The 55106-nt window shown below is 41.6% G+C and overlaps 2 protein-coding genes across 2 annotated transcripts; both read left to right on the top strand.

Annotated features, from left to right (window-relative positions):
• Positions 1-4384: 4384 nt before the first annotated feature.
• Positions 4385-49502, top strand: LOC114351997 (Inositol 1,4,5,-trisphosphate receptor; the record flags this gene model as incomplete). Its single annotated transcript, XM_028303403.1, has 31 exons — positions 4385-4545; positions 8033-8192; positions 9229-9370; positions 12369-12493; positions 13531-13662; positions 15264-15401; positions 15750-15953; positions 16498-16613; positions 17039-17174; positions 19852-20011; positions 21507-21649; positions 22700-22820; positions 23301-23443; positions 23887-24077; positions 25563-25674; positions 26477-26585; positions 29924-30064; positions 30617-30708; positions 31276-31405; positions 32199-32309; positions 32722-32864; positions 33601-33781; positions 38704-38933; positions 39821-39919; positions 41168-41305; positions 43187-43379; positions 43813-43935; positions 44945-45117; positions 47261-47425; positions 48064-48241; positions 49144-49502. Coding segments are annotated over 31 exons (4734 nt in total), but the record flags the coding sequence as incomplete, so codon positions are not given.
• Positions 49503-51675: 2173 nt separating this feature from the next.
• LOC114351998 (U4/U6 small nuclear ribonucleoprotein Prp4-like) lies at positions 51676-52371 on the top strand. The gene is made up of 2 exons (XM_028303404.1): positions 51676-51780; positions 52256-52371. The coding sequence occupies exons 1-2, from the start codon at positions 51676-51678 to the stop codon at positions 52349-52351; spliced, it is 201 nt and encodes a 66-aa protein (XP_028159205.1). The 3' UTR covers positions 52352-52371.
• The last annotated feature ends 2735 nt before the right edge of the window (positions 52372-55106 follow it).

Here is a 55106-nt window from a genome sequence, read left to right as displayed (position 1 = left end):
CACTTATAATAGGGAGTTCAGTGAAATAGATGTTTTCATGGGTAGCAAAAAAATTTTCCTAGACAATGTCAGAAAGATATTTATGTGAAGTAACGCATTATTGCTATTATTATTTACTTTATTTATTTATACTATACAAATATTATCTTACATCGTAGTTTGTTTTAATCAAGACTAATTTTTATTCAGTCAAACAATAATTTTATAATATATTTACATAAACTTAAAATTACTTAAAAACTAAAGTTTAAAAATTACTAATGATAATAACTATTTACAAAATTGTTGTTGTTGTTTGTTTTAATTAAATTTGTTTGTTTTGCGACGAATATATTTTTACATACCAGTATTCATCAATGTGTGTGTGGACTGGATCATTTAACACAACACTTGATCTTGCCAAACATAATCATGGGGCAGTATAGAATTGTGGTCAGGTGTCTATATAAATTTCTTTACTGTTTTTAACTTGATAGTTTAAGCAAAATTCGTTAATGCTGTGGATAACCTTTTTGGCCTAATTAGTTTAAGAAAAATATTTGATTTAAGTCTATTATATGTGTCGGCTGTTGTTATTCCAAATAAATAAAATAAAAAATAAAAATAAATAAAATTCTGGAGGTAGCGGGTTCGATTCCCGCACAGTACAAACATTTGTGTGCTTGAACTAGAGGTGGGCGCCGATATACAATTGGCCGGCGGCGGCGCGCCGACTTTTTGACCTCGGCGGCGGCGGCGTCGGCGGCGTGACCTTGTTTGACCTTTGTTCATTAGGTTTTTTTTTAAATCTGCTTTTTTAGTATCTGTCATTAAGACTAATCAGGTGATTTGCAGTTGGTTGGGGTTTGAGCCACTAGAGCAGTGGTAAACCCTAGTAAATTAGCTCTCTTGATCATAGATACTTTGATATTTGGATAGCGGGTTTGGCTGACATCAGGTTCTCGTGTATTTCCTAAAGGCGAGCGTATCAGTGTGCCGATAAAAGTACCCTTAGCATGTATTTTTGAGCTCTTTGGAGGCACATAGTTGGATTAGCTGACTGTCGGTGGAATATTATATTCAGTTCTGTTTTATTTATATTTATGGTCTTTCCATGTCATCCTACGGTCCAGGATTTTAATGCAGGTTGACTGCAGCAATGTGTCGTGGTCTAGATTGGCCGGAGGATAAGTTTCACATCTTAAATGATAATATGGTGAGACTTCGGGGCTTGATTACATGCGCCACTTGGTCAGCCAAGCAGCTGAGTTTGCAACAGTCTAGTCACTTTAAGATCACAGTTACATTTGAGGAAGGCCGCAGCTTTCTGGTGTCTGGGCTACTTTACTAGTAGATGTTATAGAGTAACGGACCAAGTACAGAGTCCTGGGGTACTCCAGCTCTGCAGCTAAAAAGATAATATTTTATTTTGTCACCGAGTTTGATTTAAAACTGTCTGTCACTGAGATAAGAATCCATCAGGAGGTAGTAGAAGTGTGCTAGAAGGTACTTTTTAATTTCATAGAATAGTCCTATATGATAAACCCAGCTGAAGCCGCAGCGAAAGCAGACGTACAGGATTCTTTCTTATCCAAACATTGTACTGATTATGGTTGGTATGGTTTCTGCCAAAGTTTATGTTCGGGTTTACTATATTACATGGGTCATACTTAGGCAAGGGAATAAACGAGCAAGAATGATCCTTTTCCATAATTTTAACAATACAAATGTCAGATTAATTGAGCGATAAGAGAATTCGTTAGGCGACTTGCCAGGCTTATGGATCATTTCCAAAGTTAAGAGACTTGCGAGGTTCTCACTCAGTGTGGTCATTGTCAAGACCATGGACTTCATGGTGATCAGATCAAATGCAAGTGCTTTACGAGGGTCCATTTTGGCTATTTCTTTAGCTAAGCCATCTCTCTTAGCGTTAGTTCTTTCGTTTCAGCCGAAAGACGTCCTGCGCCGCTCGCATCCAGTCACTTTCTGCGACCTTCCCCAAATCTGCTATTCTGTGGGCTATGTCAGTCACTTTGTCCTCCTGCGTCTTTCGCCCTCAATTAGCGTAGTAGGAATCAATCTTCTACTTTGAACTTGAGGAGGGTAAGCGGAAACATGGCGGTCAACTCCTCAGATTACAAAAGTACAAAAATGTCCAGAAGAAGCATACGAAAAGATGCAAAATGGGCCCTCTCAAATCACAATGGGAAGGTTTGGCAGCACAGCACCTAGAATGGCGGGAGATTGTGTTGTGTCCGCGAATTTAAGGAGCAGCGCACAACTGAACTCGACGCAAAACGCGATGATGTAAATCCCGTCCATCTGCCGCCATTCACTATAATTATGTTGGCGGAGGGTACTCTCAATGTGCGAGGAGTTTGCCGCGAAGATGGGTTATGTAAGCCATCTTCGGGCGCACCAGCGCCGCTAAGATAGCTAAGTCACCATGACCGAAATCGGTCGGATGAATCATCATCATCAGTAGGAATCAAAGGCAGGCATAGCTGCAAGTCACGGATCAAGTCCAATGCTTGATCTTATTATTTTTATTGAATTATGGATTATTTGGATTATCCGTGTCAATGGGTTTAAATAAACCGGTTTGTCATGTAGCAAAGGTCTGAGATTTTTCTTGTCAGTTCGCACTCATGTATTACCGGACCTTATAAGCGGAGAACACTTTGAGGGAGGTACTTTGTTGCCTTCCAGAGGTTATGGTTCCCATTTGTATTCCGAGACATATTTGCCAATCTCTGTGTGAGTGATTCGCTTAAAGTATAGTCCAATAGTGTGGGTTGTCTGCCAGACGAAGGCGGGTATTTTTTTCTTGACAGCAAGAGGGACCGGCGCCTCTCGCGATCAATTATTTACTAGACCAAGCAGCAACTGGAATAATGTACAGTCGCAGAATGAAAAGGTTCGTCACCTTAGTGTCGGTTTTCGCTTGCACTAGGTACTGTAAGAGTCAAACCTGCCAACATAACAGTGCAAGAAACAGTGCTGCTAACATTTAAATAAATATGACGTTTGCTAACAAATAAGGTTTTGCTTGTTTATTTTTCTATCCCATCACAGTGCAATGCAATGATGACATTGACCAATTGACAATAGTTTTTTTTTATTTAATAGAATAATAATGGCAGGTTGAACCAACAAGAAGGTTTTAGTTTCTCAATCATAATAATCTTCTTGACAAGATAAATCGTCAAACAACTTTGATCTGAATAATTTTGAACTTTACTGACGAACAGTTAAAGATTATTTTCTCTAACTCGAGATTATTCTGTAACATAGTTTCAAAAGGTAACATGTGCTCGCGATTCGTTGAAGGAATCAATTTGAAAACTGACGAACCTTTTCATTCCGTGACTGTACTTGAGTAACTGTTACTACTGCGAAAAAATTATGCCCATCACATAATTTACATTAACTCAGACAGTCAGGCCGCGCTGATGGCCTCAAACTCCAACTTAATCACCTCAAAGTTGGTAGAAAACTGCATGAGTCGACTGAATACCCTAGGAGAACGTAACAGAGTAACGCTGAGATGGGTTCCAGGCCCAGGTCACGTGGGAATCGTGGGCAATGAAAATGCCGACGAACTGGCCAGAGCGGCAGCGGAGGGAACACAATATGGTCCAGAACCCTTTTGTGGCATTCCCAAAAGTCTCGCTCGAATGACCCTGGAGAACATCTATTTAAACAAATCCTTTAAGGCATGGTCAGACACGCCAGGATTAACTCATTCCAAAGCTCTCATAAAAGCCTATGACCCAAAATGCTCTAAGCAGATCATAGGACTGAGTAGGATCAAAATGCGCATCTTAGTTCGAGCCCTCACTGGACACTGCAGCTTAAACAAGCACTTGTCCATTATGGGACACAAGATGTAAAACATATGGCCCCCCAAAACATACTGCAATTCCTAATGGATGCAGGACTCGGGGGCGAACTGTAAGGAAAATAGCGCCGATCACAATAGATCGGTACCGGTCGCAGTGATACTAGGACTATATTGAACTAGAATAGCCGCTCAACTCAATAAAAAAATAGTTCTTCTGCGTTCGAAACACAAATTAGTACAGTATAGAAGAGGAATAAATTGCAAATAGTTGGTACAGTATCAGTATCGGCGCGCCGACAGCTGGTCGTCGGCGGCGGCGGCGTGAAAAAATTCGCGGCGGCGGCGGCGCGCCGGCGTGGCGCCCACCTCTAGCTTGAACATATTTCTTGGTATTGGACTGGGTGTTTTCTATGTATAATAAGTATGTATTTACAAAAAAAAGTATTTAAGTATGATTATATCCGTTGTCTAGTACCCATAGTACAAGCTTTGATTAGTTTGGGACTAGAAGCGCAGTGTAAATGGTAAAAAGGATATTTATTTTATTATTTATTTATTCGTGTTTACCAGTTCATCCTAGACGTACGACTGGACTACCGCATCAGCTGCCTGCTGTCGATCTTCAAGAAGGAGTTCGAACAGGCCAGCGACCGAACGGACGCGCTCGCCCGAGCCGACGTCGAGGCCATAGGGCTCCAGGCTGAAGGCATCTTTAGCTGCCGGTAAGTGGCACTCTGGTGGGGGTAAAGGTGGCAGTTTTCTAAGTCAGAGACCTTACGTAGCTGTCTCTGTTTTGATAGATTTACGCCGGGTTGCTACGAGTATATCAATCCTGTCAACTCTCGAAATAGCTATGATTTTCGATGTCTTTTCATTTTCGTATTGTTTATAAGATTATTTATCTTCTATAACACAAAAATGTGTTGGTAAGCGCATAAATCAACAACACATGGACCAATTTTACCAATTCTTTTTTTTTTAAATGTTCATTGAAGTCAGAAGACGGTTTATATGGCGAGAAAAATTCGAATAATTTCTGGGAAAACTCTAAAAACAGCCCTTTTTTCACGCGGGCGAAGCCGCGGGCGGAAAGCTAGTTCAATATAAAAGAGTAAAAACATCGAAAATTATGGATATTTGATCGAAAACAAATTGAAATTTGACAGTTGAAGGACGGATTTTAATAGGGATTGATTATAGCAACCTGGCCTTAGGGCCCATGCACACCACATTTTTTAAGACACCGTCAACGCGCGTTTTACTCTCGTGCTTTAGCTTCTAGACCAAAAGTGCTACGTTGATAACGTCGCATATATATTGAAAAATGTGGTGTGCATGGGCTTCGTTTTATCCAGTCTCTCTGTAGACTTGACTTCATTAATGTAATACGCAGGGTTTAACATTTAACTATTTATTTCAAATAGAAATCGGAATACTAATTTTTAGCACGGCATTGATTGGGTAATTGGGGTTTAATGTATGTTCTGATTTTTATAACTACTTTGCCATGAATGTGACCAGAAGAAACTGAAGGACACTAACCAAGTAATCTTAATAAATACTGACAAAAAAGCATTAATGATTATAAAAATAAAATGTTTTCAGGACTACTTGCATTCGCCATCTATATATATATAAAAGAAAGTCGTGTTAGTTACTTCGCTTATAACTCAAGAACGGCTGAACCGATTTAGCTGAAAATTGTCAGGGAGGTAGTTTAGAGCCAGGAGAAGGACATAGGATACTTTTTATCCCGTTCGAAATTTAAAAAAAAAAGTGCTTATTTATTGCCATTAAGGCGGAACAAAGTTCGCCGGGTCAGCTAGTTATTTATAAAGCGACACGTAAATGCGTTTTCATCAGTAAATAATTTAGTAGAGCTGTAGTTAGTGACTAACGCATGACACATTGGTGGTGGGTCACGATATAATATTAGCCTTGTTACTTTGCTTTCTACAAATCACAATTACACAAAGCTGATTTATCTCATTCACAGTTAAACCAGTAAATAAGTGCAGTTTTATCGACTAAAAATGTTATGAATAGCCAGTCCGGTGCAATAACCAATATTATGTGAATTGTAGATAGCAAAAAGTATTAATAGATCCTAATTAGGTACTAAAATATATTTATTGAGCTATTTTACAGACCTGAGGTGCAATTGTGTAAAGCAATCGTATTCATTTAACAGTTCAAAACTTACGCTATATTCTGTCAAACGCTTTGATTAACAGATTTTATCGTACGTTTTGAACTGTCAAATGAATACGATTGCTTTACACAATTGCACCTCTGTAATATAGTTAATAATAATATACCTACTACAGAAGTGTTTTAATTGTGCACAAATATTGTTTTTCAATAAACGACATTGAACAACTTTCCGTGAGATTTTTATTTAAAGCTTCTGGCTCATACTGATGTGTTTTTATACAAAATGACAGTCGTGTCTAGTGCCCGTATTCACAAACATTACTATGAGGGCTCACTGTGCGCATGAACGCACAGGGTGACAACGCTGTGCGTTCGATTTGCTTCTTCAATTAAGCAAGCATCGTTTGTGAATACGGGCTTAAGAGTATACGTACATAGCGTTTAACTGAGTACAATACTAAAATCCAGCGCAGTTAAGCGCTATGCATATGACAACTATACATAGCTTGTATATAAATATAAAACTCACTCACAACTGTAAGCCAGAGGCTTAATAAATCTTCGACATTACACTATTATATTATATTTTATTTATACACTATCTAATGATACACATTATTTCAGAGCGATACAGACAGTGCCCGACAGCTGTCTCCCAAAAAATGTAGATTTGTTAGTAAGATGATTACTTGCATGCACGAGTGACGCGTGTAACCGCTGTGGCCACAAACTTGACTTCTTCCTTGATTTAATGACTATTTTATAATCCTACTAGCTTTCCGCCCGCGGCTTCGCCCGCGTGGAATTTTGTCTGCCACAGAAAAACTTTATCGCGCGCGTCCCTGTTTCAAAAACCGGGATAAAAACTATCCTATGTTCTTTCCCGGGACTCAAACTATCTCTATGCCAAATTTCATCAAAATCGGTTGCGAGGTTAAAGCGGGAAAGCGTAACAGACAGACAGACAGACAGACAGACAGACAGAGTTACTTTCGCATTTATAATATTAGTTGGGATGACCTTCTCAAAAGTTTTTTAAAGACAATAATGGTTTTTTTTTTCTTGCACTTTCCAAAAAATCTGTGAGTTGTATTTCCTGCAACGACTGAGCTTATTGCGCCACTTCTTAGCACCAGCTGAAGTGGTATCCCTAAGTGATGATAGAAGATATTTGGGACGTGTATAGGTTCCCTAAAATACGTTTAGCTGAGCAAAATAATTTTATTCATAAATCTTCCTCTTCAAATTTTTGCTATGCCCGACAGAGTCCATACTGACCTATAGTATTTTGAACATCCTATTTAACGTCTGTATGAATTTGAATCTCAAGTTTATGGTCACAAAAAAGCTTGAAATGAATGATGACTGGTACATGTAACCCTATAATCCGCCTTGTAATAGCAATTCTAACAGCATGGTTTCTAAGAAGCATATACTAACAATATGGTTATAACCCTAAGACTGCGCGCGGGTGACTTTTTGTCACTGTGACAGTATACCTTTCTCTTTTACACTTTTATAAAGAGAGAAAGAGAGACAACGTAGTGCTTATTCTTATCCTATCTATGAAGATACATACCTACTGTCACGGTGACAAAAGTCATCCGTGCGCGCACGCTCTAAATGTGTCCCCAATTCAATTGTATAGTGTGAAATGTGAAAGATTTGTTTTGTTTTTGTTGGAATTGTTTTGTTTTTCCTTTGTATTTTATTTTCTTAATAAGTAACTCTTTTTCACACCTTACAAAAATATGAATGTCCCTTTGTAATATGTCCCAAGTGTACGCTTTTTCGCTTACTACCAAGAATGAAATGCATATTGCCCAAATACTTACAAAAACTAAAGTGTAAAATGCAGTCCTTGTTTTGTTCTTAAATTCACAACTGTCAGATATATTGTAAAAACTTAATATCACTTTTACTCAACAAGACATGTTTGTATGATTTGAGTTTCTTTTGATTTGTTTTCTTATTTCCTTATTGTTTTATGTCTCTGGAATGCTCTATACCTTCTCCAAATCACAAGAAAACATTCAAGTCTAAATTTAAATCCAGGGACGGACTTGACCTGGACGAATGCGGCGGCCGAATGGTCCTCCGAGTCCTGCTACAGCTGTGCTCGCAAGGGGCTTCGGCGGCGCTGGTCTCTGGAGCCCTAGCGCTGTTGTTCCGGCACTTCAGCCAGCGGCAAGAAGTGTTGGCTGCCTTCAAGCAGGTATTATACCTACCTACCTATATGTAAAAAATACAGTAGCAATAAGGTAGTTATTGGCAGCAACATGGCAGGGGGGAAGGGAGGCGGTCTATATCCAACCAGTGAAAAGTTATAATAGAATTCTTGAATGGAGACCCGGCAAATGCCGTCAATAGTCCGAAAATCTCAAGAAGATGCCAGTTCGTTCTTTCGTTCGTTTTAGCGGAAAGACGTAAACTGCTGGACAAAGGCTCAAGGATTTTCACAAAGACCGGTCCTGCGCCACCCGCATCCAGGCACCTCCCGCGACCTTCACCAGCTCGTCGATCCACCTAGTGGGAAGCCTGCTCACACTACGTCTTCCGGCTCGTGGTCTTGGAAGATGGCAATAGCTAGATGAAAAAATGTGACATTTTCGAAAGAATTAAAACTAAAGTTCACTGCAGCTGCTGCATTAGTTATGTCGTCTAACCAAACTTAAAACGCTATTACTAAACGCAACGCTAAAACTAACGCTACACTAGTAGCGCTAGATCCAAATCTAAAGCCGTCAAGTCAGCCAAAGTCGCTCTAAACTAAAGTATAGTTCGTTTCATCCACGAAGACGCGCCGCACCAATTTTTGGTCGAGGGAAGCGCGTGGTGCGGGGAGTTTGATCCGAGCAATCCGACCGTCATTATTGTAGTGTGTACTCATGGATCATTTAGCGTGTACCGATAACACTCAAACATTAGCGGAAGAATGGTGGGGCGCGTCTTCGTGGATGAAACGATCTATAAGGTGTATTAAAATGTTCTTAGCGAATAGAGTTGCTTCTCAAACTAAATAAACAACTTGAAAAAATCGAACTGCCTAAGGCGGGACTCGGAAAACGTGGCCTTAACAGCGTGGCATTACACTTGAAAATTTCAACAGGTTCATCCAGTATCTAAGTCGCTCAGTTGGAAGAGCAGTCGCCCGGCAAGCGGAAGGTCGTGGGTTCGAGTCCCGCCTTAGACAGTTCAATTTTTTCAAGTTGTTTATTTAAAATATAAGGTGTATGATTTTCTCCACCCAGGTCCAACTCTTAGTGTCGGACGCGGATGTGGAGTCCTACAAGCAGATCAAAGCGGACCTGGATCTGCTGCGCCAGAGCGTCGAGAAGTCGGAACTCTGGGTATTCAACAAAGGACGAGCTGGTATTCTCGATGACCATTCAGGTATGGACATGTTGTTTATTTATGTTTTAATTGGTAAAAAGACGCAAGATCATTTTTTCTCGATCTCAATCTTTTCCAGATTGAACTCATTTCATGAAATCTCATTTCGTGAAAAATCTAATTTAAATGCGTTTTTATGTGTGTCCCCTCTATTTTAGATTTTAGACCCTTTAGACATTTATTTTTTGTGTATTCATTTAGGCTTTAACTACACTCGCGAGCAAAAGTATGGAATCACTTACATGAAGTTGTTTCCACGCGATCTTGTGTACTAACGAATTTGTTAGTAACAAAAAAAGTAGCACCGTTTTAAAGATTAAACTTTTTACTTTAAATTGATACCAAATTCATTTAAATCACACCAGTATTTAAAAAGATATCCCGGCTGATGTGAAGAAGTAACGAAAAAGACATGTATCAACTGTTTGATACGTCACGAGTTGCGGCCTATTTACCCCCCATAAAAGCAAGTGTTTTCGGATTTTTGCTTTCATACGTTGATCCATACACATCTCCGCTTCTTTTGACACTTTACCTGGGATTCTACACCTTCAGAAGCAGCACAAATCGTTGCACTATTGCAAGAAGGGCTCAGCCAGCGGGCTGTCGCACGTCAGCTCCACATAAGCCAGTCCTGGGTTTCGAAAGTTTGAAGACGCTTTCAGGATACCGGTGGCTTTATCCTGAGACCAAGTCCTGAACATTGCCGGTGCACATCGCAGAGGGAAAACCGTTTTTTCATGTCAACTTCTCTACGAAATCGTCATTTGACTGGTATCGACGTCCAGCAAGAGCTCAGAAATGTTCGTAGGATAGCTGTTAGCGAGTGGACAGTTCGTCTAAGATATGAGCAATAAAATTTGACTCCAAAAAGGCCTGCCACAGGCTGGAAACTGACGGCAGGTCACCGACCAGCACGCTTTCAATTAGGTCGCACTCGGAAAGCGAGTAATGGAGGCGAGTTTTGTTCTCCGATGAATGCAGACTGTTTTTGCAGTGCAGCAGTCAAAGAGGTCGGGTCTATAGACGGCCTGGGGAGCGATTTGTGCAATGCTGGTTCGCTAAAACATTGGCTTATGGGGGTGGCTTGCTCGACTTCCCATCGAGATGTGTAGGAGCAAATTGAAAGCGTGCTTATCGGTGACCTGCCGTCAGTTTCAAGCCTGTGGCAGGCCTTTTTGGAGTCAAATTATATTGTTTATATCTTAGACAAACTGTCCACTTGCTAACAGCTATCCTACGAACATTTCTGAGCTCTTGCTGGACGTCGATACCAGTCAAATGACGATTTCGTAGAGAAGTTGACATGAAAAAACGGTTTTCCCTCTGCGATGTGCACCGGCAATGTTCAGAACTTGGTCTCAGGATAAAGCCACCGGTATCCCGAAAGCGTCTTCAAACTTTCGAAACCCAGGACTGGCTTATGTGGAGCTGACGTGCGACAGCCCGCTGGCTGAGCCCTTCTTGCAATAGTGCAACGATTTGTGCTGCTTCTGAAGGTGTAGAATCCCAGGTAAAGTGTCAAAAGAAGCGGAGATGTGTATGGATCAACGTGTGAAAGCAAAAATCCGAAAACACTTGCTTTTATGGGGGGTAAATAGGCCGCAACTCGCGACGTATCAAACAGTTGATAAATGTCTTTTTTGTTACTTCTTCACATCAGCCGGGATATCTTTTTAAATACTGGTGTGATTTAAATGAATTTGGTATCAATTTAAAGTTAAAAGTTTAATCTTTAAAATGGTGCTACTTTTTTTGTTACTAACAAATTGGTTAGTACACAAGATCGCGTGGAAACAACTTCATGTAAGTGATTCCATATTTTTGCTCGCAAGTGTATATCTACTAAAATATTTCATATTCTTGTAGTTGTCCGCTATATTTAACAAAATATCGTATTTCTTGGCTTCATACTGTACTTTTTTGTATACCGACATGGTTTGCGGTGTTTTAGTGGAAGTAATATACAGGCTGAGTTCTTTAAAGTATACAAAGTAAAGATTTTTTTTAATATAAAACCATTTTTCCACCAAATGGATATCGAAATAAAAAATATCCCCCCATACGAAATTAATTTTTAATTTTCGTTTGTTTTAGAGAACGTTAAATAGCAAAGTTATTGTAATCAAACATATCTTTTTATTTTTGCTCTATAAGGCTTATCCTGTATGTCATTTACCTTCCTTTTATATTTTAGTGTTATGTAGTGTTGTCTCCTTCTATCATTTATTGAACCCTCGTTCACAAACAGAGGAACACTCCTATGGATACCGAGTGAGTTTCCCTTTTCTTCTGTGACACATTCTAAACAATGCATGATAACATTTTCCTATTTTTTTTACAAAGACACTTATCACAAAATGTGTACGTCAAATCTCCTGGCACTATATGCACACGACTATAGTTTTATTATTTATATTTATTTATTTTAGAAATACATCGACACAACGATAATTTTCACGTTCTATTTTGCCGTATGCTATGATATAAAAAAAAGCATACAAGCAAAAAAAAATGTAAACAAAACTATATTCAGTGTTGAATTATTTGTCGACTTTTCCATCGTCATTTTGTGTGTTTGTCTCTTGCAACAGAAATTTTATATTTGGCATACAAATTAATTTCAATGTCAATAGCAACTTTATTCTGCCATATTTTATTCTAAAAGACAGAATACGAACACAAAGTTTATTAGTTGATACTTTTTATCTACTAAAGTCTGGTCGCCGAGCAGATGGAATTTCGTCAGATGAACCAAAGCTACCCATCCTTATCGCTCGCATGTAATTATATTGCTGTCGCGCTCGCACACTCACTGCGGCCGCCCGTCGCACAGTTGCGACAACAATATAGTTACGTGCGATATGGGTAGCTTGGGGTCAACGGACGAAATTTTATCTGCTCGGTAACCGGACTTTAATACCACATCACAATGCATAAAACCGTCACAGATATGACTATACTTTATATCTTAACCATGATTTCGTATCATTAACAGGTATAACAGGCACTGTGGGCCCAGGCGGTGCAGTGCTTGAGAGGAACGCATCTCTTGACAACGTTCTAGACACCTCTAGAACGACTAAGCATGACCATATGAACGAGTATAAGAAAATTAAAGAGGTAAAGTAGTCTTTTAACTTTTAATTCGATATAATCTTGTCGATCAATCAATTAACATTATACCATACATTGGCTTCAATGCTTTTTATAACATCAATAAATAGTCACTCACTTTTCTCATTTCCACTAAATCACAAAGTCTGTTATTGCGCAGGCATATTTTTGTTCAAGTTCCAAAACCAATGCACATATTGGTGAATTGGTTTCAATGATTATATCAAAAGGTAAAGTTCTAGACAAGTTAGTCCTGTAGGTCTAAGATGCACGCCGCGATAAGCGGTTATCACGCCATTTTATTGATTTTGTCCATACATTTTGACGTCGATAAAAGTTATCACGGTGCGCATCTTAGGCCTACTGAATAGTGTAAGTAATTCATAGAAATCTTTGACGTACTGGCATTGATGGTGCATTTTCAATTAAATACAAGTCGCCATGCTAAAAACTTATTGATTTAACTTGTAGTTTATACAAAATGCAGGAAAGCTGTAAGTTGGTACTTTAATTGTCACACTTGCCAGTATTTGTTGTATTACTAGGCCTGTTCATCTCTGCGAGTTTACATCGAAAACAAAACACGCACGAGCGAGCATTGACACGCACGCGTATTCTTGTGTATGATGAAAAAAATTAAGAAAATGGTGTACTAAATACATACTATGCAGTATTTAACTGCCTAAATAATAATAAAAACACAGAATATACTTTTTTAAGTTGCCTGAAGACACTGAGAGGTAAATAAGTAGTTAATATTATACAAGATAATTCATGCTAAATCATATATTTCCTCCGCCATTTTCTGCAGTTTGGCACCTCACGTCACATCATTTTACCGAAGTCAGCCCTATAGCTTCGGCGCAGTGCCGATCACTGACGTTTGTCAACAAAATGGTGCTTGACTCTTGAGACAGGCTAAATTACACTACATTGTTAATGACATTGAGCATACATTTTTATAAATACCTTCGCGAAGTAAAACTTCTGTACGTAGTACTTATTATTATTCTGTGGTATTACTTTATACGTATTAATCGCAGATCCTCCAACGCATGATCAAGTACTGCACGCAAGGCAACAGCGGCGCCGGCGACACCGGCCGCCCGCGGCGCCACGAGCAGCGCCTGTTGCGGAACATCGGCGTCCATAATATCGTCCTTGACTTGCTGCAGGTCGGTGCTACACCTAACTTCATAATTATCATCAGAATCAGGTCATTAAGATTAACCGCAGAACACCGACTTTTAGTTGGCCCGTTACTTAGGCCCGATTCTAATTTGTATGAAGAATCGGCCGATACCAAATTGGTGTAATGTGCCCACTTTCATACATATCGATTAACAGCCCAACCCAACTATCAACCGACAGCACGACCCTTTCTAATGTAGGTACCAGAAACCAGAGACAAATTGAGGATTTGGTTTACAATCTCTACACCGATATCTGGTAGCGGATGGATAAAAAACGGAAGTTCGTGCTTTGTGCCGTTCCTTGGGGAATGTGTACGTACAGCAGTGGACTGTCATAGGCTAAATGATATAGATTAGTGGTTCCCAAACTAATTTAGTCTACTGCCCACTTAGAGAATAAATTATTTTTAGCGCCCCCCATTTTTGTAGTCAAGAGTCGAGCTCAGTCGATGTCTAAGAGTCTTCCTAGTAGATGACGCTTCCCAAGTCTCTACACAACGTCCCGATTTTTTTTCTGGGTCTCGTACCGCCCCCCTTTAAGCCTGCAGCGCCCACAAGGGGGCGTTATCGCCCACTTTGGGAAAGACTGATATAGATGACCGCTAGGGGTGATGATAATATGTACATTATGTACTCGTATTTTCTAATTATTATTTTTTTTATTTAACAACTTAAAGACAGTTACATTGAGACAATTACATTTAGATAGCTTTAAAAACCACTAGGGTTTGATGCTAAAGCTAACGAGTTTGCAGTGGGTACATTCACAATTCTATATCAAATTTTCTTTATCTTCTTTCAGTCGTTCTTTTTAGCGCTTGCGATGTTTGTCTTGAAGCTCTTAATAGAACCCAAGATATAACGATTCCATAAGTACCAAATCTTGGTCAAAATTGAATAAGGGTGAAGCCACACGGTGCGGTGCTACTGCATATAAAAAAAAATGATATGCCAGACGGTGCGTTCCGGCGCCGCACCGCAGGCACACCGCACTTCGATTGAGCGAGACGGTGCTGTAAGCAGTGATGCGTGATACCTAACGTGACCATTTATTTTCTGTGCCAGAGCGGGACAACTGAGGAATAGTTCTAAAAAAAAACCTGCGGAATTTTAAAATAAAACAAAGTTTTGGGAGTTTTACAAGTTTATAGAAGATTGAATAACACAAATCAAAGCACTAAACACAAAATAGATAAGTAGTGGGGTGACTTCTAAGTCGTATTTTTGTATTTGTCGGCGGAACAAATTTGTTTTAGAATATCGTCTTGTTTTTAGATAACTATGGAACTCACTGCATGATTTATTTATTTTCGTAATCAACATACGATTCGCACTGTGTCGCTCGCGCTGTTGTTACATTTAAAAACGATAGATGCATTCTTAAAGCTAAAGCGGGACGTTTTTGCTCTTGCGGGGGACAGCGGGACAGACAGTCTGAAAGCGGGACAGTCCCGCCCAAAGCGGGACGTATGGTCACGTTAGTGATACCACATGTGTGCAGTGATGCGGCAAAATGGCACCGCACCGCACCGTGTGGCTTCTCACTAAGGATATTTGATTTCATATAAACTTTAATTGCCAAGGTGCCTCACGACGAGGACGACGCAGACATGGATGAGCTGCTAGCCCTGGCGCACGAGTTTCTGCAGCACTTCTGCCACGGCAACCAGCAGAACCAGGCTATTTTGCACAAGCACCTGGATCTATTCCTCAATGCTGGGGTGAGTTCTGTCAATAGGGATGTTTCCTGAGTAAAAAAGCAAGAGTTTGAATTAGTCCTTCGGTTAACTTATCAAAAAATACTCGACACGTATTTTTCAATTTTTCAAACTAATGAAAATTTAAAGAGATAAAGTGCGCCAGAGTTCCAAAGAAGAGGCCCGTGACGTCAAGGCGTGCTTAAAAGTGTAGCACTTTATGACGTCACGCGGAACTTCAATGCATCATAAATAACTCCGTAATTACTTGTTTGATTGACAAAATTAAATAAACTATTTATTTATTTATGTTCTGTTAACTGCTTCGTAACTAACCAACACTCCAAAACTCACCATGTATACTTTTTCCAGATCAGAGAAGCGCAAACAGTGTGCGCAATATTCAAAGACAACGCAACGCTCTGCGCGCACGAGAACAACGAGAAAGTCGTCGGCCATTTTGTGCACTGCATAGAGTCGCGCGGCCGCCGCCCGGCCTACCTGCGCTTCTTGCAGACCATAGTGCACGCCGACGCACAGTACATCAGGAGGAGCCAGGACCTCGTCATGCAGGAGGTGAGCCAGTACACCTTATGCGCAGGTGATTACATATAGCACTCATTGTTAGGTACGCCATTGACTATAATATGGTTTTGTGACTCGCCAGTCGCCAGTGACGCCAACTGGTGAGGATACGGTGCTTCATAAGTTTCATAACTGCCATATTCTTCTTCTTTTCGTATCGACAACAAACCTACACAGTGTCAGCCCAAAAACTCCGCCACAAGAGTGGCGTTGTCAGTAGCACTCATCAAATCAATGGACAATGGTGCTGGTTGCATTGTTACAAAATTTTAAATTATTAAGATTTAGTACATAAGCCCTCAATGTAACTGTTTGTTGTCCCAAATAAAGAGAAAAAAAATCCTCCTGAGTGCAGTTGTTTGGGCATTCAGGGCATGAAATCAGGTGCTTCATCGACTGGGGAACAAAACCGCACCTACCATATTTATTTACAGAGTTCAAGGTTAAGATTTTATGCATCCAGATTTTTAGTTTCTAGTTCCATCGTTTCTTCATTGTTTATTCATCGTTTATTTACAGCATTATTGTGTTGCAGATGGTGAATGCAGGCGAAGACGTCCTGGTGTTCTACAACGACAAAGCATCATTCAACAACTTCATACAAATGATGAGACAATACAAACTGACCAACGAAATGCCAGAAGCTTTGACGTAATTATTTTTATATCACTATAATTTGTCTTATAGCTGACGAGTTTGCCTCGCGAGACAATATCTTACTGTTCAACATGAGTGAACTTGCAAGCAGAAAGTAGCTTTTTCACCAAAATGGTGCTGTGTCCCTAAGCCAAAAGTACTTTTCCAGAGCGCAAGATATCATTGGTCCACCATAGCATCGCTTGGCCTCTTTGTATGGAATATCGGTCGCACATCTTTGGTGGAAAAGATAGATAGATAAATCATTTATTTGGCAACACTTAACACACACAATTATTAAAGTTGCAGCATAACAATAATAAGAAAACAGCAGGAGACAATGATAAGCATGTATAAAAAGCAAGCTTAGTTCGTATCTTGATTCTTTTGACGTATCAAATACCACATCTATCGCATTAAAACTGTTCGTCTCCCATCAGATACCACATCCAGCTGGTGAAGCTTCTGACCTGCTGCACCATGGGAAAGAATGTGTACACGGAGATTAAATGCCACAGTCTGTTGCCGTTAGACGACATAGTGGCTATGATCACACACCCGCAGTGCATACCAGAGGTGAGGATTTTAATGAGGGCTATCGTTTTTATACTTAACAGTTGGCACCCCTGGCGACTGACAGGACCTTACTCTACAGTGGCGCCATCTTGATGAGTGCAAATGCGATAGTCCTCCTACCACTTTAGCGCTCACCAGTTGGCGCCACTGTCTTCGCTACTAGCAAGTGACAGGACCTTACTCTACAGTGGCGCCAACTGGTGAGCGCTAAAACGATAGCCCTCATTGGTTTTCAACCGTATCTTCATAGCGTAAGGTTCAATTTGCTTTGAGTCTGTTGCCGTTAGACGACATAGTNTACCACTTTAGCGCTCACCAGTTGGCGCCACTGTCTTCGCTACTAGCAAGTGACAGGACCTTACTCTACAGTGGCGCCATCTTGATGAGTGCAAATGCGATAGTCCTCCTACCACTTTAGCGCTCACCAGTTGGCGCCACTGTCTTCGCTACTAGCAAGTGACAGGACCTTACTCTACAGTGGCGCCAACTGGTGAGCGCTAAAACGATAGCCCTCATTGGTTTTCAACCGTATCTTCATAGCGTAAGGTTCAATTTGCTTTGAGTCTGTTGCCGTTAGACGACATAGTGGCTATGATCACGCACCCGCAGTGCATACCAGAGGTAAGAAGATATTTTTTACAAAGTCACCCTGTATAGGTATACTACACTCGCGAGCAAAAGTATGGAATCACTTACATGAAGTTGTTTCCACGCGATCTTGTGTACTAACGAATTTGTTAGTAACTAAAAAAGTAGCACCATTTTAAAGATTACTTTTAACTTTAAATTGATACCAAATTCATTTAAATCACACCGGTATTTAAAAAGATATCCCGGCTGATGTGAAGAAGTAAGAAAAAAGACATGTAGCAACTGTTTGATACGTCGCGAGTTGCGGCCTATTTACCCCCTATAAAAGCACGTGTTTTCGGATTTTTGCGTTCACACCTTGATCCATACACATCTCGGCTTCTTTTGACACTTTACCTGGGATTCTACACCTTCAGAAGCAGCACAAATCGTTGCACTATTGCAAGAAGGGCTCAGCCAGAGGGCTGTCGCACGTCAGCTCCACATAAGCCAGTCCTGGGTTTCGAAAGTTTTAAGACGCTTTCGGGAAACTGGTGGCTTTATCCCGAGACCAAGTTCTGAACATTGCCGGTGCACATCGCAGAGGTAAAACCGTTTTTTCATGTCAACTTCTCTACGAAATTGTCATTTGACTGGTATCGCCGTCCAGCAAGAGCTCAGAAATGTTGGTAGGATAGCTGTTAGCGAGTGGACAGTTCGTCTAAGATATGACAATAAAATTTGACTCCAAAAAGGCCTGCCACAGGCTGGAAACTGACGGCAGGTCACCGACAAGCACGCTTTCAATTAGCTCGCACTCGGAAGGCGAGTAATGGAGGCGAGTTTTGTTCTCCGATGAATGCAGACTGTTTTTGCAGTGTAGTAGTCGAAGAGGTCGGGTCTATAGACGGCCTGGGGAGCGATTTGTGCAGTCCTGGTTCGCTAAAACATTGGCTTATGGGGGTGGCTTGCTCGACTTCCCATCGAGATGTGTAGGAGCAAATTGAAAGCGTGCTTATCGATGACCTGCCGTCAGTTTCCAGCCTGTGGCAGGCCTTTTTGGAGTCAAATTTTATTGCTCATATCTTAGACGAACTGTCCACTCGCTAACAGCTATCCTACGAACATTTCTGAGCTCTTGCTGGACGTCGATACCAGTCAAATGACGATTTCTTAGAGAAGTTGACATGAAAAAACGGTTTTCCCTCTGCGATGTGCACCGGCAATGTGCAGAAGTTGGTCTCGGGATAAAGCCACCAGTCTCCCGAAAGCGTCTTAAAACTTTCGAAACCCAGGACTGGCTTATGTGGAGCTGACGTGCGACAGCCCTCTGGCTGAGCCCTTCTTGCAATAGTGCAACGATTTGTGCTGCTTCTGAAGGTGTAGGATCCCAGGTAAAGTGTCAAAAGAAGCGGAGATGTGTAAGGAACAACGTGTGAAAGCAAAAATCCGAAAACACTTGCTTTTATGGGGGGTAAATAGGCCGCAACTCGCGACGTATCAAACAGTTGATACATGTCTTTTTCCTTACTTCTTTACATCAGCCGGGATATCTTTTTAAATACTGGTGTGATTTAAATGAATTTGGTATCAATTTAAAGCTAAAAGTTTAATCTTTAAAATGGTGCTATTTTTTTTTGTTACTAACAAATTGGTTTGTACACAAGATCGCGTGGAAACAAATTCATGTAAGTGATTCCATACTTTTGCTCGCAAGTGTAGTTGGCCCGATGAACTTCGTACGGCTCCGTTTGTCATTAAAATGGTAATACGTCTGCCCGCAGGTGTATTAGATACATTGGAAACACTACTCTCCTTTTTAGGTACTTGGATAAAATTAGCCTATATGTTAATCCGTGGTGTTCAGTTACCTTCGAACTCCTATGTTCTTCTGATTAATTACGTTGCGGGTCCAATGACAGTTTAACTTTTCCCCGAGACAAACTTGACCTTCACTGGTTGGGTTTTTATTGGCGGTCAAGTTGTAGATCCTGGCTACACAGGAGTTGCAGTGGTGGGAAAGAAAGGTGGGAATTATAATTAATGAATTTATTCAAACTTACTTGTATTTCCAGTCGAAAGATCAATCAAAACTACTTATTTCCAGGTGAAAGAAGCCTACGTGGGCTTCCTGAACCACTGCTACATAGACACAGAGGTCGAGATGAAGGAAATATACTCCAGCAACTACATGTGGGATCTGTTCGAGCGGTCCTTCTTGCAGGACATGCACGCCATCCTGCAGGACCCTGCGCAGCCGTCGCCAGGTGACTAAACTATACTTAGCTTGTAAAGAATTATAGGTCGCCCAACGAAAGTTGAGGCAAACAGCAGAATAGTACCACCGCCACTCTATATGGATGTCGTGAGTCGACTATATTTACGTGTACATTAGGCTGCAGTTAGATGACGCAAAAACTAGAGACTAGTTACTAGGTTTCGTTCATAGAAAATGTAAACTCTATTACCTAGGCCAAAAGATTAAAATTCTTTTGGACAACCACACCGTGCGGCGGCCGCGCGGCTGCCTTCTGGATGATGCGCCCCCGCGCCCCTCCATAGCGTGGCGGCTGATCGATCTCAGTTGCTCGAGTTTTCTGGCGCGCGCCGCTTACTTCGCAGTCTAGGGATTCTTTGATAAATTAATTTTAACTTTAAATGTAGTTACCGAAGAGTTTATTTTACTATAACCATCGACTCTTGAAAACGCGTACGCGGTGGCCATGAGGTGGTAGTACGCGGTAGCCGCGCAGCAGCTACGCGGCCTTTTGGCGTACCAAATAAAGCTATCGCCCGGCCGCCGCGCGGCCTCTTAGCATCTATCTTCTTCTAAATTTTAAGGAAATTTTAAAATTGAAGGAGAAACTGACTGACTGACTGACAGATCAACGCACAGCCTAAACGGCTAAACGTAGGCACTTGAAATTTGGAAGGGACGTAGCTTAGGTATCGTAGAGATGCACTAAGAAAGGAATTCCCGAAATTCCTACGGGAACGGGAATTAGCGGGAAAATCCTTTTGTATGAAAAATCTAAACCGATTAAGTTAGACGCTTGAAATTTGGCATGCAGGTACCTTAGTAAACTTAAAGCTTAGTTACAACAGGATATTGCAAAATTCCCACGGGAACGGGAGTTAGCGGGAAAAAACATTTGTATGAAAAAATCTAAACCGCGTAAGATAGATGAAGGGGGTAAAACGGGATCCACGCGTACGAAGTCGCGGGCGGCCGCTAGTCCCATATAAACGGGCACTAAAGGCTTCCCAAATCCGTCTACCCAGCGTAAAGGATATTTTTTTGTTTGGTCGAAAGGGGGCGCGTCGTAAATAAGTTAGGGAACCCTTGCTCTAGTAAATTAAAATAAAACATTCTTTCACAAACACGGACACCACATGACAATCTAAAAAGTGACTTTGTTAAGATAGATTGATGTTTGTTAAGCTGTCTCCTATAAATGCTATAGGTCGCGTAAAGCGTCACGCCGTAGGCCACGTCACAATGTTTACCAATAGAAATGTACTGTTGTGGTCTCATTCAAATGTTAACATTGGCGTAAGGCGTCAATAGGAACGTTTGACGCTGACGTCGTACGCCGACGCCGTAGTGTTTAACACAAGACCGTAGCCTTACACCTTCACCGAAAAATTACTGGATGTATTTTGATGAAACTTTTAGGACCACATACTACTAACTAGAGCTGCTTTTTTTATTAAAATAACCGATAGTAATAGTTACTTTCAATGTCCTTTAACATCCCATAGGTCCGTCGACGTCCACAGCGTCGCCCCGCAAGGCGGCGAGCGCCGGCCAGAAGGCGTGGGTGAACTACGTGACAGACGTGCTCATGCACACGATTTGCACGTTCTTCAACTCGCCTTTCAGCGACCAGAGCACCACTGTACAGGTAAGGACATGGTCACCACTCGTCTTATTACGCTACGGGACTATTCCCACCTCTCGTTCCCACCGTCGCAACTCCTGTGTAGCCAGGATCTACTTCTACGTCTTTCAGCGACCAGAGTACTACTGTACAGGTGAGAACACAATCAACACGACATCACTCTTCTTAGGCTGGGTTGCACCATCTTACTTTAACTTGAAAATCTATCAAACTCCATTAAAAGCACCGGTTTACGGTCAAAGTTAGGTGGTGCAACTCAGCCTTATTGTTCTACGGGACTATTCCCACCTCTCGTTCCCACGGCCGGTCGGAACTGCTGTGTAAAGATCCAAGATCTACTTCTACGTCTTATTGTTCTACTGCACCTCTAGAACGCGCATTCTATTATCCCAAATTGTTATATTGTAACTCCAGAACGTGTTTATGACTCTGTAAGATGTGGTGTCAAAGTCAGACTCTTTCTATAAACACACACAGTGGGTAGACTACTGTGACCTCAGAAGTCTTCCTGTACTCGTTTTATATTGTACTGCTGTAACATCAGAACACGTCTACAATCTTCCCAACTGTACACTCAAAACGCGACTTCTATTCTTCCTACATTACACTACTGCAACTACAGGACGTGCAAGCTAAAAAATTTATGAACACAATACCGTATTAATTGTGAATGAGAGTTTATTGCAATTTTAATTAAATATTTTTGTCTTTTTACAAACCGCTTTCCATAATCGGATTTATCACCTGTGATTAATGTGAGTATTATGTTGACACTAACTTCTTCTTTAATGCTCGTTATTTTAAACTACTAAATCCTAAAAAAATATTTTCTCTGTCAGTGCTAGTTTTGCGGATAATGAAAAGAAATGCGTGTTCTCAGAAAATAAATTATGTTTCTGTTTGAAATCAAACGATAACTAATTATAATTAAAATGTATGAAAGTTAAGAATAATACAAATAATTAACCTACATAGACTAAATATTTACAATTAAAAAATATGTCCCAAATTTACTTTTGAAAAAGAGTTCAATGTGGTTATTGTTTCTTTCAGACCCGGCAGTCGATATTCGTCAAGCTGCTGCAGACCACATTCAGTATCTACCAGTGCCCGTGGCTCGCGCCGCCGCAAAAGCTCAGCGTGGAAAAGTGCATACGAACGCTGAGCGAAGTTGGTGAGTGTACAGGCGTAGCCCACTGTTGGGCTTAGATATCCACTATAGCATGGCCATGGGCCAGAAGACATAGTGTGGATAATGTAGGGTAGGCAGGCTTCCCGTTAGGTGAAGAGACGATCTGGTGAAAATCGCGAAATGCTGCGTACCTAATGCGGGTATCGCAGCACCGATCGTTGTGGAAAGCTCTGGGGGAAGCCTTTGTGAAGCAGTGGGCATCATATGGCTGAAACGAACGAATGCACGACACAGCTCGAATATGGCCTATTATTCACAAACTGTTGTCAGTGACTGCAAAGACTTGCTCACTATCCTCAATAATATTATATCAATAGGTCTACGCACAAAACAACTATTTCCATCCCTTTTATGCTAAGTGAGATGCCAGCGATGAACCGTTAACTGCTGCGGGCGCGATTAGTACTGGAATACTTTTAAAAACTGAATGGTACATAACAGTTACATTACATTTCTTCCCAGCCAAATCTCGCAGCATAGCTATCCCCCTGGATTTAGAAGCCAAGATCCAGGCGGTATTCGAGAAGGCGGCGGCGCTCTCTCGGCAGACCAGCAGGTGGTTGCTGGCTTCCAAAAACTCCAAGCTGGAGAAGATGGCTTCACAGGTACGGGACTTATCTCCTAAATAAATAAGACACTGTTTATATATTTATTTATTTGATTGCTAGGAAAACAAACAGCATTCACACATAGAGTTTTAGCGACTCTACTTACATTTAAATGTTTGCTATCTAATCTCTATATTTCACCTGCCCCCGAAACATAGTTAAAAATGTTGTAGTTTTAATTTCCACTTCGCTTCGCCCTGGTGTTTTTATGTCTAGTTACTTTGCTCCATGAAGCGGATTATAAATCCAAATTGTCACGAGTATGTCTGTTGACACACAGTGTTTATTAGATGGCGCATAAGTGGTCAAGGGGTAATATAAAACCCCAAAATTAAAAAAAAAACTTTTTTAAATTACCAAGCCTTCTTGTTGCAATGTCGGTTTCAAAGTTCAAACACAGCAGTCAAAGTGTTAACCATTGAATCCGCAATTTGTTGCAGTCAAACCTACAAAACGATAGATCCGTAATGGAGGGGCTGCAAGAGATAGTGGCGCTCCTGGAGGAGCAGCTCAGGCCACTGTTGCAGGCCGAGCTGTCGCTGCTCGTGGACATCCTCTACAAGCCTCACCTGCTCTTCACGAGCCCCGGCGACGTGGCGCAGCCCGACGCCTCCGGCATCTTCATCTCCAGGTACCCGGCATCTTCATCTCTAGGGACCCGGCATCTTCATCTCCAGGTACCCGGCATCTTCATCTCCAGGTACCCGGCATCTTCATCTCCAGGTACCCGGCATCTTCATCTCCAGGTACCCGGCATCTTCATCTCCAGGTACCCGGCATCTTCATCTCCAGGTACCCGGCATCTTCATCTCCAGGGACCCGGCATCTTCATCTACAGGGACCCGGCATCTTCATCTCCAGGGACCCGGCATCTTCATCTCCAGGTACCCGGCATCTTCATCTCCAGGGACCCGGCATCTTCATCTCCAGGGACCTGAAATGATGATGATGATCGTGCCAAAGCCAGCGGCATCTTCATATCTAGTTGCACTGGCACCTGGCTGATAAAAATTACCGCTGACCCCGCCGTTGGCCCAGTTGGCCGGTGACTTCATGCTGGATGAATGAGAGATTGCACTCCTTAATCGGGAAGATTACCTTCTACCAGAGTACTAATGGCAGTCAAACTGAAGCTGATGTTAAATAGACGTCTAGTATAAGGTGAGCTACGCGGGTTATTGTAGTGACTATAATAGTGACTGGATGAAGATTGAGACTTTAATTTTTGTATCTCACTGGCAATTTAATTAAAAGTATTAATACAACAAAGACCGGTCCTGCGCCGCTCGCATCCAGGCACCTCCCGCGACCTTCACCAGATCGTCGGTCCACCTAGTGGGAGGCCTGCCCACGCTACGTCTTCCGGCTCGTGGTCGCCACTCAAGAACTTTCCTGCCCCAGCGGCCATCAGCTATGTGCCCCGCCCACTGCCACTTGATTTTAGCGATTATGCGGGCTATGTCAGTCACTCTGGTTCTCCTACGGATCTCCTCATTTCTGATTCGATCACGCAGGGAAACTCCGAGCATAGCACGCTCCATCGCTCTTTGGGTGACATTGAGCCTTCTTATGAGGCCCATAGTAAGCGACCACTGGATACGAGCGCAGGACCGGTCTTTGTGGAAATCCTTGGGGGAGGCCTTTGTCCAGCAGTGGACGTCTTTCAGCTGAAACGAATGATTAATACAAATTATTACAATAATATTATTATCAATATATAATTAAGAATACCTCCACAGATTCAAGATTACTGACAATGACACATGTCCCTGTGATAATATAACCACCCAATCAATGTTGCATCTCGTTCAGGACTGCCCAAGATTTCAATCAACAAGACTTAGCCATAATATAGTTTGCCAAATTTACAACATCGACCTATTCAATTTCCAACAAATTATAACCAAGCAAGATTCCATAACAACATTTACCACCCACATTGAAAACATAGTTAGCAACCTAAAATCTTTCAACAATTAAAATCCTAAATCACGTAGGAGAGAGCAACGCGTAAACCGATAGCGCCGCGCTCTCTCTGAAAGAAATTAAATTATCAAATTAAAGAAAAAAAAAATATTATTATCAGCAAAATCTTCATGAATATTTCTTGTTTCAGATTGATTCGTCATACGGAGAAGCTACTTGAAGAGAAAGAAGAGAAGTTATGTGTTAAGGTGTTGCGAACACTTCGCGAAATGATGGCCGTCGACCCCGAATATGGGGAGAAGGTAAGCGTTTTAACATCTATTCAAATTATTATTGATCTGTGAAACTATAATAACATTACAAATTCGAGTTCTATGTCTGCCACCTTAGATTAATAACACCTATAGTCTGGTCCGTGAGCACGTAGAATTTTGTCCCCAAGCTACTTACTCATCCTTATTGCTCGCGCGTAATTATGTTGCTGTTGCGCTCGCACACTCACTGCGGGCGCCCGTCGCACAGTCGCGACAGCAATATAATTACGCGCGAGCGATAAGGATGGGTAGCTAGGGGTCATTAGACAAAATTCTACGTGCTCACGGACCGGGCTTTAGATAAGTAAGACTTCATACAATCGGCTCGTCTAAAGTGAGGCCAAAATCTTATGTCATCTAATGTCATCTTATAGGTATAAGTTTCCACTTGTGTTTGAGTTTGACTAGTTCGGTCAAATTTGAAGTGCCTCACTTTCTTACTCGGCATTAATTTATTTATATAAGTATAGCACACAGCACAATATCAATTTAGGTTGTAGATCGTTTCATCCACGAAGACGTGCCCCACCATTCTTCCGCTTATGTTTGTGTTATTGGTACACGCTAAATCATCCATGAGTGCACACGCACACTACAATAATGACGCTCGGATTGCTCGGATCAAACTCCCTGCACCCCGTCTTTCCCTCGAGCCACACCAAAAATTGGTCGGGCGCGTTTTCGTGGATGAAACGAACTATACAATATTATGTTTTATAGTAAGATTTTGTAAGTTCGAAATACGTACGTTAGCTGTCACTAAACGACTACTCTATCTATCTATCAACAGGGCAATCAACTTCGTAACAAGCTTCTCTCCCAATACTTCGTGAACCGCAAATCTGAGCCCAAAATCCAGCCTCCCCAACCATCTCTGACCGTGACCCACGGACCGGGTGGTAAGTGTCATTGTGACCTCACATACACAACACACTCATATTACACACATCTAAAACAACATCTATATACATAGGGAATGTTAAGTTAACACACACACATTAATGATACAATATGGTACAAAATTAATTTGAATTATAATCAACGTATTAAGCCATGTATGACAAACAAACTGAGCTTCATTTGCTCTAAACTGACTAATCATTATAATATTGGTGGTCACATAATAAATAAACTAATAACTCCGATTTTAACGTCTATTGTGTTGATGGTTTATTGATAAATATAAGGAAGTAAAAGGATCTTTTGACTTCGATTGTCGAACAATAATTTACCGTTTTTTTAATTGAAATAATAAAATACAATGTACACACGGCCACAGTGTTAACTATCCATTTCCGTTTTTGCTCGCGCTCTCATCAAATGGTGATTCTTTGCGATAGAACGAGACGACATGACCGGCAATGGGCAGTTAACATTGTTGCCGATAGTACAGTCATCGTCAAATAATTTCTGACACCCAAAGTGGCTAAAAAGTTGACAACACAACCTCATCCCAATCGTAACAAAGACGTGTTGCGAACTTTTTGACTACTTTGGGCGTCCCGAACTATTTGACGCTGACTGTAACATTATAAAATACACACACAATGGGTTAAAGCCTCTCGCACACAGCCAGTGTGTGTATGAACGTTTCCATACAAATTGACAGACATTGATGACGCGATGACAGTCCAATTGTATGAATACACGTTGCGCTTACGCATCTGCTGTGTGCCAGAGACAAACTAATGGTGACTAATGTTAAGCATGGTGTATTTGTCGAATTTCAACATGGTACTAAATAGAAGCACATTATACATTATACTTACCTAGTACTAGACGTGATAGTGCACTAGGTCAAGAACTAAATAGATTTGGTATTAAATTACATAAAAAACTCCAATATTATGTAGCTCACACAACTGTTAAACTAGACCCAATGTAGAAAAAAAAAACAACTAAAAAGAAGGCCTTAAAGTTAAGTTATACTATTTTCAATTTCGTGCCTAATTTTCAAAACTTGAAACTTTTTAAATTATTGGGTGATTACAAAATTATCATCACAGAAATGAAATAAATAGTTTTGTGACCTATTTAGTTCAATCAACTTGTTACTACTATAAAAACTAGTTAACAAATAGTTCTAGGGTAGGCACAGGATACATATTTTGCGAAGGGTGCCTTTGTAATAAATAACAAATCTAATAAAATAACCCCCTAAATTAATAATTCATTCCATGATACTATGCTATCAATCAACTAAAAGTACAATATACAAGAAAGACCAATCCATTTAATGTCACGATTTTTTTAACCACATCTCCATTGACTCGCGGAATTTAAAAGTCTATTTATACCCAATAACATACATTTAAATGAACTCTATCCCTCTCTTTCACTAATATTAACATCACAAGTTAAGTAAAAGAAACGGATAGAGCTAAAGCCTGGTCCGTGAGCACGTAGAATCCCGTCCAATGATAAGGATGGGTAGCTTGGGGTCATTGGACGGGATTCTACGTGCTCACGGACCAGGCTTTACCTTAATATCTAAAAATGCAAAGGCACCCTTCAAAGCACATTCTAGACTAGACTTTAGACCGATGTTTTCTTTATTTCACTACGCATGCGACGCAGACCCTCATCCGCACCAGCCGAAGACAGGTGGGTCCATCTACAGACCACCACTGGATGTTGTTTGGTTGCACTTGTTTTAACCTGTGTCGTATAACGTAGATTATTCAACTAAAGTCCGGTCGCCGAGCACATAGAATATCGTTCAATGACCCCAAGCTACCCATCCTTTTCGCTCGCGCGTAATTATATTGCTGTCGTGCTAGCAGACTCACTGCGGCCGCCCGTCGCACAGTCGCGACAGCAACATAATTACGCGCGATCGATAAGGATAAGTAGCTTGGGGTCATTGGACGAAATTCTATCTGCTCGGCGACCGCACTTTATACAGATTGTCCCTGTAAGTATAGATCAAAACAAAAAAGATTGAAAGAAAAATATTTATTTGGTACTAAATGATACACATTCTACTATTTTAATGCAACAACTTTCCTAAATGAACAATGTCAAAATTCTCACAAAAAATATTGACGTTTGACCTACCCATTAATTGAATGATTACTGAAGACAATTTGTATGAAAATATAATTTTTTTAAGGTTTTGAACTTTCTTCTCTTGGGGAAAGTTATTGAATTTGAGCTTTTTGTTTGATCCACACTTACAGGGACATCTTAGCAACAACACGGTGTTTATGTTACCATATAAAAAAATACATGTGTGTTGCCAGGTAAATATTTCACTTTAAGAAACACGTTCAACGAATTTGTTTAATATAATCAGTATAAGTAACGTGTTTCTTTTTAAATAACGTAGTTAAAGTAGCTTAGAAACTTGTGTTAATTTTCAAGATGTACCGTTCACTCTCTATTTCTGTTTTACCCGCGCAACACTTATTCCCTTCTGCTACTTTCCCACATAAATATTTCTTTCCAAGTTTAAGTAATAATCATTTTCCGACTATATTATTGAAATTGAACTATTTTCTCTCATTTCAATTGAATGTCCCTTCAATAACTATTATTATTACGATATAAACCTGCTTTATTGGTGTTTGAAATAGCTATTATAACCTTAGCATGAACCCGCACTGCACCTGAACATAATGCAAATTGAAAACCACCTTAATTTGGCTGTTTATACATATGTACTCTTTATCCTCTATTCAAATTCCTAAGATTTTTATTATTTATTGATGCGATCAGTGTGTTTTTTCTTTTGAGACGATAGCGTAAAATTCAAATCTTTCATGTTTGTTTCGGATCGAAAAATCATTGATATAGATGACCCACGCTGAACTGTCCCACCAAACTCAATGACAGGGGGGCGCTACCATCGTTCAACTATATGGTTTCCAAACATGGCAAAAATCGAAACCAGCGATCCGGTATTGACGGTGGCGCCCCACTGTCAATGTCATGCATAGGACAGTTCAGTATTTTGGAACTATAACAAACTAATGAAATAAAATTAAAAAAAATCGATATGAAGGGTGGGTAGTACCTAGAACTTTCTGTGTGAGTGTGTTTTTTAGAAACTTTACCTAGCTTAAAGTTTGAATACGTAATATTTAATTTTTGAGATTTATTTCACTGAAAAAAACAATGACTACCGATGAAGAGTGTTTGTGTGACTGTTTTTTTCGACAAGTTTCAATTTGCAATGTTTGAGGTGTGACCCCCAAAACCCCCCACTTTATACTATAGAAACACTTGTGTGTCACAGCCAAGGTACTCATGCGAACTGGCCAGACCCTGGCGCAGGTGCAAGCGCACCTTGACAAGGAGGGAGCCTCCGATCTGGTCGTGGACCTGGTCATCAAGAGCACCAACCGCCCCGCCATCTTCCTTGAAGCCATCCAGCTTGGTAAGTGGCCATATACAAGACACTCGTACATGTACGAGGGGTGTTCACTGTTCAATAAGTAATGAGAATGGGATATTTCTAGCCGTCTGGAAAAAATGGGTAAGTAGCTTAATTCTTCACTAGAAACTGGTAATAAATTCATTTAAATTCATCGTTGCGTTAAAGCATTTCATTCATCTGAACGCGACCAGTCGGATAGACCTTGTTTTCTGTGACCAACGCATCCGTTCACAGCCCTGATGTTGCGGTGGCAGCCAAAAAAAATTGCGTTTCACAATTCTCAAAAACCTATAATATTCTCTAGATCTGATTCTCAGCTACGTTAACAGCCTACTTTTTCCGATTTAAAAAGTAGTTCAAGGACCTGATATTTGAGGAATTGTCGAGCCAGTGTCCTTTTTAGGCCTTTTTGGAGAGTCAAGAAAATCATCCGACTTGACCTGGTCAAGTGAATGTAATTTTGTGAAGAATTAAGTTACCTGCCCTGCTAATGTAAGTGAAAAGATGTTATAAGTAAGTACATTCCCTAATCCCTAACATTGTCTTTTGCAGGTATCGCTCTTTTGGAAGGTGGAAATCCCATCATTCAGCACAGTATATTTACCAAACTTCAAAATGGCGAGATTTCGCAAGCGTTTTTAAAGGTAATAAGTCCGTCATTTTTGGTGTTGAAAATAGCACTTAATTTCCTGTCTATCTAGGGTTAAAGTTTAGTAAACGTTGCTCTAATTTATTTGGTGTAACCACTGACCTCTATACATATTAAACTGGCTGCTGTCATAATATTTTTGTGCCTATTTGATTTTCGCCATTTTGGCGCTGTAGACCATACTGTAGACAGATACGAGTGTCCATGGAATTAAAATTAATTATGTTCTTTCTCGCTTAGGCCGGTTTTAGTGTCACGCGGACTGTCGGGAGCGGAGCGGTTCCTCCGGACCGCATTACTCTAAAACGCTCCCTAGAAGTTCATACAGATTGGCCGTGCGAAGCGGGTCCGCACCGGACGGTCCGCGTGACACTAAAACCAGCCTTACTCCTATGGTTACTCCATATAATGTACGTCAAAATTAATTCTCTGGACACTCGTAGTGGCGCTTCAAATTGGCACACAAAATTAGCTGTGATTTGTATGACAGCCTGTCGAGTGTTTATTAGGGCCAGTTGGTGTAACGTATCGTATATTATTATAGTAATGTCCTTTATTCCAGGTGTTCTACGACAAAATGCGAGAAGCTCAGCAAGAGATTCGCTCTCTGGCGGCGAGCACCACCGCCGCCGCCGGCTCCGACAAACAGCGCACCTCGCACGCCGACAAGCATAAACAGCCATCTGTCGACGGTCAGTATACAGGGCACGAGGCCCAGCAGGTGTCACCGATCGTGATGTGCCGTTCCCGAGAACGTTCTCCCATCTGAGAATATTGGTCTACACTCCCCACGCTGGCCAGAGGGGTTGGGGAGGCCTAATGTGTACACATTTCTCCCTTAGTTGCCTCTTACGATATCTAAAAGAAGAATGGGGGGGCCCTATCCTACTCTGCAGGAATCGCTCAGCTAACAGCAGTCCACTGCTGGACATAAGCACGTAACAACTACCAAGACTGCGAAATATTATGAGCACCTTTTTATCACTTTATTCCCATATTAAGGGCTTACCATCCCACGGTCGTGGATGGCACTAAGTTGGGATCCGAGCCTTTGAATATTTTCTTCTCTCTATTCGGATCCGAGCATTTGAAGTGTTTCTACTCTCTATTTCCTCACACAGATAGAAAATCACTCTTTCACTTTATACACTGTAGGTATACCCAGTGTTACTTTGATGCAAATAAAGGTTTATTCCACTTTGTTCACCTGGGTGAAGAAAGTGGATTTTTTTGTGTCCTCATTTCACCTCGGAACCCCAGGCGAATTAATTCGCCTAAGGCGGTCGCCTTTGTTTACCTAGGAATTAATTTACCTTGGTGAACAGATGCGAAGACCTGGGTGAATTAAATCCTTAGAATGAAGTTGGGTGAAGTGAGGACACTAAAAATTCCACACTTTCTTCATCCAGGCGATATCAACCAGGCAAACAAAGTGGAATAATCCCAAATAAAATATTGAAAGGTGGTAATGTACCCTTCTCCCAGGTCGTACAACACCAGCCAACCTAGTGGTGGGCGAAGATATGGACGAAGAGGTCGCCAACGCTTGCGGATCCGCCGTGCACGCGTACTCAGACATACACACTATGTCTCACGGTGAGTTTACTTTTACTATTCATTTGGTTACCTACTATTTTCATCAAGAAAAATATACATAGATTTTGAAAAGCTTAGGGAAGAAAACGTAACAATCATAATTACGTCAAATTACATTTTTTTATTGTAAATCGCATCTGTTATGACTCCATAACACGCCTAGTCTTTTACCTTCTAGGCAGTCGTTTGTAAACTAGAAAACCTGGTAACTTGTAAACGAAACATTTCTTGACTATCACACTGATTTAGGGTAAACTGTATAACATTTGTTCAGTCAATTATTTCGTTGTTAAAAAACCTACTTCTGTAAAATTGACCTCGACCTTTTATAGAAATAGGATCTATCTTAATTGACATTGCTGTGTATTCTTATAAACCTTAACATATTCCTTTGATGGCATTCCCACTGTAGGTACAACAGTTTTAGAAGAGATAATGGCAGAAAAGAAGCGCGAAGCAGGAAGCGGCGACGTGTTGCCGGCGAAAGTGTCGGTGATGCGGCCCATCCTACGGTTTCTGCAACTGCTTTGCGAGAACCATAACCCTGACTTGCAGGTACGTTACACTTTTAGATCTGTTTCTTATTTGTAAAGTAAGTAAATAAAAATTTGTAGATAGATAAAAAAAATACTTTATTGACACACTAGCTTTCCGCCCGCGGCCTCGCGCGCATCGACTACATTATCTACATATTTTACGGAACCCTATTTTTTTCCAAAATAATATTTAGCCTATGTTACTCGTAGATAAAAATGAAGCTGTCGAATGGTGAAAGAATTTTTAAAAACGGTTCAGTAGTTTTTGAGCCTATTCATTACAACCCAACAAACAAACAAACAAAGTTTTCCTCTTTATAATATTAGTGTGTAGGTAGACAACAAACAAAAAGTTAAGCGAACGTAAATAATGTAACTTAATTCAATCGGAAATTTATTCAAAGCATAGCACAGCATAGCATTGAGCATTTTCACATAAAATATTTTCAATTCACACAAGATGGCGATATTATTGTGGCGAAAAATTGTATCTATTTAGCCAAATGTACGCCTTAAAGTATGATTTCGTAGCTCACTCCACTCAACAATGGCAGACGACGTATCGTCGCGACACTGCTGGTGTCTATAATCTGACAACACGTGTCGTAAATTACCAATGGTATTTCCTAAAAATACATAGAAAAAAGTTATGACACGGCTACTGGAGTAAGCTACGAACTTCTATCTCAAGATACGTGCTACGTACGCCTTATTTAACCTTCATAACAGCTTTTAAAACACCCAATAACTTCCAGAACCTTCTTCGCAACCAAAACAACAAGTCCAACTACAACCTCGTCTCGGAAACTTTAATGTTCCTCGACTGCATATGCGGCTCCACCACCGGCGGGCTCGGGCTTCTCGGGCTTTACATCAACGAGGGCAACGTGCAGCTCATCAACCAGACCCTCGAGACGCTCACCGAGTACTGCCAAGGTGAGCCTTGTTCCCTTACGATAGGGTTGTTCCTCGCTGCATATGCGGCTCCACCACCGGCGGGCTCTGGCTGCTCGGGCTGTACATCAACGAGGGCAACGTGCAGCTCATCAACCAGACCCTCGAGACGCTCACCGAGTACTGCCAAGGTGAGCCTTGTTCCCTTACAATTAAGGCTGGATTTCCTTTTACGTGTAATCAACGTCAGATAGTTCGTCACACCGTGACACCCAAAGTATCCTAAAAGTTCGCAACACATCGCACCCTTAATAATATAGGGGCACAACTCAAAATTTTTGGTTTTTTACTTTTTGTACTAGAGAGGCATATTTTCGTCAGTTCTACAAGATGGCTTTCACAGAAATCGAAAACAATGATCAGATTAAAGAGTTCTACATTTTGTGCCCCTTCCATACATTCATCTATCTTCCCGCTAGAAGGGCTGAATCAGAGACATGCCGATATTTGTCGAATCCGGTTCCCGCGACTGTGGTCCAATTTGGAGTTGTGCCTTTGTGTGACAAACTTTTAAGTAAGTGTTAGTGAGCTAAGTCTAATTAATTCCATATATTTCTAATAATATGTTAAGATATCTGCTCTTCATAGTTTTGTAAAACTTAAACATTTTTGCCTTATATTTTTCAATAATTATGAGGAAATAGTTGCCATAATTTACAATTACATGATAATATTAGGTACTTTTTGATGATGAAAGAATATAAGGCGAGTCTTCAATTCTGATGTTTCACAAATTTTTAAAGATGCTGAATTATAAAACTAAATGGCGATACAGTTATTTAATTGATACCATAAATAATTATTTTAGAAGTTTACTGCTTGAATCTGAGTTACAAATTATAAAAGGGCAGAAGAGGACCTCTAGGCAAGTTGTTTTGAGGATTGTTTACTATTTCTGGGTTTACAATGATTAATTTAGAGTCATTTGCTTAAATAGAATAGCAAAATGTAAAAGAACATTAGTATTTCATAATAAAATGGAGTTTACATTTTTGTGATCATTTACTTACTATTTTTGTCGATAAAAAGTATTTGTTTGACTTAATATTATCATCTTTATTTGACATTATTGATTGACAAACATTTGTGTGCATGAACATTATAATAATGTTTGTTTCGGGCTGGGTGTTTTCTAACCATAATATGAATGTATTTATTTATGTTATGTTATTTAAGTATGTTCATATACCATAGTACAAGCTTTGCTTAGTTTGAGACTAGAGGCGCAGTGTTAAAATATTATGTCGAAGGATATTTAATTTTATTATTTATTTATTCACTGTTTGAAGGTTACGGTTTAATCCAACTTACGGCTTGTTTTTATACTATGGCGTCATCGCGTCGCGCGAGTGTCAGCGCGAGTGTCAGTGCGAGGTGTGCGGGGGCTGAGGTAAATGAATGCACGGCATCGAGGCGGTAAATCCTAGCCTTAACTACAACTTTTTCTCATAAATAGAGACAATTTTCAGGATATTTTACAAATATTTAAATAACCTTTTTCTACTTCTGCCTCGCCTTATCGCGTTGCGCGGGGTCGGCTTTCCCAGTCATGCGCCGCCATTTGATACTATCTTGAACATCTTAATCAGCCCCAATACTTTCATGGCGTTTCATGGCGTTTTGCAAATATTTCAAGAATAATCCTGTATAACAGAACTTCCAGTATGTAGAGTCCTTTACACAAGTGGGATAAAACATGCAAGAGTCTGGCGTCTTGTCTCTCAGAAATTTTGATTCGTTCGTAGGTGGGATGCCACAATGCAGTCGGATTTAGTAGGCTTCCTAAAACTCAATATAGTGAATATTCCAAGTTTCGAGGTACTTTGATCATTGATGGTTTTTAGCAACGTGTTTATAGTAATAGTATGATAATATAGTACGAAAGGAAAAAAACGGGAAGACTAGGAGCGAGATCAAACGCGAAGCTCAAAACCGAACGCGATGGAGGACTGTTGTGGACGGTCTGCCCCATCTAGGGGACATAGAACTTTAAGTCAAGTAAGTCAAGTTTATAGTATGTTGAAATATCAAAATAGTCTAGTCAAATAAGCCCAAAAAAGGTCAACCTCATTTAATGATGATGATGGACATGATGCATTGTTGCATTCTGTGACTTTTGTACTTTTGGCCCTGGGTATTATACAATGAAATGTATAACGATAGGTACTTCTGTACGTTAATCCGTTGTGGACAGCCGACAAAATACAATACTTAAATATTGGATACCTTGGACTTAGCCGGGGTAAATGAGCTAGCCAACAGTGTGAAGAAAAACCTGACACAGGTATAGGTACGAGTATATGATGACGTATGGCTCCTGTCAATATAGGCCTTAAAAGCTCAAAGTCGCACATTGTGCTATTTCTCGTATAAAGGGTTATGCTCGGTGTTTCCTTACGAGATCGAATCAGAAGTGAGGAGATCCGTAAACGAACTAAAGTCGCTGACATAGCTCGATAGATTAGCAAGCTGAAGTGGCTATAGGCACGTAGTAAGTAGAACTGGCGGGAGATGGGGCAGAAAGGTTCTAGAGTGGAGGCCATGTAAAAACGCAGCGTCTATCCAACCAACAAGGTGGACCGACGACCTCATAAAGGTAGCATGAAGGCGCTGGATGCAGGCCGCTATACCGGGCAATACGGAAATGATGCCTATGATCAGCAGTGGACGTATTGTGGCTGAAATGATGACAGGTATAACTATGCAATACTCCTCTCAGTGGGAAGGTTTGACAGCACAGCGTCCAGAATGGCGGGAGATTGTGAAGAGGCGAGTCCACGAGTTCGAGAAGCAGCGTACGACTGAACACGACGCGAAGCGCGATGACTTGAAGGCCCATTCACTATAACTATGTTGGCGGCGTGCTCAGATGCCCTCAATGTGCGAGAGGGTTTGTCGCGAAGATCGGCTACGTAAGCCATCTTCGGGCACACCAGCGCCGCCAAGACAGCTAGGAGTCGGAGTGGTCGCCATGCCCGAAATCGGTCGGATGGATCATCATCATCATCACTTATTATTATAGTTTGGTATAACTATAGGTCTAGCCCTTACTCAATCTGTGCTTAGAGATATGGGATACAGAGATATGGGAGCGGAGCGGTTTTTAAACGTTAAACGTCAGCGAGACATCACATATCCTTCAGATTTTTATGCTCTGTCACGTCATATTATGTCAATGTCACCTCTCACGTTCCGGTCCCATACCTCAATCACTGATTGAGTTAAGCTAGACCTTAGTATAAAACGTACAGAACGATACCCGTGTACGTGTACCTACATTATACGAGTACGTACGTTACTAGCAGATAATGTCAGCACAAAATGATGTAGTGCGGTGGCTGGAGTCGTTATAATTTTATAGTGCTGCTGACAAATTGCACCGCGACACCTGTCGCTGGATACATTGTTTGCACATCACGGCGGCAAAGAGTATGAATTACAACAGAAGGTACAGTGCATCAAAATAGGACAGTAATTTGACCATAAAGGACGAAGCACATTTATCAACCCGGAAATGGATGGTCGTATTAACTCAAGGCGGTCAGTATTATTTGTATGAAACTCCATACTGCAACGCACACTTATCCGCACCGTAACGTAAATGCCTTGCCTCGCGGCGAAAGGCAATACGGTGTTGATCCCTTTTCTGTTGATAATAAGGGACCTTTATAGAAAGAAAGAAGAAAGAAAGATACATTTATTACAATGGACATCACACAAATACAGGCAATTACACCATTACATCATCACCTGGCATTAAGTCCGCCACTGTACAGTTGTATGTGCAAAAGTGTAAATAAATAAATAAATAAATAAATTACATAGACATGACAGTGGCACATAATAACAAGAGTAAACTGAGCAGTGCCACCCAACCACCAACAAGATGCCCACTGCAACGGGACCCCACTCAGCATATGCCGTGGCCCACGGTGACGAAGGCCACGGCGCTGGTTTTCAGTGTGCCCCATGCCGTCTATCATCTGCCGTTTATCATCAATCATCATCATTTCAGCCTTATGACGTCCACTGCTGAACACAGGCCTCCCCCAATGACTTCCACATCGCACGGTTGGTAGCGGCCTGCATCCAGCGCCTTCCTGCTACCTTTATCAGGTCGTCGGTCCTTGTGACCTTTATTGTTAAGCGTTTTTAGCAGACTGAAACAGTAGAGTAGAGATTAAAATTGTGGTTTTGATGCTCATAAAATATTTGGATTTAATTCTTCGCCTCTACACCATATCGATTCTTTGATAATAGAGCGGTCTTCGTTCGAGGGTACTTCTACATTTTACGGCGCGCCGTTAAGGAACGCCATAAGGGTAAAACTTGGCAGAAATTGGGTTCTACGTTTTATTGTAACATCACAAACGAAATTATTTATGACTTTTATCTTTTACATATTATACAGGGTGACAGGTAAAGCGATACATTCCTTGAAAGGGGTTAAAGTAGAGCTTATTTGCAGTCATTTAAGCGCATTCAGAAGGCAGCTCAAGATATTCNAGGGTGCGACATCTTTGTTACAATTGGAATAAGGTTGTGTTGTCAACTTTTTGACCACTTTGGGTGTCACGAACTGTTTGACGCTGATTTTACGTCGGCTGATTTTGTCGGGACTTGTTGTGGCCCGTAAGACTTCACCGAGTACTGTCAAGGTGAGAGTTATTACCTCATCAAATAAGGCTTGATTTCCTTCTATGCTGACGTCGGTCGTATAATATTAAGGGTGCGTGATGTCAGTAGCGCAGTTTGGCGCAGTAACACCTCGCAAAACTGCTAAAATGAGCATTGTTCCCTTCACAGCTATACTTATTTTCGTCCTATGCTGACGTCTGAAAGTGCCACTTATTACCATCATATTAGGCTTATTTACATAACTGACACATTTTTTTTTGTCCCAGGGCCCTGCCACGACAACCAGAACTGCATAGCAACGCACGAAAGCAACGGCCTCGACATAATAACAGCGCTGATACTGAACGACATAAACCCTCTGGGCAAGACTCGCATGGACCTCGTCCTCGAGCTCAAGAACAACGCCTCCAAACTCCTGCTGGCCATCATGGAGTCGCGCAACGACTCCGAGAACAACGCCGAGCGAATCCTGTACAACATGAACCCCAAGCAGCTGGTGAGACCACAGAATAATAATAAGTACTACCACAAAATAATAATAAGTACTAAAGCCTGGTCCGTGAGCACGTAGAATCCCGTCCAATGACCCCAAGCTACCCATCCTTATCGCTCGCGCGTAATTATATTGCTGTCGCGACTATGCGACGCGCGCCCGCAGTTAGTGTGCGAGCGCGACAGCAACATAATTACGTGCGAGCGACAAGGATGGGCAGCTTGAGGTCATTGGACGGGATTCTACGTGCTCACGGACCAGGCTTTACGTACAGAAGGTTTTCTTCGCGAAGGTATTTACAAAAATGTATGCTCAATGTCGTTAACAATATGGTGTAATTTAGCTTATCTCAAGAGTCGAGCACCATTTTGTTGACACGTCAGTGATCGGTGCTGCGCCGAAGCCATAGGACTGACTTCGGTAAAATGATGTGTGATGTGAGCTGCCAAACTGCTGAAAATGGCGGAGAAAATACATGAATAAGCATGAATGTGGGGGGAGGCCTTTGTCCAGCAGTGGACGTCATTTGGCTGAAAACGGGAGCATGAATTATAAGCCTTTCCCCCCACTAGGTGAACCGACGTTCTGGTGAAGGTCGCGGGAAAAACCTGGATGCGGGCAGCGCCGGACCGGTTGTTATGGAAATCCTTGGGGAGGCCTTTGTCCAGCAGTGGACGTCGGCTACCTAAATAAACTCCGACAAACGTTACTTCGACATTACGTTACCCCGACACTACTGAATATCGACATGACTTTACTTCGACACTACGCTACTCAGACAAAAGCGTATAATATCCTTTGTCTGTGTTTGACGGAGTAGAAATTTCCAGCCGTGGACGTCAATTGGCTGAAACATACGAACGAAGTATAGCATTATGTTTCGCCCGCAGGTAGATGTTGCGTGCTCAGCCTTCCATCAGGAGCACGCTATGGACGCCGACTCTGACTCCGAAGATGATACGCCCGTGCAAGGCGTTTCACCGAAGGAAGTTAGTACTCGTTTAGCTTCTTCTAGCTCTACAAGTCTTAGTTTCGTCATCATGAGGTTATTTAGTAGACACTGCGACGAACGACCCTCACAAGCAGGATTTGGTCTACACTCCCACGCTGGCCAGGCTAGCCGGGTCGAGAAAGCCTGATGGTCGCCCATTTATCCCTTAGTTGCCTGTTACGCTTACATCCACGGGAGTGAGGGTTGTCCTATTCTACTTTACAGTTTACCTATTGCGCTTGAAACATTTTGTCAAACAGAACACATTCTTAGCGCGCGTGGAACGCACTGTGTACGGTCTTAACCGCACATTTCGCGCCATTGGCATTTTTTAATTGCATCATTTTTCATGCCGTCAAATCAGTGCACAATCAACCGCCACGGCGGCGTGTACTCGTATACTATCAATATCAATAAATCAAAGCAAATCATCAATTCAAAATCATATCAATTCTAAAGATGTTCAGTAAGCAGCTCGTTGCTCGCGCATGCCGTCAAAAGTACTACCATTAAAGGTTCCCCACCGTGAATTCAATCAGTGTGAAAATAACGCGACGTCAGCACTGCGTAGATTCGACAGAGATCTGTGCAGGCGCTCTCAAGACTACGACCCTCGAAAGTCGCTAATATGGGGGGTCCCTAACAGAACTATAGTCTGGTCCGTGAGCACGTAGAATTTTGTCCAATGACCCCTAGTTACCCATCCTTATCGCTCGCGCGTAGTTATGTTGCTATCGCGCTCGCACACTCACTGCGGGTGCCAGTCGCACAGTCGCGATAGCAATATAATTACTCGCGAGCGATAAGGATGCTCACGCCCTATCCGTCCCCCGGACACGGCCTGAGCCGAGGTCCGAGCCTACCGTGGCGCCCTCAGGCCGCGTCCGTAGTCCCCTCGATCGGGCCCACTAGAGTGAGCCCGCCGTAGGCTGGACTTTGGTCCAACACCGCGGTGGGCAACCCTCTAGTTGGGTTCGCCACTGATCGGGCGCCTTATGCGCTCGATACGGCCCGATCGCGAACGTCGGTCTGCGACCGACGCGGACGAGCCTGGGCCTCAACAACAAGCCCACACTCGGCCTCGTCGGCACGCGCACCGACGATCGCCAAACGGCTAGAGTGCCTTCTGTACTCGCCACTCTGCCCGGTGAAGCTGGAAAAGCTCCTCAAGCTACCAGCGCGCGTCCCAAAAAAAAAAAAAGGATGCTCACGAACCGGGCTTTAACTCAAAGTGTTGTGTCCCCAGGTGGGCCACAACATCTACATCCTGTGCCACCAGCTGGCCGGCCACAACAAGGAGCTGGCGGCGCTGGTGCGCGCCTCTCCCGCCGGCCACAACGCGCCCGCCCTGCAGTACTACCGTACTCACACGGCGCAGATAGAGGTAACTTTACACTGCCTGTTATGCAATGATATTATAGAACTNGTAACTGATAAGTGAAACAAAAGATACGAAATAGCACGCAAATGAAAGAGATAGCTATAGTTTTAACGATTCTGCACTAACTAATCTATGTCGGCAGCGCACGCATCCTTATCGCTCTAACCTCAAAACAAGATCGCTTTCTCTTTCTTAACTTGAACATGGCGCATGGCGTCTTGATTGTTTGCATAAATAATTGAAAATATAAATACTAAATAATTTTGCATAATCACATGTGGTAAGAGATCCCTTGTATTTTGTTTACTTTAGAGTCATAATTGGTACACTTTCGAAACACACACGATGGCATTTTTTATTTATTTTGGTAAGAACACAGGAACTTACGGTGTGGTACGCACGCGATTGCGCACGACGCAGGCCACACGAAGACTAAACACAAGACGTCCCAATTGGGACGTATTTGAGTATTCACAGCGCGAGCGCTTATAACATATCTGATTTTATTTTTATATAATATCATTGCTGTTATGTAACACAAGATACCGACTGAGATTGGACGCGGGAAGCATTTAGCGCAAGACCGGTCGTTATGTGCCTGAGGCACGGTAATAATATCATACAGTATTGTAACTTCATATAAACCGACGAAACGCGAGCTTTCCTTCGAATTTCAAATCTCGGGACGTGGTCGAGATGAAAAAATTAGGGGCGTCGCGAATGTGCCGAACGGACGTCGATAGCCTAATGTTGAAAATGACTAAGGTGATTGAATTTGACTGACCGTCATTTACAGTCACATTTGTCAAAAACTAGTCATTAACTGTCAAAAATGGTCATTTTCAGTCAGTTTGATTTGAAATGAAAATTTGTATATTGTATAAAACCAGCTTTTGCAACGATTTCACCCGCCTGAAATTAAAGTAACAGGTCATTAAATACTCATTATGATTAGTAGATTCAAAATTATTTCAGTATTTTTTTTTTTATTAAATCTACTAATCACAAAACAACACGCATTTTTATCCTATTCCATTCACAAAGTATTTTGTTTGTCTAAATACAAAATTACAATCACAAAAGTAGACAGATGTAATTAGAATGGGTACTGTAGGTGAGCAGCCCTATCGCATGTTGTCATACCGTGACGTACCGCGGGGCTGTTGACATTTATTTCAAAAATATGGCCGAGTTGGAATACTGTATAGATAGTATTACCGTGCCTGGTGAACTTTATGGTAGAACCTATGTTCGTCAGAAAAAATACAGGTAGGATCTAATGGTGAAAGATCCAGTAGTTTTAGAATGTATTCAATACAAACATAATCAAAACTTATCTCTTTATAATATTGACGTTGGAGCAAGTGGAGGTCGCGAGAAGTATTTAGCACAAGACCTATCGAATTTATACAACAAAAAACAAAAGAGATGCAACAAGTACGCACGCGCTCACTCAGTAGCAGTAAACTACACGAAACAGCTGGAGCAGTTGTGACTGCGAGCAATGAGGGCTATCGTTTAGCGCCACTGTAGAGTAAGGTCCTGTCACTTGCTAGTAGCGAAGACAGTGGCACCAACTGGTGAGCGCTAAAGTGGTAGGAGGACTATCGCATTTGCACTCATCAAGATGGCGCCACTGTAGAGTAAGGTCCTGTCAATCGCCAGGGGTGCCAACTGTTAAGTATAAAAACGATAGCCCTCATTGACTAAGACTGCAAGAGCGGTCCGTGTATGCTTATTACTGGCTAACTCCTTGAGCTGTCCGTGAATGGCGGGCTTGAAATAAGTTACACATGTAAACATACCTGGCTGAATCGTTTGTCCGAGGTAGACATACTTGTCAAAAATAGCGTTGAACTCTAATATCCGTATTCTCCCCACCAGATAGTGCGCACTGACCGGAGTATGGAACAGATAGTGTTCCCTATCCCGGAGATCTGCGAGTATCTGCCGGCCGACAGTAAGCACCGCGTGCTGCAGAGCGCCGAGCGCGACGACCAGGGCAGCAAGGTGGCCGACTTCTTCAACCGCCTCGACAACCTGTTCCACGAGATGAAGTGGCAGAAGAAGTTGCGCGGTGAGTGCACACGGGGCTCCGTCTAGCCACACGGGGCTCCCCCTAGCCACACGGGGCTCGCCCTAGCCACACGGGGATTCCCCTACCTGCCACACGGGGCTCCTCCTAGCTGCTACACGAGGCTCCCCCTAGCTGCCACACGTGGCTCCCCCTGGCCACACGGGGCTCGCCCTAGCCACACGGGGCTCTCCCTAGCCACGCGGGACTCCCCCTAGCCACACAGGGCAGGGCTCCCTGACACAGACACGGCAGCAACTTCAGCCGCCTCGACAACATGTTCCATCAGATGATAATCCATGGTTAGCGCAATTCATAGGTCTCCCCTTAGCTGCAACACAGCTGGTTGCCACACAAAGGACTCCCCCTAGGTGCCTCATACGGGGCTCTCTCGAACAGCTTGGTTACAAATCCTTATTTTGTGTTTTTGTTTCAGGGCAACCATTTCTGTTCTGGGTGTCGTCCTACATGTCACTCTGGAGCAATATATTGTTCAATTTCGCCGTTCTTATCAACGTAATCGTAGCTTTCTTTTACCCGTTTCAAGACGAAAATCCCAGTGAGTATAAAATTGTTTTGTTTATGTTACTCCAATATGAATTTATTTTTATAAGTTAATCTATGTGAATATCCTCTATCTCAAACTAGATCTATTCCTTTTGTCTCACAAATAGTGTGTACTGTAAACTTTTGGTAATAAAGCGATTTAGTCTTTAGTCATAGACGCTACTGATAGTGCTAGATAGCGCCATATTGTGTTGCTAGAATGTGGATATTTTCATGTCAAGTAGCGTTGGCACTAGAGGGATTAGTGTGAGTTTACATCAACGAGTGACTGCGTAAAAAATTACATTAAATGTATGACGAATTGTACAGCGACCCTAGCGGATACTTTCAAGAACTAAAATCTTCATAGATTTTTTTGACACACACTAGTGACGACGCGACGTTTGATCTAAATTCACACTAAGCCCTTAGAACGCCGTAACAGAGCGTTGAGCCACGGTAATACTATAATACAGTATTGTAACTTCATATAAATAAAGGGACGAAACGTGATCACCTGTACAATATTCAAGCATTTTGTACGCCTCAGTCGAGGCGCATACATTTTACGGTCGCAAAATAAGATTTGTTACTAAATCTTACACAAATATATTTTTTTAATTAAATCTACGAATCACAAAACAACATTCATTTTTATCCTATTTCATTCACAAAGTATTTTGTTTGTCAAAATAAAATAAAAAATTACAATCACAAAATAAATTCACAAAACTAGATAGAAATTCTAAGTCAGATCATCAGATGTAAGCCGCAAGTGGGCAGCCCTCTCGCATGTTGTCATACCGTGACGTACCGCGCGGCTGTTGACATTTATTTAAAAAATATGGCCGAGTTGGAATACTGTATTAGATAGTATTACCGTGGAGTACTGCTGGCGCCCGCGCTGTGATGTAGTAGCACTTACGTGAAGACGTGAGTGCCTCAACGTGACATCAACCGCTCTTTCAAGAGCAAAATGACTTAGAAGAAGAAGATGACTTACGCGACCTTTCCCCGCACAGAGCTGGGCCAGCACCTATCCCTAGTGGTGTGGTGCGTGGGCGTGGTGGGCGCCGCGCTAGTGACGTGGCTGCCGCGCTCGTCGGGCGTGCGCGCGCTGCTGGCCTCCGCCATAGTGCGGCTCATCTACTGCGCCGGGCCCGAGCCTACGCTGTGGGGCCTGGCCATGCTCACGGTGAGTGCACGCGGCGTGTATCTTCAAAAGTAACGGTGGCCATACACGTTAGGGTTTGCATGATGGTTACGACCGTACAGTCCTATCAACTTAAGCTGAGAATTGCATTTGTGTGAGTGATCGCCAAAAGTACAGTTAGTAAAACACATACAAATAAAATTAATGTTTTATTAAATGGAAGTCCATAAAACACAATGTGACCAACTGTCCAATTCTCGACCTCATAATGACTGAATCTTATAACTCTTCTACTCCGCTCATTGCATCTTCATCTTCACTCTCGTCTAATGACTTTGATGAGTCAGAGCCTGTGTTAATAATTATTCAATTTGCATAAATTTTCTTTCACTTGGCTGCTTAATGGTTTTCGTACAGGAAATTCACTTACAATAGGAACCATTTCACTAATATTTCGGACACAATCACATAAAATTACACGTCTATCTGCTACCAGTACCGGGGGTAAAGTGAAGTGTGTGAGCGGCAGGGAAGTGACGCGTGGCGGACGCGCCGCGCCTCAGGCCGCTTGCTATAAACTAGTATGAACCGGTTTAAACCATGATTGCCACTCTACACTATTGGTGTGCACTCACACAAATGCAATTCTCAGCTTAAGATGAGAGGACTGTACATGCTTAACCAATAGGTATAACCGAGTTATTTATAGCACATACATACACGTTAGGGTTTGCATATACAATCTAAATTTATTTAACTCAAAGGTGACTGACTGACTGACATAGTGATCTATCAACGCACAGCTCAAACCTAGCAGTAACATTAAGATTTCTAGCAACAGGGAGAACACATGAGTGTCTTAAATATTCACCACCATTCACTGCCACAGACCATAGGAGACTGAGAGAAAACTGTGCATGCAAGCATGAGCGGGCGCACACACGCTCGGTTATGCATGTGCGCAAACATAACCGAGCGGCAAAAATATATTTTTTGATATTCGTTAGGTTGCATGTACACGCACCAATAACTGTACAGTTTTATAACATACACGCTAGGGTTTGCATGTCGGTTAAGCATGTACGGTCAAAACCATCATGCAAACCCTAACGTGTATGGCCACTGTTGCGGCCGCAACGGCGGCCTCCTTGGCTGCGCGCACTGGCCAGCAAGAATATTTCTTTTTCTTCGTTTTTTCTTATGTCAATTTTTTTCATCTAAAATGTCACTCGATTCTCTCGAATTACACGAATTACATCAACGAGCCAATACAAATTTTATTGTTTCAATATGTAGAATAAAAACCTACAGCCACCATAACGTCCCACAGGCCTGCACTGGAAGCCATCATCGTCAGGTCATATCTCCACTGTATTCTTCAATTTACTCATAAGCAAAACGGAGGATTTGGCTTACTCTCCCCACGCGCTAGCACGAAGACTTTTCTAGACCTGACTGATCTTTAGTGTATCATTGTGACCTGTGGAAGTTATTTACTTACATATTACTTTCCTCTGAAACTAACGAAGCCTTCAGTGGTTGGATGAAGCAGAAGTAACTTGGTGCACTGTGTTGCCATCTTGGAACACAATGTCAGCTGCTGATCGGAAGCGACTATGTATCTCAAGTTTAGAAACTTAATCAATTTCCTCTTGAATTTTAAACTGTCTTTATGTCTGGTCTACTTTGAACAGATTTAACCTTCCACCACAGTTATTATAACTATAGTAATCTGATCTTTCGGTCCGCAGATAGTAGTAAAGGGGATCCATTTAGTGAGCATAATGGGCAACCAGGGCACCTTGAGAGAAACTGCATCACTTTCCTCTTGTATTGTCAACTATTTGGACTACTCTTGACATAGTTACTAAGCGTTTCGGTTACTCTTATAATGCGAACAGCTAGGGACTGGAATTCGCTGCCTGCTGCTGTCTTTCCTGAACACTATAATCCGGGTCTTTTCAAGGCGACAGTGAATAGGCATTTACAGGGCAGATATGTTACCCATCCTTATCGCTCGCGCGTAATTATATTGCTGTTGCGCTCGCACACTCACTGCGGGCGCCCGTCGCGACAGCAATATAATTACGCGCGAGCGATAAGGATGGGTAGCTTGGGGTCAATGGACAAAATTCTACGTGCTTACAGACCGGGCTTTATAGTAATTCGTTCTTTCGGTCCGCAGATAGTGGTAAAGGGGATCCACTTGGTGAGCATAATGGGCAACCAGGGCACGCTGTCGAAGTCGACGCGGCACGTGCTCACCGACCCGGAGCTTCTCTACCATAGCGTCTACTTGGTCTTCTGCTTCCTCGGAATCTGTTGTCATCCATTCTTCTTTTCCGTTTTGGTGAGTTTATTTTATGTAATTTCAGTAGGGATATACTTTAGACAGGGGTTGGAAATCCTTATTAGTAAGCTCGATAATTTTTCGAAGTTAATAAAAACTTATTGGAAAAAATTTTGAGGCAACCATGTAAAAAGCATATTAGGTTCCCATAGCAGAACTGTTGTGAATGTTATTTTGCAGAGTACAACTAAATGGTAGGATCAAGACACTCTCACGGCTGTCAAAATGTGTACAGTCGCGCCAGCTGTGTACTGAAGGCGTAGTAATTTTCATCTGTACCCATTTTCGACTGTATTCTAACTGTAAGACTACGTTTCCACCAGAGACTCCGCAAGGATTTCTTTATTTACCGAGGCGAAATAAATGAAGCGATTTAATTGGTTCTTTACAAACACATCCCTCGCTACGCATCCACGCATGCTCTGGTGGAAACGCAGCATGGCCTTGCCACACTGGCGGATTGCAAGCGTTTTCAAAGCGGAGCTGTGACGCGGCGGAGACGTCGCGGTTGCGCAACGTTTTCGCCTCATGTTCGCCGCGGAGACTGTGCGTGTTCGCTGCGTCGCCGCTCCGCTTTGAAAACGCTTGAAATCCGCCAGTGTGGCAGCTCACTAAGACCGGTTTAATATCCGTTCCAGCTTCTGGACATTGTGTACCGCGAAGAGACCCTGTTGAACGTAATGCGCTCAGTGACACGCAACGGGCGGTCGATCCTACTGACGGCCGTACTGGCGCTGGTGCTGGTCTACATGTTTTCCATCGTCGGCTACATGTTCTTCCGGGACCACTTCCTCGTCAGCGTAGATCGGCTCGATGGTGAGTGATTTATAACTGTATGTACCCTGGATACAAATACCAAGAAGATAAACCTTCTAGCAAGACGAAGATTACCAATGACTAGGCAGCATGGTCTTTAACCTTACTTAGGCTCATAAGTGCCACTTGTGGTCTAAACTGAACAAATATTTTAGATTTTTTTTTAGCCTATTCCAGAACCAAAAAATAAAATTGAAACTGCAATGACTCATGACAGGATGTGAAGTGATTGGTGACAGGACAGGCGCCTTGTTATCTATGAACAACGATTCATACCCTGTGACAGATGTGCTGTGACTTGCAGACCCGATAATATCTATTGATCACAGTGCTTTGAAACATGATAGGTAGACTCACTAGGCAAAGGCAGTAAACGCTCTCGTCGACCCTTCTCTTTGAAAAACAACGGGAAATTTCGTGGCTTAAGCATATCGCAGGATTCACCGTTAATGTATAGTGACGTCACTTATGTAACTACCGTCGAAAGTAGCTAATAAAACATTAAAAAAAATAAACTTTCGAGTTTCATTTGAATAAACTCAGAAAGACTGAGTAACTTGGGTCTGAACAAATTTTTATATGAGTTACTTATGTACTTACGGTTTGACATTTTGGATGTGTTGCGTTGAGACTCGTGTTTCTCTATTTGAAGTAAAAAGAAATGCTTTAACCCTAGGGTTTCCAAAGTGTGCGCTTTAGTTTCATATTATAAAAATATTTTTTTTTTTTTTGCAATCTACGTACTTAACTATCAACTATCATTAAAGGTTCCTATTACTTTCGAGTTTCGACTGTATCTTTTTCAAAGAGTAGGGCGTTGTGACAAAATACTAAATTTGTAACTGCGCAGCGAGATGGAAAAGATTGGGAACCCCTGCTTTAACCTGTCTTCGTATCTCCAGACGACGACGACCCTCGTTTCGGCACCGACGACTGCTCCGGCAGCTCGAAATACCTCTCTCCTGAAAGCTGCCGGCGCTCGCGCTCGCGCTTCGTGTCGGTGGGCGGCGACCTGCGCGAGCGCAGCTGCGACTCGCTCATCATGTGCATCGTCACCACCCTCAACCAGGGGCTGCGGAACGGCGGCGGCATCGGGGACATCCTGCGCGCCCCTGCTAGCTTCGTGAGTGACGTCATCATCATTTCAGCCCCAGGATCCGCTGCTGAACATAAGCCTGAATGCGAGGAGTGCATAACTGGTCATTGTAGAAACCTTAGGAAGGTTCCAGCAGTGGACGTCATTTGACTGAAATGAACGAACATAGGCCTCCCTAATGATTTTCAGATTGGCTGGTTTGAAAATTATCAGTCCATTGCGTTGATGTCTAACAATTGACGTGCGTTCGCGCATCCTAGATTGGCCAGCTGACAACATTAGTCAATTGTTTTCCACGATACGTCATCATCATCAAGTCATTTAGTCTCTACTGCCAGAAGACTGCCATCTTATTCACCGGTTGCAACGTAGGATTTGGCCTACACTCCCCATTCTGGCCAGACGAGTTGGGGAGGTCTGATGTTCACATAGTTCTCTCTCAGTCGCCTCCTACGTCATCCCCTAAAAGAGTGAGTAGTCCTATTCCACTCTGCCGGATCCACACAGCTTTATGAGTGTCCTCCGGGCTCCAAGCGACCTCGTGACAGCAGGTCCCCACCTGCGACGACTGCTCCGGCAGCTCGAAGTACCTCTCTCCTGAAAGCTCTTNATGCGAGAAAAAAAATTTAAGCAGTTTTTAGGTCAAATTTCGGGAAAATCTGAAACAAGTATAAAAATTGTCATATCTCCTAAACTATAAAACTTTAGCCATAGAAAGTAAGGTTCAATAATTAGAAAATGACCTCCTCTATACGCGTATTAGCTATAGCGGGTTCAGTTCCAGTCTTCCTGTATAAAAGTGTCTAAATAATAATGGCGTTATTTCACACTTCGAGTGGGTTTTTTCTATTATAAAATTACTACTAATTCCATTGAGTTATGAACCCATATAACCATAATAGTTCAGCGACGACTAGCGTTCTCCGAATCTTGAGTTACCCAGTCCGACAACATCACCGTTGAACTACAATAGTTCAAACTAAACCAGTAAATGCCAAGTTTGTCCTCAGAACTCACAGTGAAGTTTATAGGCACAGATAGCCTATATCCACCACTAGTGAACTGCATCAAAGTATCGAAGTTCGAACTAAATATCCAATAAGGTGTCAATTTAAGTTCAACCGAGATATCTAACGTCCACCGAAGTTTAGTTATTAACATAACATGTTATCAGCTACTTGTCGAACTTCGATGGCCGAAGTAAGATAGAGAGATCAACCATAGAGTAGGAAAGCGCAGTTGATCACAAATTTTAATCATAAGTGCCACCAGTGGTCAAAATTGAATAAAAATATTTTTGACTTACAGCGGCCACCCGCGACTTCTTACTCGTGGATCCCGTTTTACCCCCTTAGGGGTGGAGTTTCGTAAAATCCTTTCTTAGCGGATGCCTACGTCATAACATCTATTCATAATTTCAGCCCGATCAGTGGTTTGGGCTGTGCGTTGATAGATCACGAATTATCGGGGACATTCTTGCTCGGCACTATGAAATCGATCTATTTGCAAATAGTTTAGGACATCTCTTAAATCAATTTTGGATTAAATTAAACGACTTTTATACATATTGACAATTTGACATTATTTTATTGTTTCTATTTTGATTTTATTTGATTGATTATTAATTTACTACTTTATTATGACATTATTTTCATAATTTACTTGTAATTTGAAATTTAATTGTTCTATTGACATTCGGTAATTTGATTTAAACGTATTGTTTTATTTAATTGACTTGATTATTATTATATTGACATTGAATTAACTATTATTATATTGACATGCATGATGATAACCTATGTACAATTAGTCTTATAAGCGCTTTGGAATATATTCTGTTAGCTTGTAAGATGATTGAATAATAAATAAATAAATAAATAAATCACTTATTCGCATTACGCACGCATTAGTCACTCTACTACCTGCTCACTTCTGTTGCCCTGGTACTTCATTATGGCTTCGAAACACAACACAAATGTTGATGTAGACAGCGACATGTCAANCCGTTAAGGTCGCATTGTGATCTGTATTTCTCTATCTTGTCACCTATTGTATAAAATATGATAGCACTTAGAAGTATTGAACTTCTATGGTACAAAATCGAATATCTATATATATAAAAATGAAACCCGTTTCGCGTTGTCACGGCATCACGTGTGAACGGCTGAACCGATTTCGATAATTCTTTTTTTTAAATGTTTGTGGAAGTCCAAGGATGGTTCTTACGGAAAAAAATATTAAGAAAATCTCTACGCTAAGGCGGTACGAAGTTCGCCGGGTCAGCTAGTGATTAAATAAGTATACTTACAAATACAACTTTGATTTATTTATAGAATACATGGAGCTTGAAGAAGAGATGTCTCGTGACAAAAAAGCACTGCTCGAAGAATTCGAGCGGAGACGCAAAGCTCGGCAGCTAAATGTGTCTACTGACGATGATGAGGTAAGTTAATCATGCACTTTGTAACCTATTTATGTCTATACAGGGTGTTTCAAAAAGTAGTGTTAAGCTTGAAGCTCAGAGGTAGAGCATCAGTAATTCAGTAGGGCTACCAGAATCACCCCTATGTATGGGCTGCAATTTTTGATAGTTTTCGAGTTATGATTGTTTTAAATTTCTATGCTTTGACAGTTTTTTGGTCACTGTGGCGCGGATAGTCAAGGTACATGCCTGATTTTTCTGCCGCTGGCCACTTGCATCCATTTACTCCAGCATGTTACCAGATAATATCTGTCCATGTTAGGCGGTCTTCCTCTGCTGCAGGTGTCATTACTGGGTCTCCACTCCAAGGTCTTTCTGGCGCAGCAAATGCAGTTAATTTATTTATTTATGTATCTGACATAATTTTTACATCACATTGACTAAAATGCCAAATATGAAAATATCTTAGTTTCATGTAATATTTTATTAATCACAGGTACGCAGAAGTCTTCGTCAGCTCGGTGAACCGGTGTGCCTCTTCGGTGAGGGTCCGGCTGAGAGGAGAGTCCGTTTGAGGGACTTGCTTAGTTAGTAAGTACATTAATTCGTTCAGCAGTAAGATTGAGATAGATAGAGTGACTTGACTTACTTGACTTATGGTCCTATGTCCCCTAGATGGGGCAGAGGGCGTNATGAGTGTCCTCCGGGCTCCAAGCGACCTCGTGACAGCAGGTCCCCACCTGCGACGACTGCTCCGGCAGCTCGAAGTACCTCTCTCCTGAAAGCTCTTCCTCTTCCCCCCGGACCACCGAAAGGTGTTGACGTGCCTTGTGCTCTGTTATTATTTTAAAATCAATTATAAATTAAAATCAGTGAAATTTAATTCGTCTACAATAATAGGAGCGCATAACAACTGAGGAGCTATTGCTGCGCCCCGTCGTTCCGGTTTCTAGTCACGCCCCTGCTGCGCGTGATTTGTCACTCGTGACACCGGACGCCGCGCCTACTGCGTGACGCATAGTCCCGGCTGCTAATCGGTGAGTCGCTTGCGCAGTCTCCGCCCAAACGCATTACGCACGCATTAGTCACTCTACTACCTGCTCACTTCTGTTGCCCTGGTACTTCATTATGGCTTCGAAACACAACACAAATGTTGATGTAGACAGCGACATGTCTATCTGCATAGCGGAGGAAGAAAATACGCCGCCTAACTTTGTAACGCAACGCTCACAGAGGCGCGAAAATAGAGATCCGTCTAATGAAACAATGAGTGAACAATTCAACGATTTTAAGGAGGAAATGAGAAAACTAGTCACATTCTTTATAACATCACAAAAAAAAGAACTTTCAGACATTAATTTGACTCTCAAGGAAATAAAGGAATCGAATCAGAGCATACAAAGTTCAATCGCTTACTTAACAGATCAAAATGAGGATTTTAAAAAGAAAATTGCCTTAATGGAAAACCACATTAAGGAAGACAGGCAGTATATTGGGTTCCTCGAGGAAAAACTGGAAGATCTGCAAATCGGGAGCCGAAAATCTAACTTTGAGATGAAAAATGTGCCCAGAAAGGATAATGAGAATAAACAGGATTTGATAGATATGGTGCTCTGCCTATCGGAGACTATAGACTGCAAAATTAATAGAAGTGACATTAAAGATATCTACAGACTAAAAGGAAAAAAATCGGAACAGAAAAATACANGAGATTATTCTGTAACATAGTTTCAAAAGGTAATTTATGTGCTCGCGATTCGTTGAAGGAATCAATTTGAAAACTGACGAACCTTTTCATTCCGTGACTGTACATCGTTAAACCGGTTTAATAGGTATTACGGTACCCACCGTAATACCTATTAAACCAAGTTGATCCACGATTGGTTCAATCACAAAAACTAGCTTTACTTGGATGTGATATTGAACAAAGAATATCAGTATTGGGTTTCCTGTATCATGTCGTAGACAATAGGCTGACGGGTAGAAGCGGATTTTTTTCGCCGAACACAAAGCGCCCTAATCCAATATCTTGTATCGGCCCGGATCCCATAGAGCGCGGCGTTAATTGATTGCCGCTGAAGATGATCGATGCCATAGACAACAATGCATTGCGAGTGCAAACTCTATGGTTCTTGGCCAAATAATAAATTATGAAGCTAAGGCCAACGTAGAATTTCATAAAACGACTTATCTTATCATTGGTTTGATTGGAGAATTATTAAAATTTAACAAAGGCATTAAAACTCTAACTTCAAGTTGACAATACCAACGTATCATATAAATATCCTGAAAACCCCAGGACGCAAGCAAAATTATTGTACAAAGTAAAATGAAGTATATCGTAAATCGTTTCAGAGGCTCCGTTTTGGGCCCCGATATGTTATGGTTATACCCTCTCTAGCGATGATGGGAGCCCGCAGATGCCGAGGGCCCGCGGGGAAGCCCCGGCGCACGCCCCGGCGCGACCCGCAGTATCGGGGAACGCTGTAAAACTATTCATTCACTGTCCCTCGAGTGCATTACCGATATATTCTTGTTCCAGAGGTACTTTTCTTTTATTTTTCTAATACTGGCTGGATTTTGTGAAACAAATAGATATTTAGAAATCCAAATATTGTCTCAAATCTTTGATAAGACCCCGCCCAAAAGACGATATTTTATTATACCAATTAAAATAAGTAAAATAGGTCCTTACTCCTTACTATTATAAATGAATTATCTATTTTTTGGATTAAAATACTTTGTGTTTCAATTTATCAAAAAATTAAGTAGCAATATTTGTTTTATAAGAAGTATTGAAATATTTTTCATAATGTCTCACCTTCAACTGTGAGTTCGGAGTTCGAAAATATTGTCGGTACATTAAATATTAGCAAAAAATGAGATGTTTAAAACTGAATATTTTTTTCTCGAAACATCTAAAAAATATCCCGCCGTGATTATTGACCAGCTACATTCCGTGGGCCTATTTCACAGTCAATTTGGCGGCGCTCGCAGGCGAATGATAATGCTCCTAAAACCACTTCAGCCCGCGCATCTGCCAAGTCCTTGGAGCGTTCAACTCATAATATTAAAGAAATACGACATTACATAGAATTTTATATAATTTTAAATATTGATTATGATAATAATATAATTATTACTTACTTAATTTAACTACCAAATACAAATTAGCCTGTAAGTTAAATTAAAAATGCAACTAACAACTGGTACACTGTCGTATGAGAAAACTTTTAGCCTTGAGAAAGATTATGAAAAGTTTCGAAGTTAAATACATAGTACATGACGTCTTAGCTCAAAACAAACGAAGCCAAGTACATAAATCTTCAATGTTTGTCTAATTTTAA

Source organism: Ostrinia furnacalis, unplaced genomic scaffold, assembly GCF_004193835.3.
Source record: "Ostrinia furnacalis isolate ACB-3 unplaced genomic scaffold, ASM419383v2 OfSCF1234, whole genome shotgun sequence".
Lineage (NCBI taxonomy): Eukaryota > Metazoa > Arthropoda > Insecta > Lepidoptera > Crambidae > Ostrinia > Ostrinia furnacalis.
The sequence above is the reverse complement of the archived record's forward strand: the minus strand, read 5'-3'. Positions and strand labels throughout refer to the sequence as shown.

Excerpts from the sequence above, each read along its gene's own strand:
- LOC114351998 (XM_028303404.1), top strand. The coding sequence starts at position 51,676 with ATGGAGCTTGAAGAAGAGATGTCTCGTGACAAAAAAGCACTGCTCGAA. Across the intron at positions 51,781-52,255 it reads TGTCTACTGACGATGATGAG|GTACGCAGAAGTCTTCGTCA; the intron begins GTAAGTTAATCA and ends TATTAATCACAG.